General features: G+C 42.1%; 1 protein-coding gene across 1 annotated transcript; it reads right to left on the bottom strand.

Moving 5' to 3' along the window:
- Window positions 1–20,245: 20,245 nt before the first annotated feature.
- Window positions 20,246–64,720, bottom strand: micall2a (mical-like 2a). Its single transcript, XM_034191083.1, has 17 exons — window positions 64,490–64,720; window positions 57,485–57,533; window positions 53,950–54,091; window positions 52,367–52,533; window positions 50,965–51,095; window positions 50,382–50,882; window positions 50,096–50,280; window positions 36,530–36,590; window positions 35,968–36,161; window positions 31,320–31,442; window positions 31,065–31,129; window positions 30,764–30,887; window positions 22,941–23,043; window positions 20,847–20,920; window positions 20,660–20,774; window positions 20,523–20,569; window positions 20,246–20,431 (listed from the first exon to the last, which is right to left on the bottom strand). Exons 1-17 carry the CDS (start codon window positions 64,630–64,632, stop codon window positions 20,352–20,354), a joined length of 2,304 nt encoding a protein of 767 aa, XP_034046974.1. The 5' UTR covers window positions 64,633–64,720; the 3' UTR covers window positions 20,246–20,351.
- Window positions 64,721–72,089: the final 7,369 nt, after the last annotated feature.

The raw sequence follows: 72,089 nt of genomic DNA, 5'->3' as shown, positions 1-72,089 counted from the left end.
AAAAATTTGAATTCCCTCAGAGGAGTCTGCCCCCTGTTGAATCTGTGCGAGGAATGATCTGACGCTGGTAGATGAAACAAGTCTGCTCTGCACTCCACCCACTTTTGTGTTTTTAAAATGTCTTTTGGTCTGAAGTCTACAGTTCAGAATGCTGTTGCAGTGAAACACGACATAATAAGGAGATCAGTTCCAAGTGGTGCTTAAATACAAATGTAATTTCATACAACCAGCCTGAAAGAGATGCAATCAGCCCTTCCTGATTTAGGCGACTGCTGTGTTTAAGAGGACGACAACCCTCTTTCTTTTTTGTCTATGTAATTCACCAAAATTGCCACTTACAGCCGCTAAGAGAGGGACGTTTCATCTCCAAGCTTCCTCTGGTCTTTGTTACTCATCCCATTTCTACTTTCTCCAAAAGTGCCACCCACTTCATTAACCTTGCCAGGCGCGAGATAAGAGAGGCAGTTGCATCAAAGCTGCTTGCCCAAAGACAGAACAGAGCCCTGCATGTCCTCCACCACACAGCAGCCATGCACATCCAACGTGCAGAAAAAGACCTTTTGTGTTGCAAACTGTCATTCAGAAATGTATTTTTGTGTACGTACAGGACATTATTATGCTTTAAATATAAGTGGGGTGAGAACATTTGGTTCGGTTAAAGCTTTCATGGGCGTTTGATTGGGGACGGATGCAGAATAATTGGTCTGGGTTGGGGCTGTTCGCGGCCTCGCACACACATTCATGTGTGTATAATAAGAAGGATTTAGGTAAACCACTTTAAAACCTCCCCGAATAAGAAAATTAAACATAAAGCATCAATGCCAACTTCAACCGGATGAGTAACAACTCCGTGACTTCCTCAAAGCATGGTAGGAAATGTATTAACTGAGTCACAATATTGTTTTACTTGCACCACATACAAATCTCTCTGGTGCATTTAATCCCTCTACCCACAGTTTCTCAGAAAGGAGGATATAATTATTTTCCTTTGGTGGAAACTGCAAATCCCTGTCTGGATTCTGTTAAAAGGCTTAAAATGTCACTAAATGCCAAGGCTGAGACTCCTGCTAACACGTAGGTCTTTAAGACAAGATGTTAAAGCGTTGAAAGTTACCTGAAATTGATGAGGTTAATATTCTTATCGTGAACCGAGGCAGGTGAGAATGTGGATATTGAAAATAGCCAGGTAACCCTTCATATTAAGGCTATCACAAGGATTAACAGCATAAACACCAATTGCACCTTTAATTGTTTATTGTCATAGTATTTAGAAAGCGTGCAAAAAAAAAAAAATTAAAGAGTTGGGGTCTGTGGGGGGGGGCTGCCACAACACAGTAGCATCGTAAATACAGTGCTGTTCTGAATAAAAGACAGTAATTTTTGTTAATATGGTTTTATTATTTTTACTGAACCACTTCGTTGCACTGCTGCAATCTCAACTGTTTTTTTTTTCTCAAACAATATGCTTTTTTAGCAACTGGGTGGGCAGCTTTCTTTTATAAAATGATCCAGTATACATTTAGATACATGGGCAATAATAGAATTCAACAGCTATACTTTTTTCTATAATTCAATTTGGTGTTTTAAAACTCAGTCAGATATCTTAATGTTGACATTCATTTTCCATAATTAATTAGAATAAGCTAAATGGGCATGTGTTTACCTTTAAATACATATTTCATGAACAACCACCAACCAGCACATTGCCATGGCCCTCTGCTTGCATTGATTCACCACTGGAGCAGCATCACGTACATTAGCAGAGAGCACAGCATGAAAGAAGCTCAGAAGCAGCAGGCAACTGTTCTTTGCTACATCTCGACAATGTGAAGTTTTTTTTGGAGGGGGGCGATACTAATTGTTGGGTAGTAAAAAATGTGGGATGCAGATATACAGTGCCCTCCAACAGTACTGGGCCCCTTGGTATTTCACACATTTTAATTGCTTATGCCATTTCAAATACAAAAACTAAATCAGGCTTCTCAATGTAAAAATTTCAAAAATTATCTTCCTAAACTCAAACTGAAAGTATATCTCTACAGTTTGCTAGAAATTAATTAAAATATAAAAGCCAAGATGATCGAGTTGCATAGTAATGGGCCTCTTTGGTATAATACCTGTAAATAATCAGTTTATTATATGGCTACGATGGTACATGCACTCTGATTGGCTGATTTCCAGCCTGATATTTTCCATATCAGACCATTACCTTGACAATCAAATCTGGAATTAAAGAAAACAAAAAGCCAACAAAGAAAATGGAGGAATTAACAGCAAACAAGCTTAAAGTGGATGTGCAAAATGAAGACCAACAAAGTGAAAACACAGCTCCGAACAGTCAAGAACAGATTGAAAACTTTGTTACAAACCAGAAAGCTAAAAACACGATTAGAAAAACCAAGTCGGGCATGAATATACTCCATAAATATGTAAACAGTATTGGAAAATACACGTATTGAAAGCTTACCAGCGAACGACTGGACCATCTTTAAGCAAGTTCTTCATGGAGGAGAAGAAAGTGAACGGGTCTGGCTACGAGCCAAACACCGTTAGCAGTTTTCATATTCTGGCCGTATAATAAACAAATTATTAACTTTGTTTGCTCCATGTATACGAGAAGGTGTTGACAGTTTCTGACTGAGGTCCATGCATAAAACACCTGCATAGACCTCATGCTCAGTTAATAATCCTTATTATTGTCAGTATTGTTCAGAAAAGTCAGGGGATGGGACACGTACATTTCCAAGTCACTGACTTTATTTACATCAATTATGAAGAATACAAACAGTATGGCACTCTATGGTAAATCTGGTGGAGTAGACAGTTCTCAAAAACAGCGACTGTGCAAAAAGGAGAAGAGTGAGGAAAGCCACCAAGACACCCAGACAGCCCAGAAGAAGTTATAGTTTCACTGGCTGTGACTGGAGAAATTGTACATTTTGCATGTTTTGCATTCTGTATCCCCATTTACCCAGCTTCATGATGAAGTGATACAGAGGAGGATTTTCTTAAAAAAAGAAGACCTGAAAGTTCAACTATTATTGCCAGAAGCTACATCTGAGATGCAAAGCCTAGATTTGATGGTTTGGTGATCATCAGACCATCTTATATCCAAGCCAATATGGCACTTCAACAAATATACATAAGAAAAAAAAAAACTCCCCCTAAAATAAGTCAAACTGCTCAGCATGTTGTGTGGGCCACCTGAAGAGGAGGTACTGCTGGCCCACCACCACCAGATGGCACCCTGCTTGAAGTGCGGGCTTCAAGCACGAGAGGGGCGTCAAAGCAACCGGGAGTGACAGCTGTCACTCGTCATCAGCACCAGCTGTTACTCATCCACATCACCACCACCTTAAAGGCCGGACTGCAACTCCACCTCCCCGCCGAGAAATCAGCTACCTTGGAGGTAATATTCTCTGCTGTATTTAACGCTGACTAATAGCCTGAACTTCTTTGCAGCCGTTTCCTGTGGTGTTGCCTTATCTGTGGGATTGGCGTTTGGTGTGATCAGCGACGGCTTCGCTTCACACCCCAACCAGATAAGTGGTTAGACAGGAGCTGCACGAGTGTGTGACTGGAGGTGGAGGTGCTCCCTCCCAAAAGAACACAGACTGTGGGATTACTGAGTGTGCGTACTCACACTCACCTATGCTGTTTCTGTTCTCTGCCAGCAGTGCCAAGTCTGACAGCTGGAGACGGTGACCACCTGGGGACTCAGGACTTGGCGGCTCCGGTGTTCTTCAGATCCGTTGGCGGTGAGGGCCGTGTGGGATCCGGCTCAGTTCTGGACGGACGTCTCCTATCCTCAAGTCTGCCCACACGTCACCCCAACGTGTAATTGACTGTAGTTCCCAATTTGTTGTTGTCTGTATTCCGTTGTGCACAATTTACAACATTAAATTGTTACTGTTTGGCTTATCCATTGCCGTTCTTTTACGCCCCCTGTTGTGGGTCCGTGTTCCTACACTTTCACAACAGGATTTCTCGGCCAGCGTCATGGATCCTGAGGGGCGTCAACCATCGCTTGAACAGCCAATGGAAGAGCGAGGTGCACAGGCGCCAGCAGGAGGCGTGTTAGGTGAGCTACAGCACATCTTAACCGCTTTTACTGCTCGGTTGGACTTAGTTACTGAGCAGAGCATTGTTCTCGAAGGATGGAGGCTCTCACCGCCCAGGTGGAAGCGCATGCTCAGGGCGCTGCTGCAGCACCTCCTCCTGCTGACCGAATGCCAGTGACAGACATTCCACTGGTCGTTCAATGAACCCCCCCACCTTCCCCTGAAGCATACATAAGCCCTCCGGAGCCGTACAGAGGCTGTGTGGAGACGTGCGCGGACTTCTTGATGCAGTGCTTGCTCGTCTTTTCACAGCGTCCTGTCATGTACGCGTCAGACGCTAGCCGGGTGGCTTACGTTATAAATTTGCTTCGAGGAGAGGCACGCGCCTGGGCTACAGCGCTCTGGGAGCAGAATTCACGGCTCCTAATGACGTACACTGGGTTTGTGAGGGAGTTCCGACAGGTGTTCGACCACCCTCATAGAGGCGAGACCGCTTCAAGCATGCTGCTGTCGATAAGGACAGGGGTGTTGGAGCGCAGCGAAGTATGCAGTCTGACTTCCGCATTCGGCAGCGTGAGCCGGCTGGAATGCTGTTGCGCTCCGTGCCGACTTTGTAAACGGACTGTCCCTGGTCCTTAAGGAGCACCTGGTGGCGAAGGACGAGCCGCGGGATTTAGACGGGCTTACCGACCTGGTTATACGGTTAGACAACTGATTAACAGAACACCGATGGGAGCGAGACAAAGGGCGTGGTCAGGCACAAGCCGTCCCTCTTCCTCCCGGGTCCGAAAGGGAGCCGACTACCCCACGCTCCACAGCCAGGGCACTCCACGTGACGACAGCTCCCCTGCTGACGTTGCTATGGAAACGAGCAGGGCCAAAAGGCGATCAGATCAGAGACAAAGGAGGCTGATCCATGGGGAGTGTTTTCTCTGCAGCTCAACCGAGCACACACAGAAAGAATGCCCCAAACGGTCAAAACAGCAGCACTCATCCTTAGAGACTGGGCTAAGGGTGGGTCACAATACCCACGCGGGGAGACCCCGAAAATCTGCACGTATCCCAGTCACGATCCTGAGTGGGGATCTAACCCTTCACGCCCCAGCACTGGTGGACACGGGGTCGGAGGGGAATCTGCTGGATAGCAGATGGGCAAAGGAGGTTTGGGCTCCCTCTAGTGGCCTTACCGTCACCATTGTCAGTGCAGGCACTAGATGCACCCTTCTTCCACTAATCACACACCAGACACCGCCAGTGACATTGGTTGCGTCTGGAAATCACAGGGAGGAGATTGTGTTTTATGTAACCACTTCTACCTCCCGAGTGATTTTGGGTTTTCCATGGGTGTTAAACACAATCCCCGGATTGATTGGCCGTCTGGGGTTGTGGTTCAGTGGAGCGAAACCTGCCACCGGGAGTGTTAGGATCCTCGGTTCCACCCGGTGTGACAGCTAAGGAGGAGGTTTTAGTTCCCCCCAATCTGGCGGCGGTGCCAGCCGAGTACCTGACCTTGCTGACGTCTTCAGCAAGGATCTGGCACTCACGCTGCCCCACACCGTCCATATGATTGTGCCATTGATTTGATACCGGGCGCTGAGTACCCGTCCAGCAGGTTGTACAACCTCTCACGTCCGGAACGCGAATCAATGGAGACTACATCCGGGACTCGTTAGCTGCCGGCTTGATCCGGAACTCCACCTCCCAATGGGTGCTGTTTTCTTTTTGTGGGCAAGAAGGACGGCGGACTCCGTCCATGCATTGATTACAGAGGGGTGGACGAGATCACGGTTCGCAACCGATACCGTTACCTCGTTGGATTTCATGTTCACGCCCTTGCATGGAGCCCAATTTTCACAAAATTGGATCTTAGGAATGCTTATCACCTGGTTCGGATCCGGGAGGGCGACGAGTGGAAGACGGCATTTAACAACCCGTTAGGTCACTTTGAGTACCTGGTCATGCCGTTACGCCTCACCAATGCGCCCGCGACGTTCCAAGCGTTGGTTAATGACGTCTTGCGGGACTTCCTGCATTGGTTTGTCTTTGTATATCTAGACGATAGACTCATCTTTTCTCGGATCTGAAACCCATGTCAAGCATGTATGTCAGGTCCTACAGCGGTTGTTGGAGAACCGGCTGTTTGTGAGGGCGAGAAGTGCGAGTTCCAACCGCACTTCTTTGTCCTTCCTGGGTTCATAATCTCCTCCAACTCCGTCGCCCCTGATCCGGCCAAGGTTGCGGCGGTGAGAGATTGACCCCAACCAACAAACCGTAGGAAAATGCAACAGTTCCTCGTTTTTGCAAATTTCTACCGGAGGTTCATCAAGGGCTACAGTCAGGTAGTTAGCCCCCTGACAGCCCTGACCTCCACAAAAGTCCCCTTCACCTGGTCGGATCGGTGCGAAACGCGATTAGGAGTTGAAACGCCGGTTCTCGACTGCACCAGTTCTGGTGCAGCCAGATCCCAATCGCCGTTTGTAGTTGAAGTGGACGCCTCTGACTCAGGGATAGGAGCCGTGCTATCCCAGAGCGGGGAGTCCGACAAGGGTTCTCCATCCATTGCCTACTTTTCCCGCAGGTTGACCCCGGCTGAAAGGAACTATTACGTCGGCAATCTGAACTTCTGTGGTGAAGGAGGCTCTTGAGGAGTGGAGACACCTGTGGAGGGAGCATCGGTACCATTTACGGTTTTCCACGGACCATCGAACCTGGAGTACATTCGGACCGCCAGGCGTCTGAACCCCAGGCAAGCCCGCTGGTCACTGTTCTTCGGGCGTTTTGACTTTTCGGATCACCTACCGCCCCGGGACAAAGAACCAACAATCTGACCACCCGTCCCGGTGCACGAAGAGGAGGTCAAGACCGAGCTGTCAGACCCATTATTTAATGCTTCGATCTTAAATATGATCAATCTATCTTTGTTAGTGGCTAGTTACCACAGGCTTTTAAGGTGGCAGTAATTAAACCATACTTAAAAAGCCATCACTTGACCCAGCTATCTTAGCTAATTATAGGCCAATCTCCAACCTTCCTTTTCTCTCAGAAATTCTTGAAAGGGTAGTTGTAAAACAGCTAACTGATCATCTGCAGAGGAATGGTCTATTTGAAGAGTTTCAGTCAGGTTTTAGAATTCATCATAGTACAGAAACAGCATTAGTGAAGGTTACAAATGATCTTCTTATGGCCTCGGACAGTGGACTCATCTCTGTGCTTGTTCTGTTAGACCTCAGTGCTGCTTTTGATACTGTTTACCATAAAATTTTATTACAGAGATTAGAGCATGCCATAGGTATTAAAGGCACTGCGCTGCGGTGGTTTGAATCATATTTGTCTAATAGATTACAATTTGTTCATGTAAATGGGAATCTTCTTCACAGACTAAGTTAATTATGGAGTTCCACAAGGTTCTGTGCTAGGACCAATTTTATTCACTTTATACATGCTTCCCTTAGGCAGTATTATTAGACGGTATGCTTAAATTTTCATTGTTACGCAGATGATACCCAGCTTTATCTATCCATGAAGCCAGAGGACCACACACCAATTAGCTAAACTGCAGGATTGTCTTACAGACATAAAGAACATGGATGACCTCTAATTTCCTGCTTTTAAACTCAGATAAAACTGAGTTATTGTACTGGCCCCACAAATCTTAGAAACATGGTGTCTAACCAGATCCTTACTCTGGATGGCATTACCCTGACCTCTAGTAATACTGTGAGAAATCTTGGAGTCATTTTTGATCAGGATATGTCATTCAAAGCGCATATTAAACAAATATGTAGGACTGCTTTTTTGCATTTACGCAATATCTCTAAAATCAGAAAGGTCTTGTCTCAGAGTGATGCTGAAAAACTAATTCTTATAGTTAAGTCTAAAGCTTATAGTTAGGGCTGGATCAGGTGACCCTGAACCATCCCTTAGTTATGCTGCTATAGACGTAGACTGCTGGGGGGGTTCCCATGATGCACTGTTTCTTTCTCTTTTTGCTCTGTATGCACCACTCTGCATTTAATCATTAGTGATCGATCTCTGCTCCCCTCCACAGCATGTCTTTTTTCCTGGTTCTCTCCCTCAGCCCCAACCAGTCCCAGCAGAAGACTGCCCCTCCCTGAGCCTGGTTCTGCTGGAGTTTCTTCCTGTTAAAAGGGCGTTTTTTCCTTCCCACTGTAGCCAAGTGCTTGCTCACAGGGGGGCGTGTTGACCGTTGGGGTTTTACATAATTATTGTATGGCCTTGGCCTTACAATATAAAGCAACCTTGGGGCAACTGTTGTTGTGATTTGGCGCTATATAAAAAATTGATTGATTGATTGATTGACAGAAACATCAGTCCCCGAGTCCACTGTCATGGCCACCCTCAACCTGGGACGTGGAGAAGACCATCCGGGAGGCCCTGACACGGAGCACGGACCCGGAGACAGGTCCGAAGGACAAATTGTACGTCCCACCAGAGCCAGGGCTGCGGTCCTAGACTTCTTGTCATGGCTCCAAGCTCTCCTGTCATCCAGGGGTGCGACGGACCGTGGCAGTGGTCCAGCAGCGCTTCTGGTGGGCGTCTATAGAAGCCGACATCCGGGAGTATGTCCAGGCCTGCACCACCCTGTGCCAGGGGCAAAGCCGACCACCACAAGGCCCAAGGCCTCCTCCAGCCTCTGCCCGTGCCTCATCGCCCCTGGTCTCACATCAAGCCTGGACTTTGTCATGGCCTCCCGCCGTCCCAGGGCATGACTACCATCCTCACGATAGTGACCGGTTCTCCAAGGCGGCCCACTTCGTGGCCCTCCCGAAGCTCCCGACGGCACAGGAGACTGCAGACCTCCTGGTCCACCATGTTGTGCGTCTGCATGGGATCCATCGGATATTGTCTCAGACTGTGGTCCTCAGTTCTCCTCTCAGGTCTGGAGGAGTTTCTGCAGGGAACTGGGGCCACCGTGAGTCCTCTCGTCCGGGGTACCATCCTCAGACGAATGGACAGGCAGAGCGGGCGAACCAGGAATTGGAGCAGGCCCTCCGCTGCGTGACCTCCGTGCACCTGACGGCCTGGAGTAACCATCTGGCCTGGATCGAGTACGCTCATAATAGCCAAGTATCGTCTGCTACCGGCCTCTCACCGCTTGAGGTGTGTTTGGGGTACCAGCCCCCATTGTTCCCGCTAGTGGAGGGAGAGGTCAGGGTGCCCTCGGTCCAGGCCCATCTGAGATGGTGCCGTCGTGTGTGGCGTACCGCCCGCTCTGCCCTGCTCAAAACCCGGACGAGGGCCAAGAACCATGCAGACCGCCGGCGTGCCCCGGCCCCTACGTATCAGCCTGGGCAGGAGGTTTGGCTTTCCACAAAAGACATTCCCCTGCAAGTGGAATCCCAGAAATTAAAGGACAGATACATTGGACCTTTCACCATACTCAAGATCCTCAGTCCAGCCGCAGTGAAGCTGAAGCTGCCAGCTTCGCTGCGGATCCACCCGGTTTTCCATGTGTCACGCATCAAACCTCACCACGTTTCACCCCTCTGTACCCCCGGACCGGCGCCGCCTCCTGCCCGGATCATCGACGGGGAGCCGGCTTGGACCGTGCGCTGGCTCCTGGACGTCCGTCGGAAGGGCCGGGGGTTCCAGTATTTGGTGGACTGGGAGGGGTATGGACCCGAAGAACGCTCCTGGGTGAAGAGGAGCTTCATCCTGGACCCGGCCCTCCTGACCGACTTCTACCGGCGGCACCCAGACAAGCCTGGTCATTGAGGGGGGGGTCCTGTTGTGTGGGCCGCTGAAGAGGAGGTACTGCTGGCCCACCACCACCAGATGGCGCCCTGCTTGAAGTGCGGGCTTCAAGCACGAGAGGGCGTCACCGGGAGTGACAGCTGTCACTCGTCATCAGCACCAGCTGTTACTCATCCACATCACCACCACCTTAAAGGCCGGACTGCAACTCCACCTCCCCGCCGAGAAATCAGCTACCTTGGAGGTAATATTCTCTGCTGTATTTAACGCTGACTAATAGCCTGAACTTCTTTGCAGCCGTTTTCCTGTGGTGTTGCCTTATCTGTGGGATTGGCGTTTGGTGTGATCAGCGACGGCTTCGCTTCACACCCCAACCAGATAAGTGGTTAGACAGGAGCTGCACGAGTGTGTGACTGGAGGTGGAGGTGCTCCCTCCAAAAGAACACAGACTGTGGGATTACTGAGTGTGCGTACTCACACTCACCTATGCTGTTTCTGTTCTCTGCCAGCAGTGCCAGGTCTGACAGCTGGAGACGGTGACCACCTGGGGACTCAGGACTTGGCAGCTCCGGTGTTCTTCAGATCCATTGGCGGTGAGGGCCGTGTGGGATCCGGCTCGGTTCTGGTACGGGCGTCTCCTATCCTTAAGCCTGCCCACACGTCACCCAACGTGTAATTGACTGTAGTTCCAATTTGTTGTTGTCTGTATTCCGTTGTGCACAATTTACAACATTAAATTTGTTACTGTTTGGCTTATCCATTGCCCGTTCTTTTACGCCCCCTGTTGTGGGTCCGTGTTCCTACACTTTCACAACACAGCATCACGTTGTAAATGAGTAATTTACCATGAATATCCCTCTTTAATCCCTTTACGTCCGTATGAATTTCCAAACCGTGTTACACAAGCATGGAAGAGGCTGCCACTGAAATTTGAAATAGAGGACAAAAGGTTTTACAGACACCATCCTTCGACTTCTCCACCAGTGTGAGTCAGAGGTAAATACAGTGCATTAAGTCCACCTCTGAGGCAGCACAGAGGAGGGGAGAGTGAGACATTCTGCTATCTATTAAGACTCGCGTTATGTATATATTGTGTTTGGAAGGAATTTTACTGATCCACAAAACCGCAGGGAGAGGATAAGAGTGAGTCCCTAAGACTATGTATGTGGGTAAGAAACCTGCAGTGCAGAATCTCAGGCAAGTTGAAAGTTGCTGTGCCGTTGAGGAGAAAGTCTGGCAGAATCCTGCATGGCCGCTGATAACATGGTTGGATTAAGGATGTTTAAGGGAAGTGAAAATTATTCATTTGAGATGGATGAAAGCTGCACTTGTCAAGTCTACCAGTCATGCACTTTATACATTCCATTTCCACTCGCCAGCATGCATAATTTCCCCTCAATGCAAATTTCTGCACACTGAAAATTGTGAGCGTATTTACTCCGCTGCCTTAACACGTTCTCTGACACAGAAAATGGATCATCTCTGTTGAACAGGGGCCAAAACAATGCAATTTGTTTGCAGAGGTGTGGGAATGTAATTTTGTGCAGGAAGACAAAGTTGTAGATTGGGCAGAACACAAACACACACACACACACACACACACACACACACACAAACAGCTTTTATTTAAAATCATGCAAGCAAAGAAAAATGTTTTGTATTTTGTTCATCCAAATTAACTCAGCCACATGGGGTGTGCAGCCAGTACATTCTGAGTGCCGGTCCCAAGCCCGGATAAATGAGGAGGGTTGCGTCAGGAAGGGCATCCGGTGTAAAACAAGCCAACCGAACTATGCACACTCAGAATCGAATTCCCATACCGGATCGGTCGCGGCCCGGGTTAACAACGTCCGCCACCGGTGCTATTGCCCAACAGGGTGCCGGTGGAAATTGGGCTACTGCTGGGCGAAGACGACGAAGAAGAGGAGGCCACGAACAGCGGGAGAAGAAGAAAACTAGAAGGGTGGAAATGAGAGTGGGGACTTTGAATGTTGGTAGTATGACTGGTAAAGGGAGAGAGCTGGCTGATATGATGGAGAGGAGAAGGTAGACCATATTGTGTGTGCAAGAGACCAAGTGGAAGGGAAGTAAGAGCAGGAGCATTGGCGGTGGGTACAAGTTGTTGTACCATGGTGAGGACAGGAAGAGAAATGGTGTTGGGGTCATTTTAAAGGAAGAGTATGTTAAAAGTGTGTTGGAGTTGTTAAGCGAGTGTCTGACAGGGTGATGAGTGTGAAGTTGGAAATTGAAGGGGTGATGATGAATATCGTCAGTGCATATGCCTCACAGGTTGGTTTTGAGATGAAGGAGAAAGAAGATTTCTGGAGTGTGTTAGATGAGGTGGTGGAGAGTGTGCCCAAGCATGAAAGAGTGGTGATAGGAGCAGACTTCAATGGGCATGTTGGTGAAGGGAACAGAGGTGATGAGGAAGTAATGGGTAGATATGGTATCAAGGATAGGAATGGGGAAGGACAGATGGTAGTTGATTTGCAAAAAGGATGGAAATGGCTGTGGTGAATACCTACTTTAAGAAAAGGGAGGAGCACAGGGTAACATATAAGAGTGGAGGAAGGTGCACACAGGTGGACTACATTCTTTATAGGAGATGCAAGCTAAAAGAAATCACAGACTGTAAGGTGGTAGCAGGAGAGAGTGTCACTAGACAGCACAGGATGGTTGTTTGTAGGATGACTTTAGAGGTAAAGAAGAAGAAGAGAGTGAGAGCTCAACAAAGGATCAGATGGTGGAAGCTGAAGGAGGAAGACTGTTGTGTGAAATTTAGCGAGCAGGTGAGAGAAGCACTGGTTGGAGGGGAAGCAATTTTGGACAACTGGAAAAGTACTGCAGATGTGGTGAGGGAAACAGCTAGGACAGTACTGGGTATGACATCTGGACAGTGGAAGGAAGACAAGGAGACTTGGTGGTGGAATGAAGAGGTCCAGGAAAGCATAAGGAGAAAGAGGTTGGCGAAAAAGTTTTGGGATAGTCAGAGAGATGAAGAAAGTAGACAGGAGTACAAGGAGATGCGGCGTAAGGTGAAAAAGAGAAGTGGCAAAAGCAAAGGAAAAGACCATATTGCGAGCTGTACAAGAAGTGGAATAGTAAGGAAGGAGAAAAGGACTTGTACCAATTGGCCAGACAAAGGGACAGAGCTGGAAAGGATGTGCAGCAGGTTAGGGTGGTAAAAGATGCACATGGTAATGTGCTGACAAGTGAGGAGTGTGTGCTGAGAAGGTGGAGGGAATATTTTGCAGAGTTGATGAATAAAGAAAATGAGTGAGAGAAAAGGCTGGATGATGTGGTGAGAGTAAATCAGGAAGTAAGAGATTAGCAAGGAAGAAGTGAGGGCTGCTATGAAGAGGATGAAGAGTGGAAAGGCAGTCGGTCCAGATGACATTCCAGTGGAGGCATGGAAATGTATAGGAGAGATGGCAGTAGAGTTTCTAACCAGATTGTTTAATAAAATCTTGGAAAGTGAGAGCATGCCTGAGGAGTGGAGACGAAGTGTGCTGGTTCCTATTTTCAAGAACAAGGGTGATGTGCAGAGCTGCAGTACTACAGAGGCATAAAGCTGATCAGCCACAGCATGAAGTTATGGAAAGAGTAGTAGAAAATAGGCTTAGAAAACAGGTGAAGATCTGTGAGCAGCAATATGGTTTCATGCCAAGAAAGAGCACTACAGATGCAATGTTTGCTCTGAGATACTGTTGGAAAAGTACAGAGAAGGACAGAAAGAGTTACATTGTGTGTTTGTGGACTTAGAAAAAGCTTATGATAGGGTGCCAAGAGAAGAGTTGTGGTATTGTATGAGAAGTCTGGAGTGGCAGAGAAGTATGTTAGGGTAGTGCAGGACATGTACAAGAATAGTGTGACAGCGGTGAGATGCGCAGTCGGAATGACAGACTCATTCAAGGTGGAGGTGGGATTACACCAAGGATCAGCTCTGAGTCCTTTCTTGTTTGCAGTGGTGATGGACAGGTTGGACGGATGAGATCAGACAGGAGTCCCCATGGACTATGATGTTTGCAGATGACATTGTGATCTGTAGTGAGAGTAGAGAGCAAGTTGAGTCTAGTCTGGAGAAGTGGAGATATGCTTTGGAGAGAAGGGGAATGAAAGTCAGTAGAAGCAAGACTGAGTACATGTGTGTGAATGAGAGGGAGCCCAGTGGAATAGTGCAGTTACAAGGAGTAGAAGTGGTGAAAGTAGATGAGTTTAAATATTTGGGGTCAACTGTTCAAAGTAATGGAGAGTGTGGTAGAGAGGTGAAGAAGAGAGTGCAGGCAGGGTGGAGTGGGTGGAGAAAGGTGGCAGGAGTGATTTGTGACCGAAGAATATCAGCAAGAGTGAAGGGGAAAGTTTACAAAACAGTAGTGAGACCAGCTATGTTGTATGGTTTAGAGACGGTGGCACTAACAAAAAGACAGGAGGCGGAGCTAGAGGTGGCAGAGCTGAAGATGTTGAGATTCTCTTTGGGAGTGACAAGAATGGACAAGATTAGGAATGAACATATCAGAGGGACAGCTCAGGTGGGACGGTTTGAAGACAAAGTCAGAGAGGCGAGATTGAGATGGTTTGGACATGTGCAGAGGAGGGACCCAGGGTATATAGGGAGAAGGATGCTGAGGATGGAGCCACCAGGCAGGAGGAGAAGAAGGAGACCAAAGAGGAGGTTCATGGATGTGCTGAGAGAGGACATGCAGGTGGTGGTGTGACAGAGGAAGATACAGAGGACAGGGTGAGATGGAAACGATTGATCTGCTGTGGCGGCCCCTAACGGGAACAGCCGAAAGACAAAGAAGAAGAAGATTTTGTTCATCCGAATTACACAGATGGAAATCATTTCACTTCGTGGCTAATTACACAAAACACCTCCATATTACAGACAGTCTCATAAGTATCGAGACTGACTTTATTTTTGTCCTTGTGCAGCACCACGATGGAGTTTAATTTAATAATCAAGATTGTGCTTGTAGTGTAGAATTTTATCTTTAATTCAAGGAATTTTACTAAAAAAAAAAATGCTTGCATCAACAATTCAGCAATTACAGCCATTTTTAGAAATAGTTTCTACCTTTTTGGAGCACATACATTAGACAAATTAAATGTAAGGATTATTTTTTATGCAAATTGTCACTTTTGCAGTCAATTTTCTTTAGATAAAACAATGTGGATGGATCTACCCTATCTCACGGCATGTCGTGATTCAGTATCACGAAATATACATAAATCTACTGGTTCGTGATATTGTCACTAAAAGTGCAAAATGTTTGTAATGGAAGAACGAATTTATTGTAATACATTCCGTGACGGCTGCACGACATTAAAAGTGATGCGGGGGTCTGGAGAGGAAGGGTATGATTAGGGTTAGGGGAAGGAGTAGGGTTAGGTTATGGTTAAGGTTAGGGTTAAGTGGAGGGGTGGGGTTAGTATTAGTAAGTTAAAAAAACTTGTCACAAAGTTTAGTAATTTCGTGATGGGAGCACGAAAAAACTTGTGAGACTAGGTTGGGGTGGATACATGAACATTTCCAGGTCAGTGAATGTTTTGGACTTCATCTACATGAATCAATTTAAAAAGGACAAACAGTGTGGTTCTGTCTGGTGAACCTGTCTGGAGTAGGTCGTTCTCAGCAACTTTGAGATGATGAGAGAAGTAAACGGGTTAGGGAAGCCACCAAGACACCTGTACAACTTGAGAGTGGCAGGGGGATTATGATTAGGGTTAGGGGAAGGAGTAGGGTTAGGTTATGGTTAAGGTTGGGTTGGGGGGGGGGTGGGGGTTAGTAATAGTGAGTAAAAAAAAAATCTTGTCACAAAAATTTGAATAATTTTGTGATGGGAGCACGAACAAACTTGTGAGACTGGGTTGGGATGGATACATGAGCATTTCCAGGTCAGTGATTGTCTTGGACTTCATCTACATCAATCAATTAAAAAAGGACAAATAGTGTGGTTCTGTATGGTGAACCTGTCTGGAGTAGGCCGTTCTCAACAACTTTGAGATGATGAGAGAAGGAAACGGGTGAGGAAAGCCACCAAGACACCTGTACAAGTCAAGAGTGGCAGGCTTCTGCGGCCGTGATTTGAACAACTACTGATAGACATTCGAAGATAGAGCAACTTCAATTTCAATTTCAATTTATTTTCATTTATATAACACCAAATCACAACAAAGTTGCCTCAAGGCACTTCACACAAGTAAGGTCTAACCTTACTAACCCCCAGAGCAACCACACAGGTGACAGTGGTAAGGAAAAACTCCCTCTGAAGAAGAAACGTCAAGCAGACCAGACTCAAAGGGGTGACCCTCTGCTTGGGCCATGCTACAAACATAAATTACAAAACAATTCACAAAAAGAATATATAGGAAATGTTGCCAGTGCACAGGACAGGAGGGTTTCTGGAACAGATACCACGCCCAGCTCTGGATGGAGTCGCACCTCAAACAGAGAGAAAAGAAAGAAAAAAAACAGAATCAGGCATCAGAAAGACAACAAATACAGTATAATTTGTCAGCATTAAACAACAAGAAAAACAGAAGAAATACTAAGTTGATCGCCGGCCACTTGTCCTATAAGCTTAACTAAAAGACCCAGAATTTAGACAATTAACTTTTGGCCGTCGTGTCACCACTTATACGGCTTCATGTTGGAGCGGCACAGAGAAGCATTTTCGCAAATAGATGTGATGGCTCACTGACAGTTTGACAGAAGGCATGTCAGACTTAAGCCTCCATTTGATGTGTTCTTACATCAAAGCCATATTTTTGTGTTTTTTTAAAGAGCTAGTTCATTTCATATTTCAAGCACTTTCAAATACTTCTGAATGAATTAGTTCAAAGATTCAAAAAGCCTAATTTGTAATTTTACCTGATTTATCTATAAAGCAGAGATGGCCTTGGTGGCCATCAGACCAAGGCTACAAAAATGAATAAAAGTGATTTTTCAACATCCATGTAACCTCAAAACCACACATATGCTGAGAGAGACAGATCAGATAGAAGGGAAAAGTCTTTACTTTCATTAGCTAGATTCATCCAAAAATATTCCCACGGAGTTGTGAGGACTTGTGACTGTGTTATTCTCTCATTTAGTACATTTCTGTACCATCTTGCTTGTTCTTTCTTTCACAGCTAAATTCACACTAACATCCTTTCTGCTGGGTTGTGTGGAGTTACTGTACAACTGTGTTGGACTATTACGACAAAACTACTTTGAATCAAATTAACAGTTTACGACTTCAACTGAATACATCTCTGTGCGGAAATAACCTGTTTCTTTGACAACCACACCTGCTCCTAATACATCACCAATCCAGCATCCACAAACCATCCAGTAGGTGGCAGACACATCTAAGATATTCCCATAGAGTTACACATATGAAAGCTAGACAGCTAACTCGCCTGGCCGTGTGCCGACAAGGAGCGTGCTGTGCCATTACCAAAGAGGGCAAACAGATGTCTGTCTTGGGTTTTTATTTTTTTGTTCTTTTTGTTTTCTTTCTGACTTTCTGACCTCCACATTCACTCAACACATAGGCTGTATTGCACATTTGTGTACTTTGTGTCCTTTTTGCCCTCTTTGGTAATGGCGACCATGCCCCCATGTAGGCACGGCAGTATTACATTAGTGCAGTGGTGCCCAATTACACTAAAGCAATGATGTCCAAAATATTCCAGAAAGGGCCAAGAGGGTGCAGGTTTTCTTTGCAGCCACTGACTCCAGCAGGTGATTTCACTGATGAACTCATCCCATCTGCTCAAAGTGATGTTAATCAGTGAAATCACATGCTGGAGCCAGTGGCTGCAAAGAAAACCTGCACCCTCTTGGCCCTTTCTGGAATATTTTGGACATCATTGCATTAGTGTTATAGGGAATGTGCACTCTAGCTTTCATATATGTAACTCTATGGATATTCCTTAGGTAACAGGAAGACAGTGGTCAGGAATGAGAGGAATAGTAGTAGCCAGTAAACCAGTATGTCTGGTATTTATATTTATATTTGCAACTGTTTTTCTTTTTAACTTTACTTTTTACTTTATTAATATGTCCACAAATCATGTGCAACAACAACTTGTTTACAAATCCCAGCACTAGTGTCACCTTATCACATCCAATCATGTTTATATATATATATATATATATATATATATATATATATATATATATATATATATATATATATATATATATATATATATTCTATTTCTACCTCATTTTCTTCTTAAGTCTTAAGTATTATTATTATTGCTTATCTTTGCACACGCTGTTTGATGCACATTTTCCTCTACTCGCACTCATCTTTTGTGTTTTTTAAGAGCTGACGTAACATGTGAATTTCTCCACTGTGAGATCAATAAAGTCTTATCTTATCTTATCTTTTCTTATCTTATCTTAGATTCTTAGATACAGACTTCAACATGAAACTCCATCTATATTTAACTGTAACGTAGATTAAAAACCAGCTTCGCCTAACGCAATCCCTTGAAGTGAGAAACGCGTCGGCCTCAGTGTAAGAGCCTTGTAACTGTGTACGTGTGCTTTACATCGGTCTCCCTATACAAATATTATGATCTCTCTGATGAGAATTAAGTCTCCATTCTGAATGGCCAATAAATTAGAGGCACGCTTCTCGTTTACTCATCAGAGCTAATGAGGCTGATAAAATTACCTCGAGGATCATAATTACAGACTAGTGGCAGAGACTCTGTCAGGGAGTGGAATAAAGCGGCGTGCACACACAGAATTTAGATGCTTGCGAATGCCGCAGCATGCACATACAAAGATAGAAATTATGCATTTTATTATTTCCACTTCAGCCCCGTCAGCCTTTGTTTTAAGCTTTAAAAGTAGCAGGATTAACATAATGTAAAGTACTAAACAATATTTACAATTTGCACCTTTTCTGTCAGACCAGTTCAAACAGATTTCGCCAACCTTTCATAAAGATTAAGCACTTCATGGGTAATGGCATATTTTAATGAATGATGGCAGCCTGGACACTAAAGCTCACCGCAGAGGATTCCATTTCATCACACATTCACAGGGTGAATTGTTTTACTTATGAATATTAATGTCTCTCTAATTTGAGGCTGTTGTTAATGCTTGTCGCTAGGAGCTCGGCAAATCAGGTCCCATTCCTGTTAAAACCATGTATTAGACACCCCCCTCCTGACACTAAGCTCTCGCCTTTGATTCTTAATTGCAGAAATGCAAGCATTTGCAGTAGATGGGGCGCAAAGCTTTAATTAACTCTAATATCACACATTCAGTCTCGACTGTCACCCACATCACGCGTGGCATTTTGCACCCCAAACTCTGCTCGCCTACAAAGATTCGCATTCAAGAGTTCTTGATCGCAATTTCATGCATTTCGGCAAAACGAGGAACGCAGAGTTTAGAAGACGTCGTTGCAGCGCGTTGATGAGAGAACTATCTTTGATGGCATCCTTTAAAAGCGACACACTGATGCAGCTTTCCGATGGCTGTTGGTTCGTTAGCGGAAGCGTCGCCAATCGCCGAATCGACAGTCGCCGGTGAGGTTTGTGGCATGAAACGCAATGATGGAAAAGTTGAGAGATGTGCCTAAATAGAGAGATGGAGGAGGAGAGAAAAAAAGGCAATAATCTTCAAAGAATTTATTGGACAGCATGATTAAAGTTTAAAAAACAGTACAAATAAGAGTACAAGCAAAGCATAAAATGCATTACTACATCCTCACAAATACATTTTCATAGACGGTCGAGGAGACATTTGAACATTTTAATAACTCAGGTATTCTGGTGTTGATATATAGTAAAGAGTAACGTTTAATTAAACCAGGTTTGACGATAAAGAGCTCAATACGACCTATAGTATAAGCGACTGCTTTGCCTAATCCTCTTTTCACATAACATTATTGCATCAGTACAGCTGAACTTTTTTCTTTTCTTTTTTTTTTTGCAAGCATTTATAAAATTAGCAAAGAAATTAACTGTCTGTACTGTGGCAAATTGGATTTTCCAAGTTCTCGCCCTGCTGTAGTGCATACCCACGCTGCCACCTACAGTACGAGCGCGAGAGGAGCGGCAGGCTGCAGAGCGAGGCGGCTCCACACGTGTGGCCCTCCCCTGCAACTACTCAGACATCATCCTCATTATAAAGAGTTGAAGGAAAATTTGTTGAAAAACCCATTCATTAAGTTATTATTTTTTTATTATGGATCAGTACTGATGATGTGATGTGTATTTATCATCTGTTTTTTAAAGCAATAGGTGATCTAAAATTTTTATTAAAATTCATCAAAAGATGCTTTAAAAAAAGGAAAAACTGCTTTTTAAACATACACTGCAAATGGAACATTTTTTCTTCTTCTTCCCATTAACACAATTGTTGTGTTTCAGTTTATATATATATATATATATATATATATATATATATATATATATATATATATATATATATATATATATATATATATATATATGAATTAAATAAGAGTGGGGAGGGGGTACTTCACAAATACATTCAGAACACAGTATTTAAAATGCTGTTAAAAGACACAGCAGTTATTACAGATAAAACTGTCCTCATGGTCATTCAACTTGTCTTTTACTTCTCCGCCTGAACAGTTTTGAGAACGACGATTTCCTCTTGTTTTTCGATTTCTTTACTCCTATTCACCAAGAAGACGCACATCCATAATTTGTGCATTAAATATTTCAATAAATAAAACTGCATTTTAAAAAAAGATCTTTTATACTTACTGAGATTTTGCATCATTTCATTTAGCTGCTTATCCTCTTCCACTTCCCTGGAATTAATTAAAACACAAGACTATTACTGTACGACTTGTCGCCACTCCTGAAACATAAATAAGTAAATTTTAAAAAATTTGCCGTACCTCAGCCTGTCTTCATCCAGCCCATCCACGATCGCATTCCTGCCGTCCACAATCTCCACGAGTCTCTGCAGCAGTTTCTTCTCCTGCTGTCGCTCCTCTGTGGTCTTTAAATGATCTGTGAAGCCAAGTTGACAGAATTCAGTGTCGGATAAGGAAACGAATGGAGATGAAGAGTCTGATCTCGTACCTGGTTTCTCCAGCAGCCGGCGAAGTTCCCACTCCACACCTGGCTGCTGCCGCTCCAGCTCCAGAGTCTGAGCTCTGTCACATACACAAAGAGACAAACCCAAACACCACAAAACTAAAATTATGTTTGATTGAACAGCTAATGATTTTTTTATTTTTGTGAAGACTAAATAGGATGTGGGTTTTTCATTTCATTTTTTGTTTTTTTGTTTTTTAATGACTTGTGTTTCTTTTTCCACTGCACAAAAATGTTTGGAAAGGTTTCTGTATCTCTGACTGTTAATTCCAAATAAAATCATAATGATGGAACTCTGAACTTTACACCCTGTGTGTGGTGCACACAGGGGTGCCGAGAAAGGGAGAATAAGGAGAAGGATTCTAGGGGCCCATGATTGACAGGGGGCCTAGAAAGGCCCCTAAAACAATTGTAATACTGACAAAATAATATGGGGGGGGGGGGCCAGTAAGATTTCTTTTCTTGAGGCCCAAAATTACTGGCAGCGTCCCTGGATGTGCATCACTGGCTACGTTTACATGCCGTTAATATTTGAGTTAAGGTCAATATTCCAGTTTCTGAATCATTAGGAATAACCCGTTTACATGCTTAAGCAGACAGAGTTACTCCTGTATACGGGTTATTCTTTAACTACGGGCACTATTGGCCTTGTAAATGTAATTTCCACCACACCATTGCCTTACAATATAAAGCGCCTTGGGGCAACTGTTTGTTGTGATTTAGCGCTATATACATGTGCTCTGATGTCACTGTTTATCTCCATAGAAACTACCCAAACAATCTTTCATACAAACTGTTTAACGGGACATTACAGTGTTGTGGTGGAAATTATGGCAATAGTGTGGGACAACTACATTTTGTTTAATAAAATCACAACAGTTGTATGACACTGAATACCCCAATTATGTTTTGATTATTTTACTGATATTTTATTCAGAGATATTTTAAAACATTAGAAAAAACGTTTCTTTACCATTCATTTTTATCGTTGAAGATCAAAAGTCTGGGTGTGGGACAAGCACAAAACGGCAATATTTGCATATAATGATGCTGAAAAAAGGTGAAAAAGTCATCATAGACTAATAGAACAAATTTCTTAACACACTTTCATTGTAAAGATAAGTATAAAAGTGTGAAATTTCCCCTTTTTTCTGTTTTTCATACAATATGCTCAAAGGACATAATAAGTGCCCGTAGTCTAAGAATCACCCATACATGGTCATTGGCATCATTTAGAATATCCCCATCTAAACAGCGACGCACGTCTTCCACCGGTGCTTGATTTGGTCTGGCATTCATGCAAATCCTGCTTTGCATAACTTTTCGGCCACCTTCTGGTAAATGTCGCTATCTCTGTACTTTCTGCCGTCAATAAAAGACACTATATTCATGTCTTTCACGATACTAATGAAGTACTCGGTTTCCTCCTCGCTCCAAAAGTATGGTGCTGTGCTCTCGCAACTGGATTTCCCCATGCTTGTTTACCTCTGCTTCTGTGGTGTCCTGTGGGTTGCGCGCGCCACATACAAGTAGTTGCCGTACTCAAAAGACCAAGATTCCTTGCGGATAGAACATGCACAGAACACAAAATAATGTTCCTTTCTATAGGGATATTCCGATGCGCGTTTATGTGACCTGATATTTGGGTTAGAAAAGGAGTAACCCAGGGCTCATATTTGGGTTTTTAAAAACCGGAATATAGCATATTCGGGTTTTTGCGGGTGTTTACATGGCCATGCGCAACCGGGTTATTGCTAATATTCCGGTTATGAAAAGGTTATGATGCATGCAAACGTAGTAATTATTTATACAAGACATTGTTACGTTGCCTTGGCCTAACTACAGAATGGACATAAAAAAGCTAACTGCTAACTGTAGCTAGCATTAGCATAAGTAATGTCTGTGACATACGTCACAGAAGCTTTCAACAGACCATTTCAGGTTCTTCTTACAGCAGGGACATTTCCACAAGCATACACAAAATGACAGGATTTTGTGAGTTCTTAAAGATAAGTTCATCTGCCTTTTACAGATAAACTTTGCACACAACAAAATAATTTGATCAGCCACTGTACGTACATGTAGACCAGCTCCGATTCCTTCCTGATGTACATCTGCTTCTGTCTGATGAGGTTGAACCAGTCAACCATTAGTGGCTCCATTAATATGTCCCCGTCTCCCTCTGAAAGACAGTTTTACAAATCTGTCAGTGAAATGTGAGATGATCTAGTCTTATAAAACAGCTTCATGGAAATCTGCAAAGTGTTTCTTAATTAGGAGTACATGAAATTCTGCAGATTAAGCTGCAAGAATGTCTTCGTAGTGTAGCAGAAGTTACCTGCCTGTATTTTATATCTGTGGTAGTAAATCTTGTGTGATGTGACATGTCAGAATTAACAAACTGGTCAATCTCTGTACATGTAATTGACAAATATGATTTATGAAAAAAAATGTCTAGTTATTTCTCTTGGAAGACACCAGACCACAATCATCTTCCTTCATACACATCTTCATATTCTGTGGTACCATTGTGTGAGGTTTAATTGAAGTTTATGTTTACACGGTTCATGGACAGATTGACAAGGTGATTCTTCTCACCCACGACCCCCTTCCTCAAATTTATGTTGGCAGAGGGGTGTAGTGATGCAGTGAGTTTAAAAGCTGTATATTATCTAGCCTTTCCCCATCCACATTTGTTCCATAAAATTAGACATTTTTGCACCATCTAAAGTCAACATTTTCAGGAAAACTGTATTTTTAGATATTTTAGGGATATCGTTTCACTCAGGACAAAAATATATTTAATTGATGCATTATTTAATGAGAATGCTAACATCACAGCAGCAACCAGAACCTGGTAAATTAATGTTATTCATCAAGACCAAATAAATAAATAAATAAATAAATGCTTCTTGTCACCACTGAACAAGCAAAAATATCAGGTGGTCTGGTTGAAATTGACAGTTTACAAGAAGGTAAAAAAAACAACCTGTACTTTAAAAAGTTTTTCCTTTAATGAGGTAAGGATGAACAAGTTTACCCCAGTCAATGTAAGACTGTTTAAATTGACCTATTATACAGTTAACTCCTTACCTTAGCCTAGCCATCCTCCTTTTACTGAGCCTGCATGCTGCCATTAAAAGGGCATTAAAAGCATTCTACATGAGTAACTTGTGCAGTACTCAGTGTGCATAGGCCAAATAATATAACAGTCTATTCCAACTCACCTCTTGAGATCAAACCCACACAAGCTATTAACACCTTCTGTTGTACTTAGAAAAGCATTGTTCTAATTAAAATATACTGTACTGTTTGTTTTGTCACTTTCAGTTGTGACACCAGTCCTTTATTTTGCAGAAAGCGTTGTCTAGTATCCACCCACGTGAGGGTCATTAATTTTTTTGTCATCATTTTTTACATTAATACCAAAAAAAAGTGTTAATGTGCAGAGGATGTTGTGGAGCACATTCAAGTTCACACCTTTACAAATACCCAGAATGTCTCATCTTGCAATGTAAGAAAAAAATAAGTGTCTCTCCTTGTACATTTTAAAACACATTTACCTAAATTATTGGTTTCTTTTCTATGTAGACAACATATATCAAAATTTGTTAATTATTTAAAAAAAAAAAAAAAACATTTTTCAATTCCTACTCCTGCCCTCTTTGTCCAGATCCAGAACCAAGTATAATGTACGAGTTCAAGGCCAGATATATGATTTGGAACAAATTTGGATAAATTCTTGCTTTTGTTGTTTGTTTTTAAGTTCTGGTTTCATGCCATGATCCAGATCCACCAAAAAATTGAATCTAATATATTTGTGGTGACTTTAAATACAGAGAGGCATGGGCTAAAGAAGAAGAGGAAACCACTGCTGAGAGGAAATGTCCAAAATAAACAGAGCCAGTAAAATCACGACATTTCCCGAAGATCCATTCCCTACGTTTTTTTTGTTTGTTTGTTTGTTTGTTTGTTTGTTTTGTTGTTGTTGTTTTTTTGTTTTTTTTTGTATTCTAGGTGAAAATCAGCCTTGTCTGAACATTTTTGTTTCTGTCAAGTCAGTTTTGGGGTGATCTTGGTAACAGCCCTATAAACAGAGTAGGCTGAAAAATGTATTGTTGGAGGTAACTGTTTCTGTGTAGGCTCTCAGTTGTCCAGGTGGTTTCCATAGTAGAGAAGCTTGAATGTTCGACTGGACTGGGTTGCTTGACGCGAGGATGTTTCGCTTCAAATCGCAGAAGCTTCCTCAGCTAAAATTATTGGTCTGGAAGTCTGACTTCTGTCTCTTGAAGAAATATATATATATATATATATATATATATATATATATACGAGGTCTGTGAGAAAAGTAACAGACCTTATTTTTTTTTTCAAAAACTATATGGATTTGAATCACGTGTGATTACATCAGACATGCTTGAACCCTCGTGGGCATGCGAGAGTTTTTTCACGCCTGTCTGTTACGTCATTCGCCTGTGGGCAGTCTTTGAGTGAGGAGTGGCCCACCCTCTCGTCGATTTTTTCATTGTTTAGGAATGGCTCAGAGACTGCTGCTTTGTTTGATAAAAATGTTTTCAAAACCTGTAAGGCATAACTGAGTGGACACCATTCGATAAATTCAGCTGGTTTTCAGTGAAAATTTTAACGGCTGATGAGAGATTTTGGAGTTTTACTGTCGCCGTAAGGACGGCCCACGGCGCCTGATGGCGATCTGCGCTCCGAGGCGGCGGCGTCTCGCTGTTTCAAGCTGAAAACTTCCTAATTTCAGGCTCTGTGGACCCAAGATGTCGTGAGATAACAGAGAACTTTCAGAAGAATTCGGGATCAGGGGTTTATCCAGACATTCCACTGTTAAAGGACATTTTGTAATGAAAGAACGTGCGGGCAGATTCGCATGTCGGGCCGGACCCGACCGCAGGGGGTCCCCACAGGAAAAACACCTCCATTGGAAACCTTAACGGACAAGTTGGAACATGCCCAAGCTGTTAAACAATTTCTCAGATACTCACTTGTTGAAAGCCATCAAAAGCCGTCTGAATTTTACAAATGGTTTTCAACACGGAGGTGTTTTTCATGTTGCAGCGCAGACGAATTTGTCACGTCGTCACGGATCCGACTCGGCAAATTCGTCCGCACGTTCTTTCATTACAAAATCTCCTTTAACAGTGGAATGTCCGGGTAAACTCCTGATGCCGGCTTCTTCTGAAACTTCTCTGTTCTCTGACGACGTCCTGGGTGAACAGAGCTTTAAATTAGGATGTTTTCAGCTCGAAACAGCCAGACGGACACCACCTCCGACCGCACCGCGCCGATCCGATCCGCTTTGTGGGCTGTGCTTAAAGCGAAAGAAACTCCACAATCTCTCATCAGCCGTTAAACTTTACACCGAAAACCAGCTGAATTTCTCGAATAGTGTCCACACGGATATCCCTCACCAGTCCTGAAAAAATTTGATAAAGCAACGCGCGCCGTCTCCCTGCAGCTTCTCAGACAAAGAGACACCTCACTCAAAGCCTGCCCACAGGCGAATGACGTCACCGACAGGCATGACAAAACTCACGCATGCGCACGAGGGTTTAAGCTTAAGGGATGGTTCAAGATAGATTATCTCGTCAATAGTTTTATATCCTCATTGAGGACAACTTTGGATGCTGTAGCTCCTCTGAAAAACAGAGCCTTAAATCAGAAGTGCCTGACTCCGTGGTATAACTCACAAACTCGCAGCTTAAAGCAGATAACCCGTACGTTCGAGAGGAAATGGCGTCTCACTAATTTAGAAGATCTTCACTTAGCCTGGAAAAAGAGTCTGTTGCTCTATAAAAAAAAAGCCCTCCGTAAAGCTAGGACATCATACTACTCATTACTAATTGAACAAAATAAGAACAACCCCAGGTTTCTTTTCAGCACTGTAGCCAGGCTGACAAAGAGTCAGAGCTCTATTGAGCCGAGTATTCCTTTAACTTTAACTAGTAATGACTTCATGACTTTCTTTGCTAATAAAATTTTAACTATTAGAGAAAAAAATACTCATAACCATCCCAAAGACATATCGTTATCTTTGGCTGCTTTCAGTGATGCCGGTATTTGGTTAGACTCTTTCTCTCCGAGTTATTTTCATTAGTTACTACCTCCAAACCATCAACATGTCTATTAGACCCCATTCCTACCAGGCTGCTCAAGGAAGCCCTACCATTAATTAATGCTTCGATCTTAAATATGATCAATCTATCTTTATTAGTTGGCTATGTACCACAGGCTTTTAAGGTGGCAGTAATTAAACCATTACTTAAAAAGCCCTCACTTGACCCAGCTATCTTCGCTAATTATAGGCCAATCTCCAACCTTCCTTTTCTCTCACAAATTCTTGAAAGGGTAGTTGTAAAACAGCTAACTGGTCATCTGCAGAGGAATGGTCTATTTGAAGAGTTTCAGTCAGGGTTTAGAATTCATCATAGTACAGAAACAGCATTAGTGAAGGTTACAAATGATCTTCTTATGGCCTCAGACAGTGGACTCATCTCTGTGCTTGTTCTGTTAGACCTCAGTGCTGCTTTTGATACTGTTGACCATAAAATTTTATTACAGAGATTAGAGCATGCCATAGGTATTAAAGGCACTGCGCTGCGGTGGTTTGAATCATATTTATCTAATAGATTACAATTTGTTCATGTAAATGGGGAATCTTCTTCACAGACTAAGGTTAATTATGGAGTTCCACAAGGTTCTGTGCTAGGACCAATTTTATTCACTTTATACATGCTTCCCTTAGGCAGTATTATTAGACAGCGTTGCTTAAATTTTCATTGTTATGCAGATGATACCCAGCTTTATCTATCCATGAAGCCAGAGGACACACACCAATTAGCTAAACTGCAGGATTGTCTTACAGACATAAAGACATGGATGACCTCTAATTTCCTGCTTTTAAACTCAGATAAAACTGAAGTTATTGTACTTGGCCCCACAAATCTTAGAAACATGGTGTCTAACCAGATCCTTACTCTGGATGGCATTACCCTGACCTCTAGTAATACTGTGAGAAATCTTGGAGTCATTTTTGATCAGGATATGTCATTCAATGTGCATATTAAACAAATATGTAGGACTGCTTTTTTGCATTTGCGCAATATCTCTAAAATTAGAAAGGTCTTGTCTCAGAGTGATGCTGAAAAACTAATTCATGCATTTATTTCCTCTAGGCTGGACTATTGTAATTCATTATTATCAGGTTGTCCTAAAAGTTCCCTGAAAAGCCTTCAGTTAATTCAAAATGCTGCAGCTAGAGTACTGACGGGGACTAGAAGGAGAGAGCATATTTCACCCATATTGGCCTCTCTTCATTGGCTTCCTGTTAATTCTAGAATAGAATTTAAAATTCTTCTTCTTACTTATAAGGTTTTGAATAATCAGGTCCCTTCTTATCTTAGGGACCTCATAGTACCATATCACCCCAATAGAGCGCTTCGCTCTCAGACTGCAGGCTTACTTGTAGTTCCTAGGGTTTGTAAGAGTAGAATGGGAGGCAGAGCCTTCAGCTTTCAGGCTCCTCTCCTGTGGAACCAGCTCCCAATTCGGATCAGGGAGACAGACACCCTCTCTACTTTTAAGATTAGGCTTAAAACTTTCCTTTTTGCTAAAGCTTATAGTTAGGGCTGGATCAGGTGACCCTGAACCATCCCTTAGTTATGCTGCTTTAGACTTAGACTGCTGGGGGGTTCCCATGATGCACTGAGTGTTTCTTTCTCTTTTTGCTCTGTATGCACCACTCTGCATTTAATCATTAGTGATTGATCTCTGCTGTCTTCCACAGCATGTCTTTTTCCTGGTTCTCTCCCTCAGCCCCAACCAGTCCCAGCAGAAGACTGCCCCTCCCTGAGCCTAGTTCTGCTGGAGGTTTCTTCCTGTTAAAAGGGAGCTTTTCCTTCCCACTGTCGCCAAGTGCTTGCTCATAGGGGGTCGTTTTGACCGTTGGGGTTTTTCCGTAATTATTGTATAGCTTTGCCTTACAATATAAAGCGCCTTGGGGCAACTGTTAGTTGTGATTTGGCGCTATATAAATAAAATTGATTTGATTTGATATATATATATATATATATATATATATATATATATATATATATATATATATATATATATATATATATATATATATATATATAAAATCACTTATAAGAAAAGTTAAGCCCAATATTTCATACATCATCTTCTTTCAGCTGCTCCCATTAGGGTTCACCACAGCAAATCAACTATTTCTATCTCACCCGGTCCTCTGTATCTTCCTCTGTCACACCAACCACCTGGATGTCCTCCCTCACCATATCCATAAGCCTCCTCTTTGGCCTCCCTCTTCTCCTCCTGTCTGGTGGCTCCATCTTCAGCATCCTTCTCCCTATATACCCTGGGTCCCTCCTCCAAGCCATCTCATTCTTGTTTCTCTGACTTTGTCTCCAAACTGTCCCACCTGAGCTGTCTCCAAACTGTCCTACTGATGTGCTGTCCCTCTGATGTTCATTCCTAATCCAGCCCATCCTCATCATTAACAAATAAATTCGCAGGTCCTCCAGCTTTGCCTACTGTCTTTTTTTGTTAGTGCCACAGTCTCTAAGCTGTAGAACATAGCTGGTCTCACTATAGCCTTGTAAACGTTCCCTTTCACTTTTGCACCTGTTATAAATCACTCCTGCTACTTTTATCCACCCACCCCACCCTACCTACTCTCTTCTTCACCTCTGTACCACACACTGCATTACTTTGAATAGATAACCCCAAGTATTTAAACTCATCTCACCTCTTCTTCCTACTGACTTTCATTCCCATGCTCTCCAGAGCATATCTCCACATTTCCAGGCTACACTCAACCTGCTCTCTACTCTCACTGCAGATCACAATGTCATCTGCAAACATCCTTGTCCATGGAGACTCCTGTCTGATCTCGTCCATCACCACTGCGAACAAGAAAGGACTCAGAGCTGATCATTGGTGCAGTTCCACCTCGAATGCGTCGGTCATTTCTATTGCACATCTCAACACTGTCACACTATCCTTGTACATATCCTGCCCCACCTTCACATGCTTGTCTGGCACTCAGAAACTTGCATTAGGGTTATGCTTAGAAAAAAGAAAAAATAAATAAGATGACTTCCCACCTTTTATCAGTCATAAAATCCACCATTGTTTTTTCCCCCGTCACATAATCACAGCCTGCATACTAAATATATGGGATGTGTACAACTTTTTGTACATTACTTTTCATATGTTTTATGACAAATTTTTCATGAGGATAACCTACTCCAACACTGACATCATCATGAATTCATTTAGAACCGATCTTGGCTGCAGTATTTTAGGTTTGTAACTACAGCAAAACTCCCCTTGGGATGTGGACGACCTCTAGAGGGATGTGCAACTGTTGTCAAATTCTGGTGAAACACTCATCAGTTTAGGCTTCCTGTTAAAGGGTGATGCAAGTGACCAGGAAGCTTCATACTATCCCAGAGTCATGTTGACCTTGAGCAAAGCAATCAGGCCCAACACTTCCGCTAACTGAAAAACGAAGCAGCATCCCTGAGGGCCATCTGCGCCTCTCACCTCATTTGGCTGCAGAAACATCAACAGAAAGAGGAAATAAGTCTCCGGCACATAAACATTTGAGTGTCTCAGGACGCAGCTCTCCACACCAGTGAGAGTTAATGCTGCAGGCGAACTCATCGGTTCACAAGAATACAAGTTTGTTCACATCAAATCACTGGGAAAAAAAGCAAAATGGGCCCGATGATGTGCCTTGAAATAACAGAAATCTCCAAATTTGCCCAGCTTGTTTTTGACTAATTTCTTTGGACATATCAACAAAAAGTAGAAAGTCGGGGGGAGGGAGAGTGTTGAGACAATCGATGGAAAAGTACCTTCCTCGCAGCTGCGGAGTTTTTTTTCCAGCTCCACGCCTTCCTTCTCCAAGTGAGCTAAGTTTGTCTCGATATCATTCAGCTCCCGCTCAATCTGCTCCAGCGGGACCCGATAAGACTTCACCTGATAAAAACAAAGAACGTCAGACTCACAGAGCAGGAGAGATCATTTTAATAAGAAAACACTTACTTTGTCCACTTAAATGTAAAGAAGGTCATCCTTTTTTATTGGAAATGTAATGAAAGCATATTTGTAGAGCTGTTAATTAATCTTTTAAGAGACTTAATGGAAGGAACTTACAGAGGGTGACCTCATTTCAGTCCTGAAGGCGTTGGTGGGTGACAAATACTTTCCCTTTTTAGCACCTAAGAGGTAGATAAAATAGGATTAGATCGTCCCTTCATGGCAGCTTCTCTGAAAAGCATCACAACAAATAACTTTGCCTGATTAATATTAGGTAAAAAAAAAAAAAATCATATGTAATCAACAAGACATCTTAAGTCATGCATGTAGTAAAACTTGTATGATGGAAGTTTTATAAAGCCAGGGATCCACCTGAGGAAAAACTGCCTGAGGGATTTCCATGATTGGCTGGAGCAGTCGGTGAAACGCTAATAGATTCTGCTGCTAGCTGCCCGGGTGCGGATTTCACAGGCGAGTGACTTCTACGTTTAACACCTTGAAAAGGACAAGAAGCGTTATAGATCGACAATGAAAGTTCATCTGCAGAGCACTTCCTATATTCAGGAAAGAGCGAAAAAAAAATGGTATCATAATGCTCCACCCACCACCACAATCATTTTTACTGCTTTAAATATATTTTCAATGTTAAAATCAAATACTGAGTAAATAATTCTAATATCAGACTATAATTTGATCAAAATCAGTCTGTATCCTTATCCCCCAAGTCCTTTGGAAGATTTCCACCAAATTAGATTTGTGAATGTTGATGAACCTCATAATTGCTCTTAAAGGAGTCATTTTGGAAAAGGTAAAGGTCATGGGGGGGATCAAAGGTAAAATTTAGATTTTTACTCTAGTGTCCACTAAATTTGGCATACATATGTAAGTGGGTTCTACAATTACACAGGTGAAATCAAATTTACCAAAGATCATTCATCAGTGTCAAAAATTAAACGTTTCCACTCCAATTTGTATGAAAGTATCTCAGCTGGTATCTCAATTTAAATATCTTGGAATTATCTTGGACTCAAACTTGTCCTTCAAAAAATACATTAAAAAAAGTCAAAAACATAGTAAATTTTAATTTAGTAAATTTTAAACATATACGTCCCTCTCTAACAATTAATGCAGCCAAAACGTATCTCTTTTGCATGGTTTTCTCACACATTGACTACTGTTTCACTAACTGGGCATTTGCAGGCACATCAATATTAAAATCCATAGCACAGCTGTATTATAGAGCAGTTAAGATATATGATAGACAATCTAACTCTTATCATCACTGTAAGGTTCTGGAAAAGCATATGTTTCTAGACTTTGAAAATCTGAAGGTATTCAAATATGCCTGCTTCATATATAAATGTTTACATGGACCAGCACCAACTCCTGTTAAAGAATTCATACACATAAAAAGATTCACAGAGTACAAGATCTGACACAAGAGGTGACTGTGAGATTACTCACAGAAGGACCACCTTTGGTCAGAACATGTTATCCATAAAAGGTGGGCAAGCTTGGAACAACCCCCCAGTCTCAATCAGGGAGAGCACCACTTTCAGTACTTTCAAAGGACAATTGAAAACTTGGTTACTGGCATATCAGACATGCAACCATCTGTAGCCTAAAAAACAATTCAACTGTGGAGGCACCATTCGAGTTTCTTTTTCAGTTATATGTATACAATGCACTGGTGTATTTTATTTTATTAAACGGTTTAGTAGTCTTTACACAATAAACTTGTGTATGACACCCTGTGCAATATTTGGACTTGTGCTTATGCAAATGAGTGTATTGGGCAGCGTGCAATACAACCTAGTACTGTAATGTGCAATTACAACCAGGCACTGAACCACTTTGCACATAGCACTTGTCACTTTAATACAGTACTTTTGCACCTAAACACCCATCATAAAACTCTTTTGGTTCCTCCACCTGTCGGCTACTTATTATCTATCAATTATTGCTACTTTGAATTGTAAATATTTGTATGTATATTCTATTTTAATTGTTTTTCTGTCACGATTAATTTATTTTGGTATGTTGTGTGGTGTTAGTCTGTTTCTATGTTACTGGGACTATGGATGAAATTAGCATCACATACATATATATATATATATATATATATATATATATATATATATATATATATATATATATATATATATATATATATATATATAAAGTTGGCACAAGTATGGAGGTGCGTTTCAGGAATTACCCAGCAAGGAGAAATTTGATAAACGGTCAGTCATTGGGGTCAAGGTCATTTCTACCTGTGTGCTTGTTGTCCTACTCTTCCCAGTTTCTTCTGGTGATGTCTACCAAGCATAGTATGTCAGTAAAGGTTGACTCTGAAATTGACCTTGAATTTATTTTGGCAAAGGAATATAATTTTCTACCTGATATGGACCAAATGTGGTACACACTGATGTGGATTCCAGGACTTGACTGGCAAGGTCAGCCAGAGGTCAATCACTTTGATGAAGGTCAAGGTCACGGGAGTCAAATGTCAGATTGCCATAGCCCTTATTTCCTTATGTCCATGGGTACTATCGCCTAGTTGTTTGGAATACAAGTCAGCACAGTTGCTGGATAAAGCCACTTAGTGAAACAAACAAACTGATAAACAATAGTAAAATATGGCAACATATTGGATAAGGCATTGAAAATATTAATTTTGGATGGCAAATTCTTTGATATAAATTGAAACCTTAAGATCTTTTTTTTATGCCAAGAATGTAGTCCTCCTTAGAGATTTTGCAATTTATTGGCGTACTTGCATATTGCTCGTTTGCCAGTCCTTTTGAAATTTGATGAGCAAATATCCAGGGAGGAGTCCACTTTAAATGTAGGTTTTTGTCATCTTGGCACAAATTCTAACTACAATACAATTATGTCCAAATAAAATAAGAAAGGGTACCGTGATAGTTGAATGTCACAGCAGCACTCAATGTCAATGCGACCAAGTATGTCAAAGGTTATGGAGTTTATACAATAACAGTACAGCATGAATGACCAACCAATTATAAATAGTCAACACCACCATCATAACCAACATCTAGCACTTATAACATCACTTCAGTCAAACCAGATGACAAAAAACAAAATTCAGTCTGCAGAAAACTGGATTGATAAATTGATTGATTTTGCTGATCCACTTCAACTCTGAATATGAAAAGTGAATGCAACAATAATATTTATCTTCTGTCAATTTGGATGTGCAATCATCTCTACAAAGTTATACACAATATATTTGAATGTCATGCTCATAAAGATCACTTCTGAGTGTTGTGTTGGACATTTTTTCACACACTACACTCTGTGCATGATGCAATTTATTAGCAACTGGATGGATACTTTGAGTACCAAGGCTCATAATGTCATTGGGGGGGATAATCCTGGTTCTACCCATTTCTCTGGATCTGCATCAAAAGCCTCATTTTGCAAAGGTACATTTACAGAAGGAGTTGACATTTACACTTGATTTTGTGTTGCACAGAATTTCTGTATCCTGTTATACGTGTTTGTGCAAATGTCAGATTGCCATAGCCCTTACTTTGTTTATGTTCATGGGTACTATTGCCTAGTTGTTCTACAAAAATTCAGTAAGGTATATCTTCTATTATACACTCCAAAGCTAAGGTGGAGCTCTACTAGTGTATACTGAGATACTCCTAAATATTAAAAAAGAGGGAAAAACGTGAAGAAAGAGGAAGAGACAGAGCCATCTCGGTGCCTGGTCTTGAGAACCAGGTATGGTAGGTTTAAAAGCTTTTTTATCCCATCGGAACTCTCCCTACTCATCCAAGTGGCTCAAGAATATGGACAGCATGTATATAAGTGACATTTACACAAACAGGGCAGTAAACAACATATACAAGAAATGTCATAACTACATAATATTGTAGGAGTTAGTACCTGAAACCTTAATGTTCCTACAGAAAAAGATTGAAATATATATCTACCTAGTCTGTAGACATGTTGTAAAATAAAGTTATGGCTAATGGGCTAAGTTATAAATCTGGTTATGCTATTATAGAAACAAAAACTATGATATAATATGTATTAGGTTCCTATCTAAAGTTCACCCTGCTAGGTGAGCTATGGATAGTTATTATAAACCCCGTTTAAAGGACTAGGGTCAGAGTCCATAAAAACAGATTGGTTGAAACAACCAAAGATTGGTTGAAATGGGTCCAATCAACTGGATTGGTTGAAATGTGTCCAATCCAACCAATCTGTTTTTAGGGTGTAGTAGGAAAAAAAAGGCTACGTAAATGAGTAATTAGTCAAACTAGCTAAATATAAGTTATACAATGTACCAACCGTATATGGAAAATATATGAAGATTACCAGGCATGAAAAAAATGTGTCATATCAAAACTTAACCCCACCCAGTTTGGCAGGGTAATGAAATCACCAAGCACAGAACTGGAAGTAGCTACATGAAAATTCAGTAAGGTATATCTTCTATTATACATTCCAAATCTAAGGTGGAACTCTATAGTAAGGTACTCCTAAATAGTAAATAAAAAAATGTTTTGTTGTATCAGTAATATATTACTGATACAACAATGGGGGGCAGCTTGTACAGAGAGCAGTTCATGTACAAGTGCAAAAAATGTTTTGGGTTTTTTTCCTGAATGCAGGGTCACTGTCTATGAAGGACATGACTGTCAGATCAAGTGTTGAAGGGACTTGGCAATATTTCAGCAGTAAATTGCAGAAATATGTTATATTTAACACCCCCCATTTCACTTGTTTAAAAAATGTAATTGAAATATTCAAATTTAATGGCTTTGTCGGTTTAATTTCATCTTTTATAAAAACTTTACAGTGCCACCCCAAATCAAACCGCACAATCACACCAAATTTAACAAATATCAGTTCATTATTTTTCAATCACTTTGACTAACAATCCCTCAAACATATGCTGGGGGACACAACCACCCTTATATATTAATTATAACATCAAGTAAGACTGAACTGTTGCACCAACATATGTAAAGAGGTAACACACCTGGGCTTTTAGAGACAGATTTTGGAGGAGATGATTCATTCAGTTGTGCAGTCTGAACAGGTGCACTGCTAACTGGAGATACTGCAGGTGGCGGAGCCGGCGGAGGCTTTATTGTAGTGACAGAGACATTTGATGAAGTCACGGAAATGGATCCAGGATCAAGTTGCTGAGGACAGGGTGCAGCTTCACTTATTCTGTAATCAAAGGTACAAACGAATCAAATGTCAAGTGTTCAATCAGTAATAAAAATATTACAAAATGTATAGCATTTGATCTTGAACTGTAAAGACATGATGCACAAAGACTCTTTAAAAAATAAAAAGCACAGAAAGCCAGTTTAACAAAAGGACCTCACCTTGTGTTTTGTAATAAAGATGACTGCACTCGGAGGCAGTCAATAATAACAGAGATGGACGACACACAACATCTCAGCATTTTACAGAATAAATAATCTGGGTGATCAGCGTTGATAAATTCTAATTCAAAGTTGATTTGATCCAACTGTGAATTCCCCATTTCCATACGAGTGGCTTAAATAATATACACGTTTAAGAAGACTTACCTTATTGCTGCTTCACATTTCACAGGTGTGAGCAGCGGTTGCGACGGTGGACAGACGGGATCTGTCGAATAATAAGACAAATTTCAACAAGTTCTTGGAAAAACACATTGGATGGATTTAAAAAACCTATAATAAAGATGGTGTAACTCAATCAGAATTTTTTCATGTGGTCACATTGCAAATCATCTCAACAGCTGTTCCATTGCAAAAAAAAAAAAAAAACACAAGTTTTTTTAAAGTTTGATAAAATGTCATTCAAACCATAATAGGGATGTAGCTATTATTTTGATAATCAATTAATGATCATGACAGTCTACACAGGCAGTTGATGTAAACATTACAATTTGAATATTAATTAATATTTACTAAATCATACTGAATTGTAGATACAAAACTGAGGGTTTTGTTATACATTAAAAAATAAAGCAGTTTCTCATATTTTCCTGTTTCAAGTTCATACTTTTATATTTCATAAAGTTCATAATTTCTCAACCTTGTTCCTTTAGTGCAGTAAAATCATGAATCAATTAAAAAGAAACCGCAGCTGTGGCTTCTTTTTAATTACCTAATTAAATTAAAAAGAAATCTTATTTAATAATTAAATAAGCATTTAATTTTTAATTACTTTTTAGGCTGCATTAAGGTGATCCTATTTCTCTCTGGGAAATCCTGAGAATTCATGGGATCCCCAAGAAGCTACTGGACATCCCACACAGCCTACATACAGAAACTGTGAGTGCTCTCTGGAGTGGAGGCAGAGACTGGAGTTTTTCTCATTGAAAACTGGGGTTATCAGGGGTGTGTTCTGGCTCCTACACTGTTCAGTGCTTGCATGGACTGGATGTTGGACAGCATTGTGGAAATCAGTGACTTGGGTGCTTTTGTTGGTGAGGAAATGTTTATGGACATTGACTTCCGAGACAATGATCTTTGAGGAATCAAAAGAGACTTTGATTGCAGCACTTGAAAAGCTGAGTGAGGAATCTGAGTGTCTGGGTTTGCGATTATCCTGGATCAAGACCAAGATTCAGGCTTTTAATGACTTCCTGAAGTCAACCATCAGAAGTGTATCCGTATGTGGTGATGGTGTCCACCTTGTAAAGACATGCACTTATCTTGGCAGTGACATACGTGTCAGGGTCCGTAGCCTTTGAGCTGAGAGGCACCTGGGAATGTTAAATTTCAAGAGGAGTTTCGTGATGCAGAGATCTTTGCAAGCATATCAAGATCCAAGCCTTTATGGTCCTGGTGCTGCCTGTCTTGCTGGATAGTTATTAAAATTGGACCCTAACCAGTGACCTAAGGCAACAACTGGATGTCTTTGGTACTTGGTGTCTTCGGGGATCCTTGGGTACCACGGTTACTAAGACAAACTAAGATAAGGAGTATCACTTGCTTTGTGAGGGAATGTCAGTTTCTGTGTGCATGATCCAGCACGTAGGTACATGAGTGTTGTGGACCCCAGTGGCTGGAGAAGGCCACGGGGACAACCATGTTTCACATGGCTGCAACAGATAGAGGTTTATTTTAGACATGTGGGAATGGACCAGTTGTCTGTCTGAGTGGCTGCCATCTAGGACCCGAGGCGGTTCTATGGTGTCGTGGATATGGCAAAGCGCAGGACCAACACTGACTCCCAGACTTGACTCAGCTGCATTCAGGGCAAAATGAAAAATACCTGATTGTTTCCGCTTTATAAAAATTGTTCATCTCTGAAAGATTGCTGTCACTTGATGATGTTAGCATTGTGATGTCATTTAGTAGCTTGGTTACACAGTTTGTATTCTCCAGGTTCTTTACCGTGCCAATGAAGGCTTTAAAAAGATGCAAAAGACTGACTTGACAGAAGATTTGTCTCTTGTGGGACTTAAATTCACTTCAAGACATGGTTTTAAAAATATGTTCATTCAAAAATTCCTGTGCAACACATAAGACTTAAACTAACCGCTAGCCCAGGTCTCATGAAATTTCTTTACACATTCAAAGAGAACAGACTGATCCTTGCTTTGACAATTTACTACAACGATATTTTAGGATGTTAAATATAAATGAATGATGCCCTTTTTAAATCGTATCCAAGCTAGCTAACCCATGCAGCTATAGCTATCTTATTTTCTGCATATGGGAAATAACAGCACCATATACAAATAAGTCGAAGTTTCACATTGACATTTGTAGATTTTCTGCTTAAAAACAACAATAATAATAATAATAATAATAACAATAATAATAATGTATTTTTGTGCTTTTGTTGCCAAGATGGCTTAACAACTGCTCAAAACATTTTCAAGAAACTTTGTGAAAATGTTCAAAGGTCGTAATGAGGTGCACACCGAAATTACTTCAGGTACACTGTGAACAAAAGACTCAGAATCTATTTCATGTCACACTGTACTGAACAGATAATGTGGAACTATTCCTGAAACCACTGTGCACCATTTAAACTCTGTCCTCAGACAGAGGTGAGCTTACCTCATCGTCTGTATTAAAAGAAATAAAGGATGGTCTAAAACTTTGTGCCACGCAAACGGTCTTAAAGTTGGATGACTGCATAATGTGTACTGCTGAGAAAGGTTCTGATTTTTAACATTTATGAAAAATACTTTCATACTTCATTGAAAGACAAGTTCAGAGGGGTTTTTCTCTCAACCTTAGTCGTACTACAATTTTGTAACCAATCAAGCAGGCAAGTGCTCTACCCATTTCTGACAGTTGCATTGTAAATGCAGGGAAAAATAATAAAAATCCGTTTTCAAAAATAAAGACTTCAGAGGAAATGCTTGGATGGCAAGAGGGCACTGCTGGTATTATCTCAGGGCCATCCAATCTCTGTAATCACAAAGCGAGAGCTGTGTTCAGGTGTTTGGCAGTAAGTCGGACTCGTTTCCAGTGGAGGTTGGCCTTTGCCAGGGCTGCACCTTGTCAATAATCCTGTTTGTGATATTCATGGACAGGATATCGAGGCGTAGTCAGTGAGAGGAGGGTTTCCAGTTTGGTGGGCTCAGGGTGTCATCACTGCATTTTGCAGATGATGTGGTCCTGTTGGCTTCATCGGCCAGTGACCCCCAACACTCACTGGATTGGTTCACAGCCAAGTGTGAAGCGGTTGGGATGAGAATCAGCACCTCTAAATATGAGGCCATGGTTCTCAGCAGGAAACCGATGGATTGCCTACTACAGGTAGGGAATACGGTCTTGCCACAAGTAAAGGAGTTCCTCGGGGTCTTGTTCACGAGTGAGGGGACAATAGAGCATGAGATTGGGTGGAGAATCGGCGCAACAGGGGCGGTGTTGCATTTGCTTTACCGTACTGTTGTTACGAAAAGGGAGCTGATGCAAAAGGTGAAGCTCTCGATCTACTGGTCAACCTTTGTTCCTACTCTTACCTATGGTCATGAGGGTTGGGTCATGACTGAAAGAACTAGATCACGGGTACAAGCGGCCAAAATGGGCTTCCTTAGGAGGATGGCTGGTGTCTCCCTTAGAGATAGGGTAAGAAGTTCGGTCATTGGTTGGGAGCTCGGAGTAGAGCCACTGCTCCTTCGCGTTGAAAGGAGCCAGCTGAGGTGGTTCGGGCATTTGATAAGGATGCCTTCTGGGCGCCTCTTCAGGGAGGTGTTCCAGGCACGTCCACCTGGGAGGGGAAGACCCACAACTAGGCGGAGAGATTATATCTCCACACTGGCCTGGGAACGCCTTGGGATCCACCAGTCAGAGGTAGTCACTGTGGCCTGGGAAAGGGAAGTCTGGCGTCCCCTGCTGGAGCTGTTGCTCCCGCAATCCGATCTCGGATAAGACATTGAAGTTGAGTGATGAGTGACTGATGAGTGAGAAGGAAATGCTCTACATCCAGCAACAATCCATAGCCATGAAAATTAATGCACATACACTGATTCAACAGGTTGCAACTCAGCAACAACAATAAGGACATATCATACAAGTTCTATTTAAATGCAAAAGAACAAACAAAAAAATTGTACAACACTAAATTAGTCACACAAGAATCATCCTGTCATGTTTGTCAGTCATCGGTTTCCCAAAGAAACAAGACATCAGGATGGTAAAGCACAGCATACCCTCAACCCTCAAACATCCTGATAACGACGGCGTGCCATGACCTGTTGGGTTATCCACCGCGACGCCAGTTCATTCCTCACTAGAACAGTCCATTTTGTTAGCACTACTGCTAACTGCCACACTGAATACTGTGATGCATCACTGTATGCATGTGTGGAGTAAAAGGAGGGAGAAGATGGTAAGACACTAGTCTCAATAAAACTTTGTAAATTTCATGTTTATAATAGAGAGAGCAAAGGGGTGGTGGGGGTGGTTGTCTCATCTCGATCAACAATCCAAGTCATTCACAAACTTTGAAATCTGAAAATCTACTGCAGCCTACCTAAACTCTCAATCTGTCATGGTTGCGGCCAGATCTGGGGGTTTATGCTGGTTTTTCCCCTTTCTGTTGTTCTTTTCAGCTTTGATTTATTAATATTTATTTTCATCAGGAGTTATTCTGTCATGTTTTTCTTGTCACTTTGTTCTGGTTATGATTCACTAGTTATTTTGTTTTCATCATATGGTTATTGTTATGTGTCGACGCGGGTTGAGGAGCGGACCTGCGTCAGACGGAACCCAGCGCTAAAAATAACCAGAAAGCGGTTCCAAAACAAAACAATTTATTTTTCACCCTCTTTGGTGCATAATAATGTGTACAAAGTAAAACGGCGTCTTTCTGGCGGAGTGACTGTTGGCACGCTTTCCAGCGCCCGTAAGGATCAAAGCCCGGCGCTCCTGGACCCACTACCACCGCCAAACACCCCCCAGGTGGACACGACAAACTGACTCTCTGTGAAGCAAAGAAGAGGTGAGGTAAGTCAGCAGTTACAACAATATCTTTCAAAAAGACACACGCTATCAGCAACACATTCAGGTCTGTATCTTTTTTAACTTTATGCAAATGAGCAGCTTCTCACAACAGGTGGAGGATCACTTATCCGCACGCCACAGCAGTGAGAAGCAAGCTGCACAATTCTCATCACAATTCAAGTATGCTGTGTAACAAAACACCAAGTTACTATCAACAATTAGTCAACCACTTAATCACCTTTGATGTGTGCTGACAGCATGTGTCCCTCACCCTTCCTTGCTTCACGGGCTTGATGTGTCAAACCCAGGCGCGGTCCTCAGCGTCTCACAAACGAACATCACAAGGTCGAGTTCCCGGCAGTTCTGCTTGAATCACACATGCCTTAAAAGCAGAACGCCATCCAATTATCTGCTTCAGCTGAAAGTCTTTAAGGTTGCATGTGAGCACCAGTCACAGGTGCTTCACATGATGTTGATGAGGGTGAGGATTCTTCAGCCAGCACCTTCTCCACAGAAGAATCAGTTTCCATGCCACCTGAAGAGCAAAGAAAAGAAAAGAACACCAAAATATCCAGCCACAGCCCCCAACACACAACAGTACCCCCCCATCAACGGGAAGCCTCCCAGCGACCGAACAGACCAGGCCCGAGAACAGCACCTCCCTCCGGGGTCCACGTCAGGAAGCAGACAGCACCACGCTCCCAAGGTCCACCACAGACAGCAGGACAGGCACCGCAGCTGGAAGGCCGGCTGGCATCAACAAAAGCCCCAAAACATTCCCCAGTACAATTCAACACACAGAAAAAAAAAACTTAAAACCCACCCAAAACCTCCCCAGGGGACCGTCCCATCAAACCCCGGGAAGAAAAGAAAAACTCCCAAATGCAAAAACCCAACACAGCCCCACAAACACAATACAAACGTAAATGCATAAAAGAAAAATAACAAACAACCCCCCCAGAATGACCTGCAGAGCCCAACCCCTCCCCCCCAGAAGGCCTTCATCGCCAGTTCCAGGAGGAACAGCCAGAACCATAATCCCACAAAGGTCCCCAGGTGTACATGGAGCAAACGGCGCCCCCCAGAGAACCGTACCATCAACCCCAGGAGGTACCCTCCCCACAACCCCGGAACCCCAGACCCGGTCACACTTGGCTAGTTGGCCCCAAGCCAATTCCCCCCCAGAGGACCGTCCCATCAACCCTGGAGGTGGAACCCGGAAGGAAACAGAACAAAATCAAAAATCAACCCCCGGAGGACTACCAAAAACAACCCCGGGGGGATATAAAACGACCGCAAACCCTGTTACCCTCCCCGGCAACCCGAAAGACCCAGGGTCCCTCCCAGAGCCCCTCGGCGGCTCAACTTTGGCGAACGGCTCAAAACATTAAGGACAGGAAAAAACTAACCCAGCTCCAACCCCAAGGCGCAGCGAGAACCGGAAATATGTCCGGTGCCCCAACTCGACCATACCCCAGCCTCTCGGGAGGGGTGGAACTACCGAAATGGCGAACGGCAACAGATCGGCCCACCCCTCCGACTGAGGTAAGTCTCCGCTGCACCACACCCCGGCAACACCAATGACGAACGGTACAAAGGCTCACCGAGGCTGGAGTGGAACCGGGTCCTAACCAAACCAAGAAAAAACGCCTCTAACACCCCCCCCCCCCTAGGTGCAGAGGTCTTCTGAGAATGCTCAGCGTGACCAACCTGCACCACCCCACAACCCACAAGACAAACGGTCTTGGGGCAAGTGAGGTTGGGGTTAGGGATGTAGAGAAATAAAAAACAACAAAATAAAACGACCCAACAACCCAAACAGAAAATACCTAAAAACACATAAAAATTAACAATGATGTGAGCCCAGGCGGACTTCTAACCGCCTAACAATCACTCCACCAGATATGCCTCTGACTCCCCATACAATTATAACCCCTATTTAAAAAAAACAAAACATTTACTCTTGCTAGATTTTTTTTTTTTTTTTTTTTTGTGATTGTGCCTGTCCCAGAACACCTGGAGATACGTCACCATTATTTCTCTTGACGCTTGCATGTCGGGGCAATACAGTAATCTCTGCTCGTCCGAGCTGCATGGGCTCGTCAACAGGAGGAGCCAGAGGTCCCGTCGGAGGAGCTTCAGTGGGGCGAAGAAGAGGCGGCCCGGATCTGTGTCGGGGAAAGCCCCGAGACGAAAAAACACGCTCTGACGGCCGCCCTCTCTCGCGTCCACGCTCCTTCATCCGATCATCTAGACGAATCACCAACGATATTAGCTCATCTAAATCGTTTGGCTCGTCACAGACTGCCGGCTCGTCTTTTAATGACTCATTTAACCCATCTACAAACATTCCTCGTAAAGCGGCGGCGCTCCAACCTGACTGAGCAGAAACCAGAGAACATTGCATCACCGCACAAGGCTCCGGACGACAAACAATCGGTTCGGACGCCGAATCTCTGGGTGACGGAGTTATCTGCACTAGTATCGATGGTGCCGCAGCTGGAGCAGCAGGAAGCAGAACGGCTTGCGCTGCAAGCTCCATAACACGGGCGTCTGTTTGTTTAATTTGGTTTGCGAGATGCTGTAATTGCTCCCATATTTTCTCCAAGTGTTCTTGAACTTTTTCGGCAAAAGGAACCGCTTCTGCTGCTGGGTCCATTATGGAATGGCCGGGAACTACTGTTATGTGTCGACGCGGGTTGAGGAGCGGACCTGCGTCAGACGGAACCCAGCGCTAAAAATAACCAGAAAGCGGTTCCAAAACAAAACAATTTATTTTTCACCCTCTTTGGTGCATAATAATGTGTACAAACTAAAACGGCGTCTTTCTGGTGGAGTGACTGTTGGCACGCTTTCCAGCGCCCGTAAGGATCAAAGCCCGGCGCTCCTGGACCCACTACCACCGCCAAACACCCCCCAGGTGGACACGACAAACTGACTCTCTGTGAAGCAAAGAAGAGGTGAGGTAAGTCAGCAGTTACAACAATATCTTTCAAAAAGACACACGCTATCAGCAACACATTCAGGTCTGTATCTTTTTTTAACTTTATGCAAATGAGCAGCTTCTCACAACAGGTGGAGGATCACTTATCCGCACGCCACAGCAGTGAGAAGCAAGCTGCACAATTCTCATCACAATTCAAGTATGCTGTGTAACAAAACACCAAGTTACTATCAACAATTAGTCAACCACTTAATCACCTTTGATGTGTGCTGACAGCATGTGTCCCTCACCCTTCCTTGCTTCACGGGGTCGATGTGTCAAACCCAGGCGCGGTCCTCAGCGTCTCACAAACGAACATCACAAGGTCGAGTTCCCGGCAGTTCTGCTTGAATCACACATGCCTTAAAAGCAGAACGCCATCCAATTATCTGCTTCAGCTGAAAGTCTTTAAGGTTGCATGTGAGCACCAGTCACAGGTGCTTCACATGATGTTGATGAGGATGAGGATTCTTCAGCCAGCACCTTCTCCACAGAAGAATCAGTTTCCATGCCACCTGAAGAGCAAAGAAAAGAAAAGAACACCAAAATATCCAGCCACAGCCCCCAACACACAACAGTTATTTTCTGTTTTGATTTGTCACTTTGTTTTCTTTGTTACTTTATACTTTGGCCTTTCATTCTGTTGTAGTTGTTTTCAGTCACTGTTTATTAAGTTATCACTTGTTCCTCTTGGTTATTATATTTGTTGTACTGTTATGTCAGGATTTGTTCTGGTTATTGTTTGGTCACTGCTTTTCTTATGTTTTGTCTTACTGCCTTGTTTTCTTAAGTCACTTTGTGTTTAATGTCATTTTAGTATTTTGCTCCATGTCTCCCATTCTAGTCCGTGTTGTCAGTTCATGTTTAGTTTAGTTCTCATGTTCATTCCTGCTTCCAGTTGTATTATGTTCTGTCCATAGTTCCCTGGCTTTCCTCACACCCCTCTGAGTTCTGTTTCACTCCACGCCCTGCACCTGCTCTATGTCTTCATCCCTCTTGCATCTCCATCTGTGTTGTCATGTCACTCCACTAGTTCTGTGCCCTCCTCTCACACTTTGTCCCAGTCTGCTTTGTGTTTTCATTTAGTCACATTCTTGACACCTGTTCACACATCTTTGTCTTTTCTTCTCTCCACCTTGTGTTCTCTTCCCTCACTGTCTTGCACAACATAGTATCTTTGTTCATTAGCCACGCCCCCTTTCTGGATCCTTCCTCTCACATGCACCTTGTTAACACCACCTGTTCCTAAATAGTCCACATGCATATAAACCCTCACAGTCTCACAGTCCCTCACCAGATTGTTGTCGCTTCCAGCACACTCTCCAGCCTTCTTGTTCTTTGCCCTGCTTAGTCTCGCCGTGTACCAGTTCTTTGCTCTGAGTTTCTTGACCGCACCTCTTTGCCTCAGCCTACATGCCTGTGTTCTCGGACCCCTGCCTGGAAATGACTACGTTTATGCCTCGCCCTGCTTGTACCTCTGCTCCGCTATCTGATCACCTGTGTGCCAAACCTCTGTCTGTAATAAACATGACGACTTCTTATACCACACAGCCTGGTTTGGGAGTTTGTACCATGGGTCCACCCGCTCCTGGTGTCGGGCAGCCACCCGTCATGACACAATCACAATTTTGATTGACCAAGATTATGTATTTACATATAAAATCAATTAAAACAGGTCAAATAAATGAAGAATAACGTGATTTAAATCTTGTGGCTTTGTTTTATCAATTCTGATTACAATTTTATAAGTAGTCTTAAATTTGTTGGGTTAATTTTAAAATATTGCAAAACTGAAAATCATACATTTTTATGTATTTGATATTAATAACCTCTCATGGCCCACACTTTGGGAATCACTGATCTTGCCACTCATCTCTGGCCTCGGACATGAGGTGTTGGAGGAAATTTGTGTAACTGAATTTAGCCAGTGAACATCATAATCACGTGATGGCTAGTCGACATCAAGCTTAAGGCCTGGAACACACTGTAAGTGTGACATTGGCATCAAGGCTACTTTGTGTGCTGGTTTTCATTTCAGTGGCTGTTAACAGCTTAAACCTCACACACCGCCTGCACGAGACCCACCACTGATTTTTCATGTGTGCCACAACTAAAGTAGATTAAAAATTACCTGTAGACACATTTTTACATCATACCTACAACGTTAAAGAATTATCACCTTTTACTAGTTTCTAAGACTCTGGAAGAAGTCAGGCAGGAAAAATATAAATACAATTTTTTAAACCATTTCAATCATTGAAAAAAAACAACTCATATACGAGGTCTGTTAGAAAAGTATCGGACCTTTTGATTTTTTTCAAAAACCATATGGATTTGAATCACATGTGATTGCATCAGCCAAGCTTGAACCTTCGTGCGCATGCGTGAGTTTTTTCACGCCTGTCGGTTGCGTCATTCGCCTGTGAGCAGGCTTTGTGTGAGCAGTGGTCCACCCCTCTCGTCGGATTTTTATTGCAAATAAATGTCTGAACGATTTGGAACTTTGCTGCATCAATTTTTTCCAGAAACTGTAAGAGACCTCCAGGTGGACACCATTCGGAAAATTCAGATGGCTTTCATGGATGATTTTATGGGGATTACACAGATTAAGGAGTGCTCCAGCCGGCTTAAAGACCGCCCACAGCTGCTGAGAGCGCGCCGCGCTCCGAGCGCCAATTGACAGGCTGAATCAACCAGATCATTTCCAACGTGAAGGCTTTGTTGATCCGGGATGTCGTCTGACTTACACAAAAATGGCAGGAGACGTGGACATCCGTACTTTTTCTGCACATTCCACTGTTACAGGAGTTTTTTTCATGGAAAGAAAAGCGGACGGATGCGCCACCGTGCCGTTCATGGCGCGGCACAAAACCACCTCCGTGTTGGTCTCACAGGACGGCTTTGAGATGGCTTTCAGACGGCTGTCGGTGGGTTTTCAGTTGTGTGACTAACCGAGAAACTGTGGATGAGCCTGGACATGCCAGAACATGTCCTGTGAGGCTTCATCACGGCGTTGCTTTGCACCATGCGGCTCCACCGTGACGCGCGGAATTCCTCTGCACGTCTGTCTCAATGTGCCGAAAAAGTGCTGATGTCCACGTCTTCCGCAATTCCTGTGCTTGTCAGAGGACGTCCCGCAGAAATCACAGCATCCAGTTTGAAAATGAACGGCACATTCCACGGTTACAGGAGTTTTTGTCATGGAAAGAGGAGCGGAGGAATTCTGCGCGTCGCGGTGGTGCCGCATGGCGCAAAGCAACGCCGTGATGAAGCCTCACAGGACATGTTCTGGCATGTCCAGGCTCATCCACAATTTCTCGGTTAGTCACACGACTGAAAACCCACCGACAGCCATCTCAAAGCCGTCCTGTGAGACCAACACAGAGGTGGTTTTGTGCCGCGCCATGAGCGGCACGGTGGTGCATCCGTCCACTTTTCTTTCCATGAAAAAAACTCCTGTAACAGTGGAATGTGCCAAAAAAGTACTGATGTCCACGTCTCCTGCCATTTTTGTGTAAGTCAGATGATGTCCCGGATCAACAAAGCCTTCACGTTGGAAATGATCTGGTTGATTCAGCCTGTCGATCGGCACTCGGAGCGCAGCGCGCTCTCAGCAGCTGTGGGCGGTCTTTAAACCGGCTGGATCACTCCTTAATCTGTGTAATCCCCATAAAATCGTCCCTGAAAGCCAACAGAATTTTCCGAACAGTGTCCACCTGGAGGTCTCTCACAGTTTCTGGAAAAAATTGATGCAGCAAAGCTCCAAATCGTTCAGACATTTATTCGCAATAAAAATCTGACGAGAGGGGTGGACCACTGCTCACACAAAGCCTGTTCACAGGCGAATGACGCAACCGACACGTCAAAACTCACGCATGCGCACGAAGGTTCAAGCTTGGCTGATGCAATCACATGTGATTCAAATCCATATGGTTTTTGAAAAAAATAAAAAGGTCCGATACTTTTCTAACAGACCTCGTAACTGCTGTCGAGTTACAAGAAGTCCCTTTCTGCGCTTCACTTCTCTGAACACTCAATTAAACCCACAGCACCAGAATTCTAAAACTAATCGAACAATATAAACATTATAGGAATTTATATATTTTTTAAGATTATATATTGTAAAATAAACAATCAAAAGGTTGCACATTGCAGTGTGTTCCAGCCATAAAGCATCCTTGCAGAGCTTTAAAGTTGACTCGTCAATTATTCTGCACAGCCGCAATTACAAATTTGGTTGTTAGTGAAATTTCATTAGTAATTTGAGCAGATTGAATATTTCTGTAAATCTTGTTTTGGCTGACCCCTTGACTCTCATTCCTTCCTAAATAAATTTGAGAGATTTTTCGCAGACAAAACAACCGCCGTAGGTGACGACAGCACTCAGATCCTTGATTGCCGGTGTCGCAGACCGAACGGTCCCCCCCTAAAAATCGGTCCACCCTGCCTTCACAGTGCATTCGTCATTTTGGAGCGTCAGCAGCATTTCACTGATTATCGTCTTGTTTCTGCTTGAAACTGCACTCCAGTCATCATCTGTCTCAGTGACAGATATCTGAAGCTTTTGTATAACAATCATTTCTACATAAATTCAGCATTATTTCTCTCTGGGACGGAGGAAGCAATCAGAGCACCACAGCAGCACAAGCTGATGGTGCTGCATTCACCGCACCTCCATAATTTCAAAGCGTCACTAGCAACTCACCTATCATCGCCTCGTTTCTGCTTAAAACTGACTTTAGAATGATTTAAGAGGTTTTACTTTATCATCTGATGGTTAATAATCACATTATTCCCTTTGATCTCGTTGGGTGCAGAGAGTCAGTCTCAGACAAGCTGCTGTGGTCCCAAATGATGCAAATGACCGCCCCTAAAAATCGGTCCGCCCTAACCTCCACTGCACATGTGTCATTTCAGACCACAGCAGCACATCTGAGATGGACCAAAGCAATCAAAGGAATTAATGGGATCATTAACCATCAGATGATGACGGTAAAACCTCTTAAATCATTCTAAAGTCAGTTTTAAGCAGAAACAAGGCAAAATTCTGCAACGCTTTGAAATGTCCGACACACAGTGAACACATCAGCTAGCAACTCATTTAGCCGTGGTGATCTGATAGCTTCTGCCACCTTTTATTATGAAATAGTGCTGAATTTATGTGGAAATGATGGTTGAAGCAGAAACGAGGTGATAATCGGTGAACCACGTCATCAGGGGGGACTGATTTTTAGGGGGACCGTTCGCTCTGCGACACCGGTAATGTTTGTGAACTTGTACTTGAAAAAAAAAAAACAGAAGACGAAGAAGATGAACGCTCCCTCACACATATTCCCACAAGATGGAAAGTTCTTTCAAAGCTGACTGTAAGACTAAATCACATATACTGTATTTAATTTCAAAGAGTGAATGTATTTCTGTCTGCAGTGCTGCCGTCAGTCAGCAGTTGCATCCAAGCGTGCACTTCTATCCCACACGGGTGACAGTTTAACTATGAAACCTCATTACAAGTGTGAGCCGAAAATTAAAATGTCACCAGTCTGTTCCGGCCTGACACCACAGCGGGTTCAGTGGAAACCTAAATGGTGCCGATGTGACAAAAGGGTTTTGTTTTTCCTCTGAATGCGCGCTGACAGAGAGGATGGGGGAGTGAATGTTGGCCTGATGTCAAATAATGGATTGAGAGGAAATGAGACGTGTTGAGCAGAACTTGCCTTTGACTGGCGTGTGCACACTTGTTGGCCTTGTGCTGTCTTTGCTGACGGGTTTCAGACACGAAGACTCCATACTGTTGGTCTGGCTGGTGGACAGCTGTCCTCCTCGGGATCCTGCTGCTCTTTGGCTGCTTGTGTTCTTTCTCAAACTCAAGCTGCCATGTGATCTTGGCTCATCTCCAAACCTGCACAGACAGGACGCCCCCGCCGTCAGCCGGGTGCAGACAGAAAGAGCTGAAACACAGAAGCTTTGCAAACAATCTATTCGAAGAGCACAAACGCTCACCGTCTCTCCGCAGATCGGATGGTGAATGGACGTCTGTTGTTATTGTTGCAGTTTTTCTCCGCTAGGTTCTTTTGAGGCATTGCCGTCACACTCTTCCCATTCTCAGGAATCAGTGTGACCTTTGATTTCCCTGAAATGTTACCTGGATCGGTGAGTTTCCCATTACCCGTTGAACCCTCTGTGATTGGTGGCGTAGCCTGGAAAAACCTCTGCCGGGCTGCTTGTGTCTTCTGGGCCGAGGCTGTCCAGGACTGAGATGGTGGACCTGGACTGACTGGCTTCACAACAACATTGACTGGAGCCGACAGCACAGAAGTGGGGCGTGGAGCTGGCTGGGACTGGTTGGCACTATCTGGTCGCACAGCTGAGCCGGCAGGTCCGGATTTGGTCCTAGCCTCACAGGGGGGAGATTTGTTCTGGTGGCCGTTACTGATGAAGGTGTCTGGCTCCTTCCCGGCTTTGTAGCCTCCTGCGTGGAGCACGCTGGAGCACTCGCTGCATCTGGTTTAAGTTTATCACCACAGATTAATTAACGTAAAAAAAGAGAAAAGCATGACTCGTAAACGAGGCTTAAAAGTCTTACTTGAAACAGCTTCGGTGGTAGAGCTTGCCATCCACAAAATGCCTCTGAACCAGATGAACATGCGTCTTGCATGCAACACATTTGCTGTTGAGAGTCCCATTTTTGTTGGCGCTTCCTCCCAGAACCACCTCCTGCAGAAGAAAACTAAATCTTCAAAGACATATTACATTGACAAGGTCAGGTCTGGGAGCATGGGCTGGTGCAATGGCCACATCCACCGAAACCACAACAGGTCCTGGATGGCAACTACCTAGGCAGTCCATTCCCACCTCTTGAAAGTGCCCATCTAGCCACGTGATACATGGACATCCCCTTGGCCTTCTCCAGTTACTAAGGTCCTCAACACAGAGGCACTTGTGTGTTGGATCATGACCAGAGAACAATACCACATGGTCAAAATATCATAGTGATGTTCCCTGACAATGAAAAGGGTATGACTCATTTATGTCTCCCCAAGTTACCATTTCTTTGAGAAAAAGTCATTCCAGTGGTACCCAAAGATCATCTAAAGAAACCTTGTACCAAAGGCATCTAGACATTGCCTTATGGTCACTGGTTGGTGCCCAAGTCCCATAACTATAGAGTAAGACAGGAAGCACAAGGACCCTAAAGATTTGACTGTTATTCTGTACAAGGGAGTCCATAAACCCAAAGCAAATTTTGACCTAATCTGTACCACTTAAAGGGACTAAACAACACTCCCAGTCCAACCTTCAGTATGCCATGGCCTACACAAAAATGTATGGTGGCCACCTCAGCTATAGCTAGGCAGGGGTCAACATTTAATAATGTGTTATCCCCTTTACCCTCTCAACCAATAATCTTCATCATTTTTTTTAACCAAAAGTGATACAAATTCTTGGCTGAGCAAATAGGGTTTTTAAAAGGAATATTGTACCCTGTTATCACAGACATCCATTCGTCTAAAGGACTTCGAGCTTGTTTGACATTACTTTGGAGACCAAGCATTCATACAGTCTAAACTCTTCCATAGTATAATATTTATAATTTATATATATAAATAGTAATCATTTAATTTAATATAGGGAACTTTTTTTGTGATTTGGTGCTGTATAAATGAAAATAAATTGAAATTACATTAAATAATATTCCCAATAACTCAAGTCTTCTGTTCTGAACTCCTTAAGATCCCAGGTTTCTCTGGATCTCAAAGGTCCAGGATTCAGAAACATGGAAAAGTCACTCCGCGGCTCATTGAATCTCTTACAAGTTCAGCCCTTTAAATGATACTGAAATCAAGCATAAGCGTCTACATTCTAATTGATTAATGAATTAATATTATTATGAAAATTCAAACATTGCACAGATCCTGGTCAGGGTTTACAGTGGAAAACTACATAAATAATGCTGTATCTTCAGGTGCATTTGATGACACACTGACTTGAACAGGATCTTTGGCAGCAGTGGGTGACGTTTGGGTTGTAATTGGAGCAGGTAAACTGTCTACACTGGTCGGTGTCCTCACAAAGGTTTTGGCAGTCACTGGGAGATTTTTCTTCTCTGATGGCTCCTCTTTGGAGCCCTCTGCTGGCCTTTTCACACCTCCCACTGAAGGAAAAGAAAAGAAAAAAACATTGAACTGCAGTGAATCAGAGAACTAGTACATGTAACAGGTAGAAGGGCACCAGTTACAGGATACTGTTGCAAGTTAACCCCACCACCACCACCACACATACACAATGCTTCTTGTCAAACAATTTTAGCAGTATACCCTAACATAACCAGTGACCTAAGGTGATGACTGGATGTCTGTGATACCAGGTCTCTTCGGAGGATCCTTGGGTATCGCTGGAATGACTTTGTGTCATACAAGCGGTTACTTTGGGAGACTAAGATATGGAGGATCACTTGCATTGTGAGGGAGTGGCAGCTTTGACATTTCAGCCAAGTGACACATTTCTCAACGCATGATCTGGCATGGCACGTAGGTGCCGGAGTGTTGAGGACCCTGGTGGCTGGAGAAGACCAAGGGGAAACCCACATTTCACTTGGCTACAGCAGAGGGATGGTTATTTTAGATATGTGGGGATGGACTAGTTGTCTGCCTGGGCACTTGCCGTCCAGGACACCAGGTGGTTCTGTGGTGTCATGGATAGAGTGAAGCACAGCACCATCGCGTGTTCCCAGGCTTGACCTCATCTATTTCATTTTTTAATAACATTTTATAACTTCAAAGCCCCCCAGGTTAAAACAAACATTTTATTTCAAGTTTTGTTGGAGGACCATGGGGAGTAAAATATCTTTTTTGTCTGTGTTTGTTTGTGGAATTGTTCATTTTTTTCTATTTGAATATTTTGTGTGCCGAATAAAAAACTTTGTCACTTTGTCAAAAAACTTTGTCACTTTGTCATTTACACGAGATATACCTCAAAATGTCAAAGTGCGATTGCACCATTCCACATTTAACGTTCACTTTGATTACTAGTAAATGTAAGCAACTTCATAAAACCTCTGATATTCACTTCTGAAATTATGGTTCCCAACAGATGCAGGTAAGGATCACTAAACCTCCTATTTTGGGCCAAGTTGGTTTCTTTTAACTTGCAAAATTACCATAAAATAAAGATAGCCAGTCCTATCAAGTTAGTTGTGAGCCAAGTTGCTAATAGCAGGATCCCGTTGGCCCCTAGAGGCTACTGAAGCGTATGTATCCTTATTCCTCCAATGTATAAGACAAAACCTAACAGACTATTTCAGTGTACTAATGTGCCCTATTGCATCATAACAAAAATAAATAAATTTTAAAAAGTTCAAAATTTCTGACTACCACTTTTTATAGAGCCACCCCAAAATTAAATAGTTTCTATTCCAGGCTAGACTGAACATTGTCACCCAGATTCTTGATAGTAAGAGTAATCCACACAACAAACTATCACACAGATGTGACTAAAAACATTACTTTAATTGTACATTGATTAAAAATTGTGCATGTTTTCAAGGCTGACAAAGTAAAGCTGTTCTTACTGGAAGGGTGTCCTTTGAAGTAGTTGTAGTACTGTGAGACGTACGTCAGAATGCTGAGCCTGTCTGGGATTCTTAATGCCACCATGTCTTCTGCATCTAACAAAGCCGGGATTCCCAACTTCTCCTCTGCAACTCTGAAAGCCTGGAAAGATTTAAAACAATAGCTATCGAGTATTTAATTCAAGTGTAGAAAGGTTTTCTATTTATATCTGTTCCCTACGCTAATGAAAAAAGGCCTATGCTTGTGGAAAACACTTTTTTTTAACCATGTTAGTCCCATTGAGATCGAGATTTTGCAAGGGAGACCTGGACAATTATAAAGTTCCCAATTCACCTAATATGCAAGGAAACCCACGCAAACACAGGGAGAACATGAAAACTCCACACAAAAAGGCCTCGGGTGGGATTCGAACCCATGGCCTTCTTGCTGTGAGGCAACAGTGCTAACCACTAAGTCACCGTGCTGCCCGAATTCAAAGCAAGTGTTGTGGTAACCTTCCGCTTTCATTGGCAGATTGCATCAAAACGTAAAATGAAACATCCTTGGAGTTATTTACAAAAATACTTGAGTGAGAAACCAACATCAACCAGTAACCCTCAACTTACAGCAGCACAAGATATAATAGTAACTCTTGTAACATACAACCCCTGGCAATAATTATGGAATCACCGGCCTCGGAAGATGTTCATTCAGTTGTTTAATTTTGTAGAAAAAAAGCAGATCACAGACATGACACAAAACTAAAGTCATTTCAAATGGCAACTTTCTGGATTTAAGAAACACTATAAGAAATCAAGAAAAAAATATTATGGCAGTCAGTAACGGTTACTTTTTTAGACCAAGCAGAGGAAAAAAATATGGAATCATTCAATTCTGAGGAAAAAATTATGGAATCACCCTGTAAAAAATTTTCATCCCCAAAACTAACATCTGCATCAAATCAGATCTGCTCGTTGACATTGACCCTATGCCATGACATTGACCCTATGTGTCTTTTTGCAAGGAATGTTTTCGCAGTTTTTGCTCTATGGCAAGATGCATTATCATCTTGAAAAATGATTTCATCATCCCCAAACATCCTTTCAATTGTCCAAAATATCAATGTAAACTTGTGCATTTATTGATGATGTAATGACAGCCATCTCCCCAGTGCCTTTACCTGACATGCAGCCCCATATCATCAATGACTGTGGAAATTTACATGTTCTCTTCAGGCAGTCATCTTTATAAATCTCGTTGGAACGGCACCAAACAAAAGTTCCAGCATCATCACCTTGCCCAATGCAGATTCGAGATTCATCACTGAATATGACTTTCATCCAGTCATCCACAGTCCACGATTGCTTTTCCTTAGCCCATTGTAACCTTGTTTTTTTCTGTTTAGGTGTTAATGATGCCTTTCGTTTAGCTTTTCTGTATGTAAATCCCATTTCCTTTAGGCGGTTTCTTACAGTTCGGTCACAGACGTTGACTCCAGTTTCCTCCCATTTGTTCCTCATTTGTTTTGTTGTGCATTTTCCGATTTTTGAGACATATTGCTTTAAGTTTTCTGTCTTGACGCTTTGATGTCTTCCTTGGTCTACCAGTATGTTTGCTTTTAACAACCTTCTCATGTTGTTTGTATTTGGTCCAGAGTTTAGACACAGCTGACTGTGAACAACCAACATCTTTTGCAACATTGCGTGATGATTTACTCTCTTTTAAGAGTTTGATAATCCTCTCCTTTGTTTCAATTGACATCTCTCGTGTTGGAGCCATGATTCATGTCAGTCCACTTGGTGCAACAGCTCTCCAAGGTGTGATCACTCCTTTTTAGATGCAGACTAATGAGCAGATTTGATTTGATGCAGGTGTTAGTTTTGGGGATGAAAATTTACAGGGTGATTCCATAATTTTTTCCTCGGAAGTGAGTGATTCCATATTTTTTTCCTCTGCTTGGTCTAAAAAAGTAACCATTACTGACTGCCACAATCTTTTTTTCTTGATTTCTTATAGTGTTTCTTAAATCCAGAAAGTTGCCATTTGAAATGACTTCAGTTTTGTGTCATGTCTGTGATCTGCTTTTTTTCTACAAAATTAAACAACTGAATGAACATCCTCCGAGGCCTGTGATTCCATAATTATTGCCAGGGGTTGTATAAACAAAATGTGGTTTTCCTTTGGTGCCGTATTGTCAGCTCCTACAATTACAGAATAAAAATATCAAACAAAACAAACTCCTTTAAATAGACATGCGTAATTCCACAGCTCAGCCCAAGAGTGCTGTGGAAAATGAATGGGAGCCTTCCTGAGGAGGGTAGGAGCAGGATATGAGGGCATTGTTTGGGATCAGCACTAAACTCAACTGAAACCTAAATCATATCTGAACACACAAAGACAAGTTTCTCAACAGATAACACCTGAAAAAATGACCCGTAGGAAACGTGAAACTTCATAAAATATAGAAAGGTGAGAATTACACCGTGCATTCTCACGTTTCAGTGCAAGGGAACAAACGGCCAGTTTTGGAACCACAAACAAGTTTGAGTTCTTTTTCATTGTATAACAATCGAGACGAACACGAGAACTGACTGAGCCGTTATTGTGAGGATTGGGTGGCAGGAGTCAGCAAAGCTCATTCAAAATGAAAAGCCTGGAGAGCGTCTTCTGAGTTCAGGTGTGCGGCCGACTGTAAGCATGCGCCAACACAACAACACCAGGTCTCACAGGAAACTGGTAAGACGAAGCAGTCTAAATAATGAAGACTTCCCATCTGTGCTGCTCAGGTCATGTACGAGTTAAGCTACGGTCAAATTAGCTACAAATGACGGAGACAAGCAGTTGGCTTTGTCACTTGATGGGCGTTCCGAGGGTGTGCACGCTAACATCTCCATAAGATGTCTTGTAAATCACTTCAAAGGTGTTATGTAGCTGCAAAAACAGTGTTTTTTTTAGATTAGAAGTGTTTATGTCTCACTAATAAGTTTTCCACTGAAATAAGCCGTTTCAAGGCATATTCCGCCATACTGGATTGTTTTCTTCTAGCAAATAACTAGCTGACGTCACGCTGCCTATTCACTTGGACTGGCAGTCACTATGTCATGTTGCTCAGTATTTGCATACAATAGATTTTAAGTATATTTTGGCCCCGCCGAGCTGTAGGCAGAGCGACCGTTGTCTCTTGCCGCTGCAAAATGCCCACTCTGATTGAAAATGAATGGCAAGTCACTGTTTTGCCTCTGTCGCTTGTGGCTAATGTAACTATAGCTTTAGTGCTATAAGTGAGTTTAACTTAACAGAGGAGTAGTCAAGAATCTGCCATTTTAAGTTTTAACACATATTTAAATTGATTTTACCCTACTGGCCTGAATATAAGAAAGCCCTGATTATAAGACGACCCCATATTTTTAAGATGCATTTCCACAGTAAACAAGTATGTGCAAGAGTCTTAAAGCGAGAATAAGCAATTGTGAAAGTTGATGGCTTTTACGTTTTTCCAAGTCATGTATGAAGGAGTTCCAGTCAACACAACAAATGTTCAATGTGGCAGTTTACCAATGTGTTGTTCTCAAACACATCCTCCTTTTTCAGTGAGTCATAATTTCTGCAAAAACAAAGAGCAGGAGGTTAAACATGTAAAACAATGGTTACCATAGGTAACTGTTACAAAAATGCAAGCAATAACACATTTTCAACTGATCACATTTAAATATATGGATATAGACATTATCATTGACATTTTATAAACAGCAAAACAAACGCCAGAGTAGCATCAACTAGTTGCTTAAACTATCAGCTATATAGTTTGTTCATCTCTTGTTGTGTTTGAGGTCGAGAGCCAAGGTTAGCAAATTCTAACCCCTGTTGTACCCCCAACTTGATTTTAAACTGATTTAAATCAGAATGGTCTTTTTTAAACTGATTTTAAAACAACTTTAAACCAACAGTATCTTCCACTGAAAAATAAACAGAGAAAACCTAAAATTATGTACTTCAGTTGGTAATAATTGAATTGAAAATAATCCAGATATACAAATTTGCATAAATATTGCATGTCAAGTAAATTTGTCTCAACCCAATTCATTTGTGTATTACCAACTGAAGCACTTCTTAGGTTGGCCCAACAATTCTGTGGTTTCAAATGCTTTTAAACCAATCTAAATAAATCTAACTAAATGCTTTAAACTCACAATCTGACTAAATCATTGATAGTTTTATCAAATGTCTTTCATAAAGGTTTTAAATCAGAAAGTATTTTGTAAAACGGGTTGGGCTGTATTTGACAGTGTGTTTAATCTGTTTTAACCTTGATTTTAACTGACTGAAACTCTAAATAGGTTTCAAAAAGGTTTAAAAATCAGTTTACTTACTACTTTGCATTGCATTCAATTATTTTACCCAGTTGGAAAATGTTATAGGTGGTTTTGTTTTTATTAGAGGTTATCTGTTTTAACTGGGTTTAACTGTTCTTCAAGTTACTTTAAGTCTCTTTAAAGATGTTTTAAGAACATCTTTTATCTGCCCAATGAGATAAATCAGTCTGATTCTGGGAACTATTTAAATCCAGATTAAAGACTCATCTCTTTTCTCCATCTTTTAATTCATACAGACTTAGTTGTACCAAGTCTTACACACCTCTCTGCAGCTTCTCTCCCCCTGCCATCCCCTCATTACCCCATCCCCGTAGAAACGGTGCCTGCTCCCAGACCACCAATAACCAGCAAAAATCTATTTAAGCATAAAAATTCAAAAAGAAAAAATAATATAGCACCTTCAACTGCACCACAGACTAAAAGAGTTAAATGTGGTCTATTAAACATTAGGTCTCTCTCTTCTAAGTCCCTGTTAGTAAATTATATAATAATTGATCAACATATTGATTTATTCTGCCTTACAGAAACCTGGTTACAGCAGGATGAATATGTTAGTTTAAATGAGTCAACTCCCCCGAGTCACACTAACTGCCAGAATGCTCGTAGCACGGGCCGAGGCGGAGGATTAGCAGCAATCTTCCATTCCAGCTTATTAATTAATCAAAAACCCAGACAGAGCTTTAATTCATTTGAAAGCTTGACTCTTAGTCTTGTCCATCCAAATTGGAAGTCCCAAAAACCAGTTTTATTTGTTATTATCTATCGTCCACCTGGTCGTTACTGTGAGTTTCTCTGTGAATTTTCAGACCTTTTGTCTGACTTAGTGCTTAGCTCAGATAAGATAATTATAGTGGGCGATTTTAACATCCACACAGATGCTGAGAATGACAGCCTCAACACTGCATTTAATCTATTATTAGACTCTATTGGCTTTGCTCAAAATGTAAATGAGTCCACCCACCACTTTAATCATATCTTAGATCTTGTTCTGACTTATGGTATGGAAATTGAAGACTTAACAGTATTCCCTGAAAACTCCCTTCTGTCTGATCATTTCTTAATAACATTTACATTTACTCTAATGGACTACCCAGCAGTGGGGAATAAGTTTCATTACACTAGAAGTCTTTCAGAAAGCGCTGTAACTAGGTTTAAGGATATGATTCCTTCTTTATGTTCTCTAATGCCATATACCAACACAGTGCAGAGTAGCTACCTAAACTCTGTAAGTGAGATAGAGTATCTCGTCAATAGTTTTACATCCTCATTGAAGACAACTTTGGATGCTGTAGCTCCTCTGAAAAAGAGAGCTTTAAATCAGAAGTGCCTGACTCCGTGGTATAACTCACAAACTCGCAGCTTAAAGCAGATAACCCGTAAGTTGGAGAGGAAATGGCGTCTCACTAATTTAGAAGATCTTCACTTAGCCTGGAAAAAGAGTATGTTGCTCTATAAAAAAAAGCCCTCCGTAAAGCTAGGACATCTTACTACTCATCACTAATTGAAGAAAATAAGAACAACCCCAGGTTTCTTTTCAGCACTGTAGCCAGGCTGACAAAGAGTCAGAGCTCTATTGAGCCGAGTATTCCATTAACTTTAACTAGTAATGACTTCATGACTTTCTTTGCTAATAAAATTTTAACTATTAGAGAAAAAATTACTCATAACCATCCCAAAGACGTATCGTTATCTTTGGCTGCTTTCAGTGATGCCGGTATTTGGTTAGACTCTTTCTCTCAGATTGTTCTGAGTTATTTTCATTAGTTACTTCATCCAAACCATCAACATGTCAATTAGACCCCATTCCTACCAGGCTGCTCAAGGAAGCCCTACCATTATTTAATGCTTCGATCTTAAATATGATCAATCTATCTTTATTAGTTGGCTATGTACCACAGGCTTTTAAGGTGGCAGTAATTAAACCATTACTTAAAAAGCCATCACTTGACCCAGCTATCTTAGCTAATTATAGGCCAATCTCCAACCTTCCTTTTCTCTCAAAAATTCTTGAAAGGGTAGTTGTAAAACAGCTAACTGATCATTTGCAGAGGAATGGTCTATTTGAAGAGTTTCAGTCAGGTTTTAGAATTCATCATAGTACAGAAACAGCATTAGTGAAGGTTACAAATGATCTTCTTATGGCCTCAGACAGTGGACTCATCTCTGTGCTTGTTCTGTTAGACCTCAGTGCTGCTTTTGATACTGTTGACCATAAAATTTTATTACAGAGATTAGAGCATGCCATAGGTATTAAAGGCACTGCGCTGTGGTGGTTTGAATCATATTTATCTAATAGATTACAATTTGTTCATGTAAATGGGGAATCTTCTTCACAGACTAAGGTCAGTTATGGAGTTCCACAAGATTCTGTGCTAGGACCAATTTTATTCACTTTATACATGCTTCCCTTAGGCAGTATTATTAGACGGCATTGCTTAAATTTTCATTGTTACGCAGATGATACCCAGCTTTATCTATCCATGAAGCCAGAGGACACACACCAATTAGCTAAACTGCAGGATTGTCTTACAGACATAAAGACATGGATGACCTCTAATTTCCTGCTTTTAAACTCAGATAAAACTGAAGTTATTGTACTTGGCCCCACAAATCTTAGAAACATGGTGTCTAACCAGATCCTTACTCTGGATGGCATTACCCTGACCTCTAGTAATACTGTGAGAAATCTTGGAGTCATTTTTGATCAGGATATGTCATTCAAAGCGCATATTAAACAAATATGTAGGACTGCTTTTTTGCATTTACGCAATATCTCTAAAATTAGAAAGGTCTTGTCTCAGAGTGATGCTGAAAAACTAATTCATTCATTTATTTCCTCTAGGCTGGACTATTGTAATTCATTATTATCAGGTTGTCCTAAAAGTTCCCTGAAAAGCCTTCAGTTAATTCAAAATGCTGCAGCTAGAGTGCTAACAGGGACTAGAAGGAGAGAGCATATCTCACCCATATTGGCCTCTCTTCATTGGCTTCCTGTTAATTCTAGAATAGAATTTAAAATTCTTCTTACTTATAAGGTTTTGAATAATCAGGTCCCATCTTATCTTAGGGACCTCATAGTACCATATCACCCCAATAGACCACTTCACTCTCAGACTGCAGGCTTACTTGTAGTTCCTAGGGTTTTTAAGAGTAGAATGGGAGGCAGAGCCTTCAGCTTTCAGGCTCCTCTCCCGTGGAACCAGCTCCCAGTTCAGATCAGGGAGACAGACACCCTCTCTACTTTTAAGATTAGGCTTAAAACTTTCCTTTTTGCTAAAGCTTATAGTTAGGGCTGGATCAGGTGACCCTGAACCATCCCTTAGTTATGCTGCTATAGACTTAGACTGCTGGGGGGTTCCCATGATGCACTGTTTCTTTCTCTTTTTGCTCTGTATGCACCACTCTGCATTTAATCATTAGTGATTGATCTCTGCTCCCCTCCACAGCATGTCTTTTTCCTGGGTCTCTCCCTCAGCCCCAACCAGTCCCAGCAGAAGACTGCCCCTCCCTGAGCCTGGTTCTGCTGGAGGTTTCTTCCTGTTAAAAGGGAGTTTTTCCTTCCCACTGTCGCCAAGTGCTTGCTCACAGGGGGTCGTTTTGACCGTTGGGGTTTTTACGTAATTATTGTATGGCCTTGCCTTACAATATAAAGCGCCTTGGTCAACTGTTTGTTGTGATTTGGTGCTATATAGGTAAAATTGATTGATTGATTGATTGAAATCATTCTTTCCCTCCAACTTCAATTAGTGCCATTGTTGGCAGAGAAAGAGTCAATGTCGTCACATCCAAACTCTGGGTAATGTTAATGAAACGTGGGACTACAGGTGAACGCAGCATGTTGTAAAATGGTGTTACTGTGAACTGTTCATTCTGGCGGATTTGACTTGTCCTTTATTCTCTGCTAACGAAAAGATGGTCCACCAGTGACCAGGACCAATGCTGAAGTGGTTTAGAACTTCATCATAGATCCGTCTGTCCATCCATCAGCCATCCATGAGATCCTCCAAGATCCTTCTAGGACCGGGACATCTGAGATCTACAGGGATCTGTTGAAATCTGGAGCATGCTGAGGACTTCTGGAAGCATCTTATGGACAAACTGTGGAGACACTTCCTTCTATGACTGATCTGACTTTGATCATTGACTCACCGGACACTTTCACCATTTGCGTATCTTTTGAGCCATTGGCCGTTGCAACCACTAAAACATAGTTGTCTTTGTGTGCATGACAATTCTTTGTTGAGCTTTGTTTTATATTTTATTATGGTTAGTATGGCCAAAGCAGATGGTCAACCGAATATGTCTTGTCTACCTGAGGTTTCTTCCTTTAATAATAATTAAAAAACACTTGAGGGACTTTTTTCCTCAACACTGTTGCCAGTATGCTTGCATAGTGAAGTGGGTAAACTTAGACATTAGTCATGTGAAGCACGTTGGGGCGACTTATGATGTGATTTGGTGCTGTATGAAAAAAATCACTTAAACTGTCCTAAAATGTTTTAAAGTAGTTAGGCAGTATGAGGTAATCACTTTGCAATGTAACTGCTCTGCACCAAGACCAGACTGGTGTAAAATGGTGTTAAAGTTATTTAAACATGTTTCAAATTGATTTTAAAATCAGATTATGACTAATTTACCCTTAACTAAAATAAGCAGGTTCAGAAAATGGATGGATGGATGGATGGATGGATGGATGGATGGATGGATGGATGGATGGATGGATGGATGGATGGATGGATGGATGGATGGATGGATGGATGGATGGATGGATGGATGGATGGATGGATGGATGGATGGATGGATGGCCTTTTTCTGATTTTAAATATTTTACCAGTAGTAACATGTCTTAAACATTTTGGATGGTAACAGAGATCATGTGTTTTTAACTGCCCTACACCAAGGATAGGTTCTATATAGACCCTGAGGCCGACTGGTGCTCATCTTTGGATTCCGTGGTGTGAAGCAGATAAGACTCTATGAATCTCAGATTACGTCAGCAGCCAAAACCCATTAACAGCTGGCTAGAATGAGACTATAATGCCTTGTCCAAGAACACGAACAGGTGTAAGTGGGAATCAAACTCAGGTCTTCATATTTGGTAACCAAAATGCTTACTCACTTGCCAACCTACAAAAAAGATAGGCGGATTGAAAATACTTTTGAATGTCTTTAAATATGTTTCTAACTGATTTTAAAGTCAGTTTATTTCTTATTGCACTGCTTCTTAACTTTTTGCCATTAATAAAATGTTTTAAACTGACTAGGTAGGATTGGAGATCTCCATTTAAACTGCCCCACATCAAAGACAGACCTTTTATAAAATGCTTTTAAATATCGTATTTTTGTTTTACAAAAAGATTGTGGTTTTCTTCAAACATTCTAAACTCACTGCGCAGAATTAGAAATAACCTGTTTTTAAACTGCCTAATATCAGTGAAAGAGAAAATAAAATGTTTTTAAATTTCTTGAAATATAATCATTTTTAAACAGCATCTTATTTTATACTTGCAGTGAAATGTCCCAAACTGAGCAGCAGAAATGGAGTATCTGTTTTAGAAAGGGAGAGACAGATTTAATAAATAAATTAAAATAAAAACTTAAATCTCTATCAAGTTAGATCATGTTTTATTTTGTACTGCTGCTAATCATTTTACCAGCAGTTGAATAGCCATAATTAAAGATTATTACGTATCTGTTTAAGATGCCCAGCACCAACCAGGCTGATTTTAAAAGGCTTTTAAGTAATTTTCAATATGATTTAAATGAGATTATGGATTTGGTTGTACTGCTTTTAAACTTTATGCCTGCAGTAAAATATTTTAAACTGGATGAACAGAATTAGAATCCATTAACTGGTTCTGGTTTAAAATGTTTAGAAATGTCTTCATTGAAATGTGATTTTAACTTAGATTATGACCCCTTCTATAGCCTGCTGGGTCTCAAATGTGAGAGTTTTAAAACTGTTTTACACCAGCGTCATTAATCCAGTCTATAAGGAACGCTTTAAAGCTATTGTGAGTTTAACTAGTTTTAACATCTCATACACTAGTTCGCAAACAGATCTAGATAAAAAATAATAAATAAATCCAACACAATATCACTGAGTTTTGTATTTTTGGGATGGACACCGGATTTCTGACAGACAATTAAACCCTGACTCGAACGCAGTCCGTGTAAACAGGCTTACATCAGGTCCGGTCTGTACTTGTGGATGAGCGCACAGAACGCCAAACCGCTCTTGAACGAAGTGGTCATGTTGCTGATGGTCACGTCTCTGTAGCCGTCGCACTGCATTTTGCACCACAGCTCCAAAGCCTTGATGGCAGCCATCGTCCGACACAGAAAAACACCCCAAACTCCAAGCTCCAGGAAACTGAGCCACTAAACAAACCGTCTTCAGGGTTTGACCGTGACGCGCAGCGCGCAGCTGCGTCCTGTTTCCTTTTTGGCCACCAGGGCTCCACCACGAGCTGCTGCTGCTGTAAGTGACACCGACTGATTCTTTATTCACAACAGACAGCTGATTAGAAAGTAAACAAGGCAACTATTGTTCAGAAGTCAACCTGACCAAATGTGACCAACAGTTGCTGCGCTTTTACGCACCAGATTCATTCAGCTCAACTCATCCTGTTAAGCGCAGAAATTAAGTTTGAATCATTTGAAAATGTTTTAAAGTCACACACGTGTAAATAAGCTCTTTATTTTGTCATTTTACAATTCATCTGCAGTTCCACCTGGAAAGTAAAATTTGGTTCACACATTGGGTGTATTATGGGATATATGAAACGTGGAAGAATTATGACGTAAAAGAACATCTGATGTTTAAAACACAAACAACCCTCCTGCAAAATTAAGAGCATATATTTTTATCACTTCACGTTTTTTTATTTTATTTTATTTTATTTTATTTTATTTTATTGCTTGAGACCAGTTGCTGCTGCAGAACACCTGCTGCACCAGCTGACCAGACAAGTCTGGAGAGTCCCAGCTCTCTGAGCACATCTGACCTAATTAATTAGCAGGTGATCTCCAGGTGACCTCTGCCTTAGATTATGAAATCGTCACATTTACTGAAAAATAAGTGCAAGTTTCAGCTTTAGTATGAAACAAATTGGAAACATTTTAATTATTGTAAATGTGTTATTATTATGTTTTAATCATATTGCATGTGCTGAACATGATGTAGCCTGAAGTTGGCATTCATTTATCATATCATTGTCCACTAGATGTCACTATCACAGTGTGTCAAGGATTTCGAAACTCCAAATCTATCTCTGATGGAACTAGTTCTTTCACTGGTTGTTTTTTAAATGTTCTAAGTAAGCTTTTTCACATTAACGTAGCACCCAGCATGTGTTTTCTATGCAGAAATGTGGTGGCTTAATTGCATCATGTGCAGAGGATGAAGCAAAACTCCCTCTATGCCTCCACAGTTAGTCCTGCTTATGCATATTTGGTGCATGTGAATCCTGCCATGTGTGTCTTGGTGGCTTCCCTCACTAGTCTCATTCTTCCACAGTCACTCACTTTTTTGTTTGTTTTAAGAACTGTTTACTCCAGACAAATTTACCACACAGTACCATATTGTTTGCATTTCTTAATGATTGATGTAAATTTATGTTGAAGAGATTTTTTCTTTGTCACAAGTTTAAAGAGCATCATTTTAGAAACTTTAACACTTTTTAATTTTATGTAATCAAATGTTTAAATATGTAAACCCCAGAGGGTGCCCAGAGTTTATTATGCCATTGTGTATGTTTTTAAATATTCATGAAACCCATCTGTTTTGGTCATCTATAAAAAATAAAAGACAGTTTCTTTCTGTTCTTAAAAGTGTAGTCATCCCTTGAGTTTAGTTCTAATTTTTCCCACAAAATTTACTTCGTTATGATCTAGCATTTATAAAGTACCTTTATTCCTATTATACCTATTTTTCTTGCTGGTGAAGTATTTATTTTATGGAAATTCAGCGGTAAATACAGTAAATTTGCTCCACATGAGCTTTCAGATGTCATGAAGGATGGAACACATTATCGCATGTACAATAACGCTCAAACGTCATGCTGCAATGCTGCATTCAATGGATCAGGATCTTTGCTTCATCCATCACCATCTTTCTGCATCAATTTGACCTTTTCTTGGCACTTTCAGTCACAGTTAAAATTCTACTGTGTTTCTTTGGCCGCATGATGCCAACGTTGGTATAAGTAATCGTAGTACATGCCATTCGAACACTGGCATGGTTTTCCAGCATAACATTTAATGTTATGTGTCGGACGCAGCCCGGAGAACCGACCAGCGTTTGAAGGACCCAGTATAAAATAAGCAGAGCACGGTACAAAGGATAACAGAGTTTAATAAACATAACAGTGATGTGATAAATATACAAACAAATAAGTGCGCGGTCTGCGAGGTGGTAATTGCGGTGTGCTCCCAGCAGCACTAACGGTCCGGAGCCAGAACCTGTTCGGACCCAAGGACCCCGCCGACACCCCCCAGGTGGCCGCGACAAACCGAGTCTGTGAATGAAGAAATCATCATGTGAGTCCACACTCTACACACAGAGAGACCGCTCAAAGGTGTACAAACAGCAAACACTTCCTGGCTTAATTACCAATCAGCTTCCCACCCTGCAGGCATGGAACACTCTGTTCACAAACTCACTGCAGTGGAAGCTGATTAAAACGACTAACATAACAGCTCAATATAATAAGGTGTGAGGGACACCACATTTACTGACTGTACAAATGTTAGTCACAAAACCCAACGTACCTCAGGAAGTGTGCTGACGAGCGTGAGACCTCACCCTCTCCTCTTTCACAGACCATGCATCAAACCTGGACGTTCTCTGCATCCACTGATGATGAGATGGCTCTCAAGACGACGATCTCACCCGTCTGGTCACAAGGTCGAGTCTCTGGCAAACACACACTGTGCACTCCAGACTTAAATGCCACCATGTTCCAATCCGTGTAGATGTACCACAGCTGTGAGTCCTGACGAGCTGCACGTGATCAGCCTCAGGTGATCAGGGTGAGGTCCTGATAAACTCAGCTACACAGCCACTCAGTCCCAAATGCGCACCACCTGGGAGGAAAACCAAAAGACAGAAACAGAAGACAAACAAAAGCCAGCCAGGCACGCCAGCCACAACATTTAAGAGTCAGACCTCCCCCACCACCCTCCCCACCCCAACACACAAACAAGCACAAACCAACCTGTTATCTATGACATCACCACAAAAGTGTGTCATTATATGTTGTCATTATATTTTAACCCGCATGGGTCAAAATTCTAAATTGTTTCCAGACAATGTAAATTTTGATCATGATGGTGATATAAAATTGTGAAGCCCTCATACAACCCCTGGCAAAAATTATGGAATCACCGGCCTTGGAGGATGTTCATTCAGTTGTTTAATTTTGTAGAAAAAAAAGCAGATCACAGACATGACACAAAACTAAAGTCATTTCAAATGGCAACTTTCTGGCTTTAAGAAACACTATAAGAAATCAGGAAAAAAATTGTGGCAGTCAGTAACGGTTACTTTTTTAGACCAAGCAGAAGGAAAAAAATATGGAATCACTCAATTCTGAGGAAAAAATTATGGAATCATGAAAAACAAAAGAACGCTCCAACACATCACTAGTATTTTGTTGCACCACCTCTGGCTTTTATAACAGCTTGCAGTCTCTGAGGCATGGACTTAATGAGTGACAAACAGTACTCTTCATCAATCTGGCTCCAACTTTCTCTGATTGCTGTTGCCAGATCAGCTTTGCAGGTTGGAGCCTTGTCATGGACCATTTTCTTCAACTTCCACCAAAGATTTTCAATTGGATTAAGATCCGGACTATTTGCAGGCCATGACATTGACCCTATGTGTCTTTTTGCAAGGAATGTTTTCAGTTTTTGCTCTATGGCGAGATGCATTATCATCTTGAAAAATGATTTCATCATCCCCAAACATCCTTTCAATTGATGGGATAAGAAAAGTGTCCAAAATATCAACGTAAACTTGTGCATTTATTGATGATGTAATGACAGCCATCTCCCCAGTGCCTTTACCTGACATGCAGCCCCATATCATCAATGACTGTGGAAATTTACATGTTCTCTTCAGGCAGCCATCTTTATAAATCTCATTGGAGCGGCACCAAACAAAAGTTCCAGCATCATCACCTTGCCCAATGCAGATTCGAGATTCATCACTGAATATCACTTTCATCCAGTCACCCACAGTCCACGATTGCTTTTCCTTAGCCCATTGTAACCTTGTTTTTTTCTGTTTAGGTGTTAATGATGGCTTTCGTTTAGCTTTTCTGTATGTAAATCACATTTCCTTTAGGCGGTTTCTTACAGTTCGGTCACAGACGTTGACTCCAGTTTCTTCCCATTCGTTCCTCATTTGTTTTGTTGTGCATTTTTGATTTTTGAGACATATTGCTTTAAGTTTTCTGTCTTGACGCTTTGATGTCTTCCTTGGTCTACCAGTATGTTTGCCTTTAACAACCTTCCCATGTTGTTTGTATTTGGTCCAGAGTTTAGACACAGCTGACTGTGAACAACCAACATCTTCTGCAACATTGTGTGATGATTTACCCTCTTTTAAGAGTTTGATAATCCTCTCCTTTGTTTCAATTGACATCTCTTGTGTTGGAGCCATGATTCATGTCAGTCCACTTGGTGCAACAGCTCTCCAAGGTGTGATCACTCCTTTTTAGATGCAGACTAACGAGCAGATCTGATTTGATGCAGGTGTTAGTTTTGGGGATGAAAATTTACAGGGTGATTCCATAATTTATTCCTCAGAATTGAGTGAGTCCATATTTTTTTCCCTCTGCTGGGTCTAAAAAAGTAACTGTTACTGACTGCCACAATTTTTTTTCTTGATTTCTTATAGTGTTTCTTAAAGCCAGAAAGTTGCCATTTGAAATGACTTTAGTTTTGTGTCATGTCTGTGATCTGCTTTTTTCTACAAAATTAAACAACTGAATGAACATCCTCTGAGGCCGGTGATTCCATAATTTTTTGCCAGGGGTTGTATATATATATATTGTTGTGAAAGTGTAGGGACACGGACCCACAACAGGGAGCGCAAATGAACGGACAATGGAATAAGCCAATAAATAACAATTTAATGTTGTGAATGTGCACAACAGAGCAACAGACAACACAATTGAGATCAACAGTCAAATTAGTCACAGTGATGTGTGAGCAGGCTCGAGGATAGTAGACGCCCGTCCAGAAAAGAGCCGGATCCCACACGCCTTCCACTTCCACCGGACCTGAAGCAACCCCGGAGCCACCAAGCGCTGGGTCCCCAGGTGGCCACTGCCTCCGGCTGTCAGATAGGGGTACTGCTAGCAGGAAGAACAGACAGGTGATGGTGGGTGTGTGAACACCCAGCAAACAGTTCAGTATAATGGTGGAAAGCACCTCCACCTCTTAATTACAGTAACAGTTTGTGCAGAGCCTGAGAGCTACTTCTCTTAGTTTGACGTGTGGAGTGAAGTCCGTCACTGGTCACGCTTCCCACACTCAGCGTCCAGCTGTAAGTAGGATCCTCAGGTACCCCTGCAAAGACTCAGAAAAGCACGTGCGTTTTGGCACAATCACGGCTGAGAGGTTTACCTGATCGGTAGACGATTTCTCGGCAGTGAGGTGAAGATGCTGCCCGGCTCTTATGGAGATGTGATTGATGATCATGAGTGACAGCTGATGTTGTTAATGGGTGACAGCTGCCACTCCCGGTTGCTCCGGTGCCCTCTCGAAGCCCGCACTTCAGGCAGGGCGCCCTCTGGTGGTGGACCAGCAGTACCTCCTCTTCAGCAGCCCACACAGCATATACAAGGTCTATTAGAAAAGTATCCGACCTTTTTTTTTTTTTTAAACCGTATGGATTTGAATCACGTGTGATTGCGTCAGACAAGCTTGACCCCTCGTGCGCATGCGTGAGTTTTTTCATGCCTGTCGGTTGCGTCATTCGCCTGTGAGCAGGCTTTGAGTGAGGTGTGGTCCACCCCTCTCGTCTATTTTTTATTGCGAATAAATGTCTGAACGATTTGGAGCTTTGTTGCATCAATTTTTTTCCATAAAAATTAATATGACTTTCAGGGACGATTTTATGGGGATTAAACAGATTACGGGGTGTTACTGCCCCTTTAAGGACCCCCATCGACAGGCTGACACCCCGCTGGAACAACCAGATCATTTCCAACGTGAAAGCTTTGTTGATCCGGGACCTCGTCTGACTTTCACAAAAAGGTAGAAGATGTGGACATCAGCACTTTTTCGGCACATTCCACCGTTACAGGAGTTTTTTTCATGGAAAAAGAAGGCGAGAGACGCGCCACGGAGCCGTTCATTACGCGGGACAAAACCACCTCGGTGTTGGTCTCACAGGACAGCTTTCAGGTGGATTTCAGACGGATTCCGGTTGCTTTCCAGTCGTGTGAATATCCGATTGTGATTCTGCATGAGCTAGACATGCCAGAACATGTCTCGTGAGGCTTCATCACGGCGTTGCTTTGCGCTGAGCGGCTGCACCGCGATGCACGGTGGAGCCGCTTCTCTTTCCATGACAAAACTCCTGTAACAGTGAAATGTGCCGTTCATTTTTAAACTGGACGCTGTCTTGATCCGGTATGTCATCTGACTAGCACAGGAATTGTGAAAAGACGTGGACATCAGCACTTTTTCCGGCACATTAAGACAGACGTGCGGAGGAGTTCCGCGCGTCGCGGTGCAGCCTCTCGGTGGAAAGCAACGCCGTGATGAAGCCTCACAGGACATGTTCTGGCATGTCCAGCTCATGCACAATCACAATCGGATATTCACACGACTGGAAAGCAACCAGAATCCGTCTGAAATCCACCTGAAAGCCGTCCTGTGAGACCAACACCAAGGTGGTTTTGCCCCGCGTAATGAACGGCTCCGTGGCGCGTCCCTCCGCTTTTCTTTCCATGAAAAAAACTCCTGTAACGGTGGAATGTACCGAAAAAGTGCTGATGTCCACATCTTCTGCCTTTTTGTGAAAGTCAGATGACGTCCCGGATCAACAAAGCCTTCACGTTGGAAATGATCTGGTTGTTTCAGCGGGGTTTGAGCCTGTCGATCGGCGCTCGGAGCGTGGCGTGCTCTCAGCAGTTGTGGGCGGTCTTTAAACCATCTGGATCACTCCTTAATCTGTGTAATCCCCATAAAATCATCCCTGAAAGCCATATTAATTTTTCGAACGGTGTCCACCTGGAGGTCTCTCACAGTTTCTGGAAAAAAATTGATGCAGCAAAGCTCCAAATCGTTCAGACATTTATTCGCAATAAAAAATAGACGAGAGGGGTGGACCAGTGCTGACGCAATCACACGTGATTCAAATCCATATGTTTTTTTTTTTTTAAATAATAAGGTAGGATACTTTTCTAACAGACCTTGTATATATATATATATATATATATATATATATATATATATATATATATATATATATATATATATATATATATATATATATATATATATATATATATATATATATATATGTATACTCAACAAAAATATAAACGCAACACTTTTGGTTTTGCTCCCATTTTGTATGAGATGAACTCAAAGATCTAAAACTTTTTCCACATACACAATATCACCATTTCCCTCAAATATTGTTCACAAACCAGTCGAAATCTGTGATAGTGAGCACTTCTCCTTTGCTGAGATAATCCATCCCACCTCATAGGTGTGCCATATCAAGATGCTGATTAGACACCATGATTAGTGCACAGGTGTGCCTT

The sequence above is a fragment of the Thalassophryne amazonica genome, chromosome 16, assembly GCF_902500255.1.
Source record: "Thalassophryne amazonica chromosome 16, fThaAma1.1, whole genome shotgun sequence".
Classification (NCBI taxonomy): Eukaryota; Metazoa; Chordata; class Actinopteri; order Batrachoidiformes; family Batrachoididae; genus Thalassophryne; species Thalassophryne amazonica.
This window is presented reverse-complemented; position numbering and strand designations above follow the sequence as displayed.

Coding starts and splice junctions, on each gene's coding strand:
- micall2a (XM_034191083.1), bottom strand. CDS start 64,632: ATGGCTGCCATCAAGGCTTTGGAGCTGTGGTGCAAAATGCAGTGCGAC. Junction 52,534..53,949: donor CTTCAAAGGACACCCTTCCA/GTAAGAACAGCT, acceptor CTTTTCCTTCAG/TGGGAGGTGTGAAAAGGCCA. Junction 51,096..52,366: donor CTGCCAAAGATCCTGTTCAA/GTCAGTGTGTCA, acceptor TTTCTTCTGCAG/GAGGTGGTTCTGGGAGGAAG.